The sequence below is a fragment of the Macrobrachium nipponense genome, chromosome 4 (assembly GCF_015104395.2).
Source record: "Macrobrachium nipponense isolate FS-2020 chromosome 4, ASM1510439v2, whole genome shotgun sequence".
NCBI classification, from domain to species: domain Eukaryota; kingdom Metazoa; phylum Arthropoda; class Malacostraca; order Decapoda; family Palaemonidae; genus Macrobrachium; species Macrobrachium nipponense.
In genome coordinates, this window is record NC_061100.1 from 25,250,636 (window position 1) to 25,322,724 (window position 72,089).

A 72,089-nucleotide genomic window follows, 5' to 3' on the forward strand; every position below is an offset into this window, starting at 1 on the left:
CGCTCTGTGAAATGAAATATTTATGTTTACCAAGAAAATTTTTTAAAATTCATCTTCATATCCGTCGCTTTACTGGTGAAGTTGCTTTGGTTATCTGTAGGGTATAAGATCTGAAAGTAAGAGATGTACGCACATGCTATCAGTACTATACATACACATTTTTGCTATATCGAAGGGAACACACACAAACACACATAATTATATTAATACATAGATTATAATCATATATATATATATATATATATATATATATATATAGATATAATATATATATATCTATATATATATATAATAATATAAGATACATATATATATATATGATATGCTTAAAAAATCACAGTAGATGCACGTGACTTCATTAAATAAGCGAATACCACAGGAAAAATGATAGGCAGAAATCCAAGCACTTTCGTCTTTACTAAGACATTGTCAAGGAGCGAATGAAATACAGTTGGAAAGAAAGTTATCAGGTAAACAAAAAGATCAAGAACACCAGATGGTTAATTGTCAATAGGGTAAAAATCAAAGAGATAATCCTGGATTATCGGATATCACACGGTCACAAACCTAAACATAGATTTAACCCTAACAGAAACTACAACGTATCCATGTAGTCCAAAACATGTAAAAACTGAATTTCATTTGTTCCTTGACAATGCCTTAGTAAAGACGAAAGCGCTTGAATTTCTCCCTATCATTTTCTTGTGGTATTCGCTTATATATATATATATATATATATATATATATATATATATATATATATATATATATATATATATATAAGCGAATATAAGCGAATATAAGGGATGTTCCTAAGGGCTTTATGTGTCTGTAGCCCGCAGTTTATTGACGCTGAAATTAAAACTATTTATGATATTGCATTGAAACTTAAATACCCAAGGACTTTTGTAGATGTGGCATGGAAAAGAGCTAGAAAAACATTTTATTCAACTAATGACAAACTTGAATTTAGTAAGCATAACATTCTAAAATTACCTTATGATGAAAGGTTTTTAGATATTCCTAGAATTTTAAAGCTTTTTAACATAAATGTTGTTTTCAGTAATATTAATGTCAAGAGTTTAGTAATCAAAAATTCTCCTAAAGATCTTCCAGGCTGCATATATGAAATTCCTTGCAAAAAGTGTGATAAAGTCTATTACGGACAGACCGGCAAATCTCTTTCACAGCGTCTCAAGCAACATCAATATTCTGTGAGAACTGGGCAAATATCGAACGCATTATTCGTACATATGATAGATTTAGACCATCCTATTAACTGGAGTCAAGCAAGAGCCTTAGTCCCATGTAATGACACAGTTAAAAGGAATATCATTGAATCTTGTTTTATCAAGTCAAATAATAGAAATGTTCTAAATTTAAGTCTTGGTTTATTTAAACTTGATGCTTTCATAATGAAAAAAGTTGTAGATAAATATAAGCAACAAAATTAATATATTCAGTTTTTACATGTTTTGGACGGTAAAGTTACTTTGTATTTTCGGTTAGGGTCAGAATCTGTTTAAGTTTGTGACCGTGTGATATCCGATAATCCTGGATTATCCCTTTTAATTTTTACCCTTTTGATAATTAACCATCTGGTATTCCTGATCTTGCTTGTACCTGAGACCTTCCTCTCCAAACTCCAATTGTACTTTAGTAGCTCCTTGACGATGTCTGAGTAAAGACAAAAGCGCTTGGATTTCTGACTATCATTTTCCCGTGGTATTCGCTTATTTATGAAGTCACGTGCATCTACTGTGATTTTTTAAGCATATATATATATATATATCTATATATATATATATATATATATAATATATATATATATATATGTATATGTCATAAATAAAGACTGATGATATGTATCGTTGTGACATTTCTTGGAATGTGAAGACTTCACTTTTAACTTCCCATAGAGACAGAGTCCGAAGCAATGACCTTAGAAAGCTGATAAATCATTTCTGGGATGGTGTGATACGAAGATGCTTATTTAAGCAGGTCAATGTTCGTTCTGTAGTTATGCAAGTTCATGAGGGCTTGTTCAAGGTGCCTTTGAAAACTGGCTATGACCAGTTACCGAAGAGTGTGAGTTCATATGTACATGTACTAACTATGTCCGTTGATAATGACTTGGCTTAGCAGGAAACTAGGGAGACAGCTACGGGAGAGTTTGAGTGTAACCAGTTCGCCTTAATGCAGTGGTTAAACGCATACCAAAATGTTAAATACCTTCGCTGGTAATAGTTTGGTGTCAGCGGATAGGTAACATATATATATATATATATATATATATATATATATATATATATATATATAGTATGTGTGTGTATGTATGTATATATATATATATATATATATATATATATATATATATATATATAATATATATATATATATTATGTGTGTGTGTGTGTGTGTGTGTGTGTGTATAAAGTTCTACTTACTGAAAGTAGCTTCTATTGATACTGTACCACTCACTTTTATCTTGCACGCCCCTGTAGGCGGGCAGTGCAGTCAATGCACCTAACGTGGTGCGCTGTAGGCATTAATAAAAACTATGCAGCATTCCTTCGACCCCTAACTGCACCCAGTTTAAAAAAAAAAAAAATGCGTTTTACTTTACTTCCATGCCCCTTCCTGTCTCAAGTCTCACTGGCCAGCCACTCTAACAGAAATTCCTTCCATTCCAACACCTCTTTCACTTCATCCAGGTTTACTGCCCCCAGTTTAATTCCCTAGTTTGTTGATTTCGTGCTTTTGTGATAAACAAATCCTCTCCTTCATGTAGGCAAGGATTATCATCGATTGTCAGGAGGCCTCACTGGATTCTTCTTGAATATTGAAGGATCTTTTGTAGGTGAGGCCCATAAAACCCCTTCCTTCTTCCGTGGGTAAACCTGTCTATCCACCCACCTTCGTGGGTGATCTCCATCTTCCCTTTATTCTTTCGTGGAGAGTCTGATCTTTCCTTCGTTCGTTCTTGGGTTGAGCCCCATCTTTCCTTTCTTCCGTAGGTGAGCCCCATCTTTTCTCTCTTCTTTTGGGAATGAGCCCATCTTCCCATCCTGCCCTCTTTCGTGAGTCCCATCTTTCCTTTTGTGAGGGAGCCCACCTCTCATTCCGCATTTTCGTGATTAAGCACATCTTTTCCTCTTTGTTACGTGAGTAAGTCCCCATCTTTTCGTAGAAAATCGTTATTTTCCTTCGTGTAATTTACAAATATATAGATGTATACAAATATTATATATATATATATCTTATAGATTAATATATATATAGTTATATAATATATATATCATATATATATATATATATATATATTATATATATATAGATATATATAATATACTATATATATATAATATATATATATAGATATATATACCTATATATATATATATGTACACAACATATATATATGTATTGTATATATATATATATATATATATATATATATATATATTGGTTTTTTTTTACCGACATTTCGTAAATTTCTATAGAGTTGCGTCTTCATGGTTGCACATAAGAAAACGAAGTAACCTAATTATTTTAGTTACCTATGCTATAAAAAATTCTTATTTTCTATAAACGAACTAGCCGTAGCCCACAGAAAATGGTAACTTTTATATGGTAAACTATAGCAATATAATCAATGTCCACTGAAATACATATTAGGTATATATCGTATTCCAAATTAAGGCCTCTAGATCTCTTCCAAGAGTCGGTGCAGTAAACTGGAAATATTTTGGATTTTAACTCATTGCTTCAGCGGTTAAATAATATCACTCCGGTGATAAGACATTGGAAGACAGTGCTGACTGATATGATATACCTATTTATACCGATTGGGCTTGTTTCTTTGTTGAATAAAGTATTGTTTTGCAACATTTCAGTCTTACATATAACGCAAATATTACTGATGAGTTTTCGATATATGTACAAATTTCACAGTGATAAAAGTCTAAGGTTATCAAGAATGGTACTCCAAGAGAAGAATAAAGGAAAATTGCACCTAAATCACGAAGTTTACTTTCATGGTTCTAAAAGTTAAGTAAGCTAAAGTTTACTCTGTTGGATTACGGCTACATTATGACCCAATTCCGGCTTCATCAGCCCTGTATATGGTTTGCTGACTAACATCCTCTAGCAAAGTTTCTCCTACTGGTCTTAGTCTTCCCTACTTCAGTCTGATAACCAGTTTAAATCATGTCTGTTTATTACAATGGCATTATACGATTATTAGATAAAGCTTACACATATAAAAACAAAAGAACACCTATCGTGCTGGTGGTCTGTGAACACTATAGGGTTCATTTCGCTATGCCCAATATTTATAAGAAACTATGGCCTGTTAGATTACGCCCGTCTTTTGAATTGCTAAAAATTCCTTAAAATAACGAATGAAATTCATAATCAGAACACGGTGACATAAGGAAATGTGTAATTAGTAATTTTATTAAAGACTCAATAAAAAAAAAAAAAAGCATTTTCTTTGAAGTCCTCTGACAAGCTTATCCTCGTGTAATGTATTATTTTTTTGCCTGAATTTCATTTAGTCGTATTTCACCAGATCACACACACAGATATATATATATATATATATATATATATATATATATATATATATATATATATATATATATATATATATAATGTGCGTGAGTGATTGTGCGTACAAAACTCAAGTCCTAATATTCACGATGCTGAACCTGTTGAATACCCGTTGATATAGCATAATCGTAAAATAGTAAGAATAATTTGATGTAAGGGTCTTTTCCCTCTATGGAAATTTGAGTAATTTTATGGATGTTTTAATCGTTTTAATAAGAGTTTATATTTCCACTGTTGTTTTATGTCTATACAATGCTAAACATTGACGTGAAGAATTCGTGTCAATGCCACTAATATAAAAAGTTAGGCTTTAATGTAGATTGAAATGGGATTAATTACATTAGTACTAGAAACAAAAGAAGCAGTTGCAACGCACGCAAGTTTGCTTCTACATCAACAAAGCTAAGCCTTTAAAGGGACGATTATAACATCAAATATTTATCCGCTTACTTTATCGCTCCGAATAGGCATGGCGCCAAGATCTGCCACTGGACGAACAGGCCTTTCTTTCCTTGGCTCATGGGAGACTCGGAGGCGCCACGCGGGGCCAGGTGAGGAAGGGAAAGGACAAAAATAGGACGTGGAACGAAGAAGAAGAAGAAGAAGAAGAAGAAGAAGAATGCACCTTCAGTCACTTCGTTCAGCTACATATAAAGGAAGACGAATGCCACTCGCGTCGTCACAATCCCTCTCTCAGTCGTCATGAAGGTTCTGGTGGTAAGTCAAATTTATTTTTCGATTTATAAGCCGTTAGTGCACCTCACGCGGTAGACTGTAGGCACTTCCTTAAAGTTCTTTGCAGCGTCCCTTCGACCCCTATAGCCGCAACTCCTTTCTTTCCTTTTGCTGTGCCTCCTTTCATATTCTCTTTCTTCCATCTCACTTTCCACCCTCGTCTAATAATGTTTCATAGTGCGACTGCTTTGAGGTTTTCCCTGCTGTTACGCCTTTTAAACCTCTTACCCTCAATTTTCATTTCAACGCTGAATGACCTCATAGGTAACAGCCTTTGACCTTCGGCTTAAAGCGTGTATTCTATCTATATTCTATCTTCCTATGCATTCTTTCTTACTGACTTTCTTTCTTATTTGTCTGTTCACTTATTTATCTTCTAAGTTCATTTCCCCATTTCGACAATAAACCTAACAGGGAATCGTGAATAAATGATGCAAAGATCTAAACAATTGCTTGGTCCGTGGATGACTTCCGGCTTACTCACCCACCAGTCCACTCGGCTGTAAATGTTTACCAGCCTAAGATGTCAAGAAGAAGGGCTTGGGGCTCGCAGTCTCACTCCTGGAGATTTGCTGACAGACCTGAAGACTTTACCCTTCTTGTGCCACCCCTTCCAAATGGGAAAAGGTATTTGTACACGCACACAAATATATATATATATATATATATATATATATATATATATATATATATATATATATATATATATATATATATATATACACACACATACACATATGCACTAAAACATTCATCTCTGCAATCTCGTCATTTTTCATCCTCCTCCCAAATGACTTAGATTCTTCCCTGAGTATAATGGACCTTTATTCGGGTGTAGGAGAGAGAATATCGCTTCTGTTTTATATATATTAATTCTCTGACATTATCTCCCACAAACTCTGTGAGAATGTTTCCCTCTCAATATTACTAATTTTTTTGTTCGTATGATTTCCTTCGCCAATGGAGGCTCACTCAATGAACACCTTAATTTCAAGTTAAAAAGTTTTGGGCGAACTACAGGGTTAAGTGAAATGATTATCTTGGATTGTAGGCCTGTGATATTTGTTGGTAACAACATCCTATGTATTTAAAATAATGGTGGATGTTAAACATAGGTACACATCTCCTTATGGATGCATAATTATATATTGATTTTTATTTTTTTTAAAGATTGGCAGGGAATGAAAAAATGGACGGATATAATTATGGAAATTCTGACAGAATATTCTCTCTCTTCTGCAGACTTTTCTCGCAGCATTAACAGCTGCTGCAGAATGCAGCCTACTTCCGACGTACAGCCTACCTGCTCCAGGCCCTACGCCAATTCACGACGGAGGGGGACATAACATCGGTGCCTCGTGCCCCCACGGGCAGATCCATCATGACGGAAGATGCGTCACCCCCGAAGTTATCCGGAACGTTTACGTCTACAACGTCCCCCACATCCCACAGCCCCCGGGTCCAACACCCCACGTCCCTCCCCCCAAGGTCGAGCACAACATAGTCTTCGTGCGTCTGCCAGAGGAACAAGGAGAGGCGGAGCCTATCGTGGTTCCTCCTCCCCAGCAGAAGAACGTCGTCTACGTCCTGAAGAAGGAATCCGTCAACAACGGACCTGACCTCATCCACGTACCGGCTCCTCCCAAGAGTAACCCGGAGGTGTACTTCGTGAATATAGGCCAGGGAGAGAACCCTCTTCTCCCGACGGGGGAGGACCTCCAGAGTGCTTTGGCCAACAGCGCCGGGGAACTCACCGCCCAAGTTCTGGGGGGAGGAGGTTCGTCCGGGTCCCACGGACATGCGATCGGTACTATCGATGGGAGTCCTCTGGACACGCCCTCCGTCCTGTACAGAGCGCCATAATCGAAGCGACTTCTACGACTGCTCTTTCAGAAGACTCGCGTGGTTTGCGGTATATATGCGTAGGTCAGTGGATTAGTACAAAGGAAGAATTACTGTCTGTAATGTATTCGATCTAAATATATTTATATACTTATCTCGTGTCGTTCATTTTCCGTTCAGCGCCGAATTGGACAGGCAGGAAATAAACGGGGACATTCTCTTGACAATGTAAAATTAATATTAAATATTTATAACTTACTAATTTCCTCGTCATAATCATTGCTTCATAATTTTCAATCTTCAAGACTTACCCCTGGCGAGCCATTGTTGGTTATAGAACGATGTGAATTCATTCATTGTGTTTAAAAATATACTCATTTAGAGATTTGACCCAAAATTGCTCATATTCAACAATATAAAGACTTTGCTAGAACCATCTTAATATAGGCTATATTTTTTCAGCTGATTGCGTCTATATTGCAGTCCTTTTCGCTAATTATATTTCTAAATGACCTTTGACAGTTGGTTTGGAAAATATCCAGTTGGTTTGGAAAATATCTCAGTCTCTCTCGAGAGAGTTCACATAGGTAAGATGTATGTTCCACCTGTGAACTCTCGAGAGAGACTGAGAGTTTCCAGCCATGTGATTGGTTTATCAACGGCCAATCAGGAGCGTCGTAAGGGACTGGCCATGACATCAAATGCACGGTTGATGTGAATCTACTATAGTACTTACGAGAACCAGGGGGTCTTCTGCTAGACGTCTCAAACCCAGACTCTAGTGACTTGTGTAAAGGAATGGAATATCAAATTGAGGCCAAAGGCCACGTGCTGGGACCTGCGACGTCACTCAGAGCTGAAATGGAAAGTGAGAGTAAAAAGTTGCACTATAAAGCAATTATGGTGAGAGTGGAGAGTAAGATGGAGGAGAGAGAACACGAACGGAGGTACAGCAAAAGGGATGAAAGGTGGGCCAAAGGGAGGTTGCAAAGAACTTGAAGTAATGCCTACAGTACTCCCCCTACGGGAACTAGTGCCTTATTGGTATACAAGAAAACAGGACATCCAGGTTACCTGACTAATACAGTATACTTAAATACTGCTAAGAGAGAGAGAGAGAGAGAGAGAGAGAGAGAGAGAGAGAGAGCCTATAGCAACAATCGTCTAGAAATTAGATTGTCAGGCGGAATTAAAACCAAAACATTGTTTACAGTCACTTTAATGTGGACAAGTATAAATCCCACGACGCTCTACTTATATATCTATAAGAAGGCTGACCAAATACACATTTAAATGATAACATATTGACAGTCATTTAAAACAAAAAACACACTGGGGGCTAGAAGTTCTCCTTGTAGTTCTACCAGTCTTTACCGCGACAGTTCCAATCAATGACGCACCTGCCATCTTCCAACCTAATTTCGCACCGTCCTTTGCACCGGAGAAGTTCACCTTCCAGAATTCGACCCTTCCAGTCATCCAGAAGACTCCTCTTGGCTTTCCTCTCCGACAAACGAGGGAAGAAGTGAGCACAGTGCGCCCCATAGACGAATAACAGTGCAAACAGCATCGTCGCCAAGATAAGTCTCATCTTCTGGTCACTTTCGACAATTTTTCTTGATAACTTCGGACAATTTGCAAATCCCGAGTGACAGCTAGGTCAGCCAACTTAATAGGAGTACCTTCAGAATGTGAGAGAGTTGTCCTTTTATTCTTTCAGTTTATAAGAACCTTTAAACAGCACTTCTTGGTCACCAGCTTTCTACGACCTTGCTCACCTGGTCACTCGTCTGTCGAAACTATTGAAATTGGCGAGAGGCGCCCCAGGATATCACCTATCTCATTCGGTCACATCCTGCGCTGTTTATCGACTCAGGTGGCGCCGGATGGGATGTAAACAAATACATAAGACATCGTATTACATTCTTTATAAACAATAACAAGTAGTGGAAGAAATTCACTACAGTGGGATTGGATGTTTTTGTCCCGATATTCAACTGGTTTTGTTTGAAGGCAGATTTGGCAATGACCTGAATGGGATACCCGACCTTGACCTCAAGAACTTTCTACAAATCCTGAGGCTTATGGGAATAGCTTCCTCAATATCTCCCTATCTCCCTCTCTCCCTACTTCCTCCCTCTCTCCCTCTGCTGTTTGTCGTCTCGGGAAATCGCTGAATACGATGTAACTAAAATTTAAAGGAATTTTACAAAAATGTAAATAATTCGAATAAATTATAGAGGCGACTCTATTGGTAAACAGTACGAAGGAGTTCTTCAAGCTCTTGGTTCTGAGTTGATATAATGAATTCATGTACATATACAATACATACAATACACACACACACACACATGTATATATAGTATATATATATATATATATATATATATATATATATATAATATATATATATATATATATATATATATATATATATATATATATATATATAATGGAAATGCCACTAAAGTATCTATCTATAATAATAGTAATCTCGATAATGAATTTGATAATGATCCCAGCAACCTCGTCCAAATCATCATAAAGAGAATTCGATTGTTTTTAATGGGGCGATTTAAACGTTAATGGAAAATCAACTCCACGAATACAACGTTTTCAACTGTATTCTCACTAAGAAAAACGAATAAATGTATTCATATGCATTAGACAAACGTATTAGATCGCTGTTAATAAATGGTGTGCCGTTACCATCAGAAATGATCTGTAATATAAGAGAGAATCGAAAGGACACATCACGAGAGTCGCATCAGTATAATTTATCTAAATTTTTTTTTTTTTTGTCAAATCTGTTTGAATTTTATTTACATCTTATTTAGCGTTTTCCTGAGACGACAAACAGCAGAGGACATGAGGAGAGAGAGAGAGAGAGAGAGAGAGAGAGAGAGAGAGAGAGAGAGAGAGGAAGCTATTCTCCTAAGCCTCAGTACTTGTAGGAAGTTAGGAAGTTTCTGAAGTCAAGGTCGAGTATCCTATTCAGGTCATTGCCAAATCTGCCTTCAAACAAAACCAGTAAATCTCTTCCACTACTGGTTATTGTTTATAAAGAATGTAATACGATGTCTTGTGTATCTGTGTACATCCCATCCGGTGCCACCTGAACCGATAAACAGCGCAGGATGTGGCCGAATGAGACAGGTGATATCCTTTGGCGTCTCTCGCCAAATTCAGTAGTGACGACAGACCAGTGACCAGGTGTGCAAGGTTCGAGGAAAGCTGGTGACCAAGAAGTGCTGTTGAAAGGTTCTATAAACTGAAAGAATAAAAGGACAACTCTCTCACATTCTGAAGGGACTCCTCAGAAGTTGGCTGAACTAGCTGTCACTCGGAATTCGCGAATTGTCCAAAATTCTCAGAAGAAATTGTCGAAAGTGACCAGAAAATGAGACTCAACTTGGCGATGATGCTGTTTGCGCTGTTATTCGTCTATGGGGCGCACTGTGCTCACTCCTTCTTCTCTCGTTTCCCGGAGAGGAAAGCCAAGAGGAGTATTGCAGATGGTTCTCAAGGTCACATTATGGATGCCGTAGTTCTCCGCTGCAAAGGACGGTGCGAAATTAGGTTGGAAGACGGAAGGTGCGTCATTGACTGGAACTGTCGCAGTAAAGACTGGTAGAACTGCAAGGAGAACTTCTACCGCCCAGTGTGCTTTTATTCTATTTTTTTAATGTCAATATGCTGTTTATTCAATTGTGTATTTGTTCAACTTCCTCATAGAATAACTGGAGCGTCATGGGATTTATACTTGTTCAAATTAAAATTATTATAAACAATGTCCTGGTTTGAAATCTTTGACGTCGGAGGTCACGTGATCGCCCGGCCCTAGACCACAACAAAGATTCATCTCCGGAAGAAATGAAAAGGCCCAGACTTGAATCGCACATAAAATCGTTACTATAGGGAAATGAGCATTTAGACTCATATAGTTAGATTAAGAAAAATAAGTATTAACAAAAGGTTATATAAAACAGGCTGCTTATTTGTCATTTAATTTTTTGGATAATAATCAACAAGTATTTCTTACATACTACTATTTTTCTCAATCAAAATATATGGGTCTCAATGTTCACATTCTTTTATTGACGACTTTCTGACCGTTCCAAATTCGGCCTCTCTCTCTCTCTCTCTCTCTCTCTCTCTCTCTCTCTCTCTCTCTCTCTCTCTCTCTCTCTCCCTCTCTCTCTCTCTCTCCTCTCTCTCTCTCTCTCTCTCTCTCAGATCTATTTAAATATGTTAGTTAGCTAAGTGTACCGGGTAAAAATGAATAATTATAGAATTCAATATAGGGCATTTATTATTATTTTTTCCCCTTTTTTGTCTATCACAGTCCTCCAATTCGACTGGGTGGTATGTTAATGAAGAAGAAACACGAAGAAGCAGTTGAAGATATATTGACCCAGATAGATAGATAGATAGATATATTAAAGGGTATAAGAAGAAGGCCTTTGTGTGGGAACAATAATTAAAATAATCCCAAGAGGGTAAGACAGATGAACATCGAAATCTGGCTCTGGATAATCCTCTTTATTTTACCCTGAACATATATGTTATTTATTGACCTCTCTCTCTACAAACTTAGCAAACTGACATGCCAATAGTTACTATGTAGATAATACTTCCCCTTGACGTTCCACCCCCCCCCCCCTCTCTCTATCTATCTCTCTCTCTCTCTCTCTCGAGCACTTGCGCATATCTCATTCAGTGGACATAAAGGGAGATACTTGCTGTGGGGGAGGGGGCAAGGGGGGGTTAGGGAGCGCCAAGATAAATCCCCTACCAAACAACCCCTACCCACCCCCCCACCCACATAGGCTTGAACATGTAATAAATATCTCGAGGGAGAGAGAGAGAGAGAGAGATGTCTATATTTCAAATGAAGATTCATGTGTATGATTCAATACAATTACTATTATTATTATTATTATTCTATCCAGACGTCGTCGGTGACTGTGAGAGGAGGAAGGAGGGAGAAGGGGGTTGGGGGAAGGGGATAGGGGGATATCGTCGGGTTATAATAATAAAAATAATAATAGCTTAGACAGTAGCCATCTTCAACTAGCTGACTATGTCTCTCTCTCTCTCTCTTCTCTCTCTCTCTCTCTCATCCTCTCATATATATATATATATATATATATATATATATATATATATATATATATATTTAAAGGTATAAGCCACGAAGGAAAAATAATCAACGGAGTTTCTGCAAGATCTTTCGACTCGACGTCATTTAATCAGCAGAAACTCCGTTGTCTACTTTTCCTTTGTGGCTTATACCATTATTTATGGATTTATCACGTTCCAAACTTTCATGATTCAGTTATACATACATACATATATATATATATATATATATATATATATATATATATATATATATATATAGGTAATCTCTTATAATCTGCCATTAAACAACTTACTTCCCATTGTAATTTTAATATTAATCGCGTCCTGTTTCATTTAGACCCTTGTATTTGTAGAATGTTTAAGAATGACCTCAAGATACAATCACAGACTTAAATACAAATTAGTTGTCTGATAGATATTTTCTTTGTATATGTATGTTTAATGTTTGCGAATAAGTTTTTGTTTACCAAAGGTTTGAATGTGGTCAGTTGTCGCCCTGTATTATCCTGTAATTGTCTTGTCCCTGTGTCTGAGCAGTTGAACTTAATCTGTTTATAAACCTCTTAGAATTGTACCCATGTTTATGTTCGTTTGGGAAGGTAACCCATTCTCCAGGTGTGTAAGATTCTAGGTACTATTCTCCTTATAATCCCTATTTGTCACTTATACCTTCTGGAGGAACATCTGTTTGTCATTGTTTGTTTTTACTGTGTAAAAAAAAAAAAAAGTTGTCCCCGGCTTCAATTGAGATATATAAAAAACATATATATATATATATATTATATATATATATATATATATATATATATATATGTTTTGCGAATAAGTTTTTGTTTACCAAAGGCTTAAATGTGGTCAGTTGTCGCCTTGTATTATCCTGTAATTGTCTTGTCCCTGTGTCTGAGCAGTTGAACTTAATCTGTTTATAAACCTCTTAAAATTGTACCCATGTTTATGTTCGTTTGGGAAGGTAACCCATTCTCCTTATAATCCCTATTTGTCACTTATACCTTCTGGAGGAACATCTGTTTGTCATTGTTTGTTTTTACTGTCAAAAAAAAAAGTTGTCCCCGGCTTCAATTGAGATATATAAAAAACATTATATATATATATATATATATATATATATATATATATATATATATATATATATATATATATAAAGTTTTTTGCCACGAAGGAAAAAATGAAAAACGAGTTAGCCGAGTACTTTCGGTCCTATTCGGACCCTTTACTGAGGCATACTGATTTTACAAAGAGCACCATAGTCAAAAGAAGGCTTAATATACAAACTGACACTACCAGGTTAGCCATAAGGGCGATTTTTCCTCTACAGAGAGGAGGAGGAGTCATAGGCTAGCCACACCTTGAAGCAAACCCGCAGTAAACAAGTGATTCTTCCAGAAAAACAATACATTTTGAAAACAACACGGGAGCATATACAATTTAAAATCATGAATTTTTACACAAATTTTCCCAACAAAAATTATTATTAATGAAAAGACGAAAGAAAATATAAATATATATATATCGAGCAAGAGAAAGAGGGAGAGAGAATATCGAACCAGAGAGAGAGAGAGAGAGAGAGAGAGAATTAATAACTATATACATGTGGGACTAATTTATTAGTTGTTCATTTATTTTGAGGTCCTTCATAAACATCTTACAAATATATGGGTCCAAATGGTACATTCCCAGACTAAGATTTAGGTTGTTTTTATTAGTGATTTGTATAATTGCCGATTCCAGTAAATTTCTTGAAACATAATCATTAGATCTAGCAATTACCGAGGTATCACCCCAATTAATACAATGAGATTTTTCACTCAGATGGATAAACAGTGCATTTGAAGTCTGGGCTGTTCTAACTGAATACATATGCTGCTTAACCCGAACACATAAATTCTTACTAGACTGACCAACGTAAAACGATGGGCAATCCTTACAAGGAATTTTGTAAATGATGTTGTTATTTGTTACGGGACTATTCTTAATTACCATATCTTTAATGGTATTGTTATAAGAGAACACTACATTAACATTAAACGATTTAAATATTGATTTTATGGTTTCAAATCCACGAAAATAAGGTAAGCTAAGTACATTTTTAGGGATTTCTTTTTCATTAATAGCAACATTATAAAACTTTTTATGAGCTTTTTGATAACATAAACCAATTAAATGAGGTGGGTAGCAGAGATCATTTCCTATCTTTTTTATGTATTCTATTTCCTGGTCCAGGTATTGTGGACTCGTGATACGCAAAGCGCGTAGGAACATAGAAGAAAAAATTGAAATTTTAATATTAAGATGGTGGCCAGAGTAAAAATGTACATATGTTAAATTATTTGTGGGTTTTCTATAAATACTGAATTTGCATTGGAAAGATTCTCTGTATAAATACATCTAGGAAAGGGATGACATTGTTATTTTCAATTTCAACAGTGAATTTTATGGATGGCACTAAATTATTCAATTTAGACAGTAAATCATTTACATCGATACCACCAGGTAAGACTACTAAGATATCATCGACATATCGGTACCATTTTAAGGGGATAAGTGTGATATTCGGGAGGTGTTGTCTCTCAAAAATTCCATATATAAGTTTTGAAAGGAGAGGTGATAAAGGGTTACCCATGGCCATACCAAATATTTGTTGGTAATATTCTCCATTGAAAATAAATCTGCAATCACAAATACATAACTTAATTAAGGAAATTATGTGACTAACGGACATAGGCAATTCATGCAGTACAAGTTCATTACTTAAATATTCTAGCCCAGAGTCAATAGGGACTTTTGTAAACAAAGAACATACATCAAAACTGACAAAAATATCGCTAGGGTTTAGTACAATGTTATTTAACTTTTCCACAAGATCAAGAGAATTCCGGATGTGTGAATTAGATACAGTTCCTAGTAGCGGGGATAACAGTTTAGTAAGATATTTAGATAGTTTATAAGCAATTGATCCTACAGTACTAATAATTGGGCGCAAAGGTTTGTTTTCCTTATGAGTTTTGACTAGGCCATATAAATAAGGTAATGAGGGACACTTTACAGTTAACTGACACAAAAGTTCTTTTTTATCTTTAAGAATTTGTTTGATATTGATATTAAAGTTTTTTATTACTTGGTCCAACGGATTTTTTGCGAGTTTTTTGTAAGTTATTTCATCCTCTAGTAAAGTATGCATGCGTGATATGTAGTCAGTTTTGTCAAGAACCACTAAACTATTGGATTTATCAGCCTTGGTAATGTGTAAGCTATTATCATTCTTCAATTCTTTTAAACTTTTTCTGTAGCGAGCGGGGAAGTTATCTTCATGGTAGGCATGCGTAGCACTATATGTCTTGCCTTTGATAATGTCTAAATGATTTTGTGGTAGGTCACAGTATTTTTCAAACTTATATAGAGATGTCGCTATTCATAAAGCTGAGGGTTTGTTACAAATGAAGAAAGACAGCCCAAAGCCTAATGCGCGCACTGCATTATCACTTATTTGTTTGCTCGATAAATTCACCACACAATCACTTCTAGCATTATTGGTCCAATCACTGTCGTTGATAAGTTGATAAGGTTGTTTAATCTGTCCAGTTTTCTAATCAAAGTGTCTGTAGTTCTATGAAGTTTTCCATATATTTCTTGCCTTAATGCGTGTTTCCAATCAGCGGGAATCGAATAGTTGAAGTTACGTCGGGCTTTTTCCAGTTCTTTAAATTTCTGTAGCGAGCGGGGAAGTTATCTTCATGGTAGGCACAAATAATTTAACATATGTACATTTTTACTCTGGCCACCATCTTAATATTAAAATTTCAATTTTTTCTTCTATGTTCCTACGCGCTTTGCGTATCACGAGTCCACAATACCTGGACCAGGAAATAGAATACATAAAAAAGATAGGAAATGATCTCTGCTACCCACCTCATTTAATTGATTTATGTTATCAAAAAGCTCATAAAAAGTTTTATAATGTTTCTATTAATGAAAAAGAAATCCCTAAAAATGTACTTAGCTTACCTTATTTTCGTGGGTTTGAAATCATAAAATCAATATTTAAATCGTTTAACGTTCTTCTTCTTCTTCTTCTTCTTCTTCTTCACAAAACTGAAAAATCCAGAGTCTACATTCTCTCTCTCTCTCTCTCTCTCTCTCTCTCTCTCTCTCTCTCTCTCTCTCTCTATCTTCTTCTTCACAAAACCTGAAAAAATCCAGAGTGACATTCTCTCTCTCTTCTCTCTCTCTCTCTCTCTCTCTCTCTCTCTCTCTCATTATACAACGAACCATGCAGGCCATATCAGATATATATAAAATAACCCCAGTGACTCAAAACCCAAAAAATTTAACCAATTGAAAATGACAGAGAGAGAGAGAGAGAGAGAGACCCATATAATAATAAAGGTTAGGGGGAGGGCGGGGGAGATAACATGAGGGTCAACAGACGCCCCTCCAACCGGCCTACAAGAACCCCTTGACCAACTTTCTTTATTATTATGAATAAATAAATGAATGCGGGAGACACAGAGTTTATATATATATATATATATATATATATATATATATATATATATATATACATATATATACATATATATATATGTGTGTGTGTGTATATATATATATATATATATATATATATAATATATTTATATATATATATATATATATATATATATATATATATATATATAAGCGAATACCACATGAAAATGATAGGCAGAAATCCAAGCGCTTCGTCTTTACTAAGACATTGTCAAGGTACAAACGAAATAAATACAGTTGGAAAGAAAGTCATCAGGTAAACAAAAAGATGAAGAATACCAGATGAATAGATATTTGTCAAAAAGGGGGAAATCAAAATAGAGATAATCCAGGAAGGATTGTCGGATATCACACAGTCACAAACTTAAACATAGATTTAACCTTAACAGACACTACAACGTATCCATATAGTCCAAAGCATGTAAAAACTGAATATATGAAATTTATTGCTTATATTTATCTACAACTTCTTTCATTATGAAGCAAGACTTGAATTTAGAACATTTCCATTTTTTGACTAGATGATACCAGATTCAGTAATATTCCTTTTAACTTTGTCATGTTTATAAAATCCACATTGTTTTTACATTCCTGTAAGAAAATAATGTTACCAACAATCATATATATTTTAACTGGGTATAAGAAGTCCTCCTCCTGTCGGAACAATAATACTACCAAGATAATCTTGATTTTGCCTTTGAAGAACCTTCTGGGGGAATATCTGTGTTATTACAGGCTCTCCTCTGGCTCTCTCTCTCTCTCTCTCTCTCTCTCTCTCTCTCTCTGGATGACACTCAAATACACCCAATACCGACACAAGCAAACACAAACACACACAAAAATGAGGTGTTAAAACAATCCCGTCTTTTTGCCAAAGACAACTACATATATACAGAGAGAGAGAGAGAGAGAGAGAGAGAGAGAGAGAAGGGTGCGTATACATATAGGGGGTGTGGGACGGGGTGGGGGGGAGATCAGAAAAGGGTCAGAGAGATTAACATCCAAATCTTCCTCTGGATTTTGTCTCTGGGGAAAAAAACCTTCTGGAGGAAAATAATCACAGCCTTCAATTAAGATACAGAAAAACATATATCTATACATGAATATAGAGGTATCTATAATATATATATATATATATATATATATATATATATATATATATGTGTGTGTGTGTGTGTGTACATATATATGTACATATATATGTGTATTGTTATGAACATTACTCACAACTATTTTAAAAGTATAAGTGGCAAGAACGGCTCTTTTTTTCTTAACGATCAGTGCCACAAAGGTTAGAATTTAAAGCCAAGGGGCAAGATCTCCAGACAGTGAAAAACACCAAATAACACTCAAAGAGGATTAACGAAAATATAAACCAAAACTTTAGTATTTATTTTAAATAAATCTTAAATTAAACCAACATGAAAAAAAAACTGATTAGGGTTTACAAAATATTTTACCTAAAAATATCCTCATTCACACGATAGAACAAGAGACAGTAATTAGGAGGAGGAAGGAAAACAGCCTATTTCTAGAAAGCCCTGAAAATATTCTTTTGGAGAAGATAATGAAAGAGGGAAAGAACCTTAATCCTAGATCATACAATTACTCAAAATTATTTACATACATAATTACAAATAACTCAACACGGATCACTCGATCTAACATCATAGGTGGTTACAAGCAGGCACTATACGGGCGATGACACCACTACAGACACGGCTGTCTATCAACGCTCCGGAATCACGAAGGGGGTCTGCAGCCGAAGGATACACTGACGCGCGTCAGTAACGCCAATAAAAAAGATATTCAGTTTATATCCTTACCAGCTAGCTGAACAGATTCAAGCCTTTTCACGACTCCGGAGGTTTCAGGACGAAAGCAGGACAAGGGACAAGACAAGATGCATTCCCAAGGGCAGCAGGCAGGTCCAAAGATGCAGATACGTAGATATAGTATCGAAAGGGTGCCCGAACAGAGCACAGGAGACGTTTCTCAAACAAGGCTGCAGCTTCCACAGCGACTTTAGTAATTAGGAGGCGGAACACCGTCAACGCCCTCCGTAATACAGGTGAAAAGGGGGGTCCTCAAACGTAGCAAGGCCAAGAGAATCTCCAAATTTTTAATAACGTCCTGCAGGGATCAGGTCAGGGAAACCTCCAAGATAAGGAGCCGAATGCATACTCCTTTTCATCCTCAGCCAACGGTCCCCACCAAAAGTGAGGCAACGACCCGCAAATCACCAAACAAGCATCCGGCCGAATAAATACATGAAAAGAGAAAAAAAACAACTCTCATGGGCGAGGTACCACTTAAATAATAACAACCTTCGGTGGGAGCGAGAAAAACCTTAACCAGTCTTTTTTTTTTTTTGTGGCAATAAACAAATTAAATTGAAAGTAACTGAATGAAATTTACTTTACAGGCCACGAATGAAAATTAAGCATATTATTACAGCTCCCCACCAAAAGAAAAAAAAAATAATTTATTATTTTTTTTAAATGAAAGAATTAACTTAATTTTCAAAAACAAGAGTTAACAAAATCTATTTGAATTAAAATAATAAAAACTTTATATATAAAGTTCACTACTCTAACAAAAGAGAGGAAAAAAAAAGAAGTAATAGCAATGTAAATATTAGACCTGAAAAATAAGAAAAATCGTTAATATTGAACCATTCTTGAAACGTTAATTACTTCTAAACAAATTAAACCTTCTCGAAGGCTCTCGATAAAGTATCGGGGACAACATTACTTTTGCCAGAGATGTGTTGGATATTAAGGTTATACTCCTGCAGGATAAGACTCCAACGTAAGATGCGCTGATTCTTGTTCTTGAATTTATTTATGAAAATAAGCGGATTGTGATCCGTTAACACAATTACTTGAGCCGGAGAGGACAACAGGTATACTTCAAAGTGGAGGAGGGCTTTTACTAAACACAACGCTTCCTTCTCCACGGTCGAATACCTCCTCTCTGCTGGTAACAACTTCTTAGAGAAGTACGCCACAGGATGAGTCGTTCCATCGGGAAGTCTTTGAAGAAGAACAGCACCTAATCCTACATCACTGGCATCTGTCGCTAAACAAAAAGGGAGAGAAAAGTCCGGGGAACGTAATAACGGAAAAGTTATTAAAGAAGCTTTCAATTTTTCAAACGATTCCTGACACTGGTCATCCCAAATAAATTTTACATCTTTCTTCAAAAGATTAGTTAATGGATGAGCAATATCGGAAAAGTTTTTCACAAACTTGCGGTAGTAACCTACCATGCCCAGAAAACGTCTTACACCTCTCCTATTTTGAGGTGCAGGAAAGTTTGAAATAGCCTCCACATTCGCCTTTTTAGGAGCGACTTTACCCAGGCCTATCTCGTGCCCAAGATAAACTACCTTGGCCTGAGCAAAATCACTCTTCCTTAAGTTAACTACCAAACCAGCCTTTCTTAGAACCTCAAATAGAGCTCTAATTCTCTTTAGATGTGTCTCCCAATCGTCGCTATAAATGATTAAGTCATCAATGTATACTACACATCCTTCTAAATCACAAGTGATGTAATTCATGAGTCTTTGAAAGGTGGCGGCTGCATTTTTCATACCGAATGGCATAACCTTGCATTCATACAGCCCGTCACCTGTCACAAATGCAGAAATTTTCCTTGCCCTGGGTGAAAAACCGACCTGCCAGTAGCCTTTCAACAAATCAAATTTGCTAATATATTTAGCAGATCCCACACGGTCGATACAATCTTCCACCCGAGGCAAAGGGAAGGAGTCTGTCTTCGTAATAGAGTTAACCTTACGATAATCAAAGCAGAGTCTATGCTCGCCACCCTCCTTTTTAACCAAGACTACCGGAGAGCTCCAGGGGCTACAACTGGGCTCTACGAGATCGTGGTCCAGCATATACTTCACTTCGTCTTTAACGATGTCCCTTTTGATGGGGTTTAACCTATACGGACTTTGTTTAATAGGTCGTGCCTCCCCTACATCAACATCGTGTTCTAGAATATTAGTGCGTCCTGGTGAATCCTGAAATAAATCCTTATAATCATTAATTAACATTGTTAAAGACGTTACTTTGTCCTTATCCAGGTGCTGAAATTTAACATAAAGGTTATTGAGAATACTCGAATTATTAGACAGACCATTGGGTCCCACAGATAATTTAATGTCTACCATAGGATCTACTTCTACCTCTACCAGTGACACTGGTTCTACGTCTACCTCTACTTCCCTACTGACAAAAGGCTTTAACATATTTATGTGACAAATTTGGGTTTTTCGACGTCTTTCAGGAGTCTCAATCAGGTAATTAACATCATTCAATTTCTTGAGTACCTTCCACGGACCCGAGAATTTTGCCTTGAGTGGATTTCCAGGCATGGGAAGCAATACCAAGACTTTGTCTCCTGGATCAAAATGTCTCGTTTGGGTTCCAACATCATAATTTGTTTTCATAGTAGCTTGAGCCTTTGTTAAATTTTCCCGGGCAAAGGTCCAAGCTCTACGCAATTTCTCCTGTAAATTAGATACATAATCCAAAACATTCATTTCCGGGGTTTCTCCCTCCCAGTGCTCTCTCACAACATCCAATGGACCACGAACACAATGTCCAAATATAAGCTGAAAGGGAGAGAAACCCAAAGTCTCATTAGGCGTTGACCTGATTGCAAATAAAGCATAAGGGATCTCTTTATCCCATTCACAACCTGTTTCCAAACAAAATTTTTTTAAGACAGATTTCAGGGTTTGGTGGAATCTCTCCACTTGGCCCTGACTTTCAGGGTGATAAGGGGAAGAAGTAACATGATCAATCCCTAACTCATTCATTTTTCGCTTAAAGTACCTACTTGTAAAGTTCGTACCACAGTCACTTTGAATAGTCTTTGGAATACCAAACCTCGTAAAGAAGCCAACCAGCGCCTCGACAATTTTCTCCCCTCTAATACTCCGCAGCGGGACCGCCTCAGGGAAACGTGACATCCTATCAACCATTGTCAAAATATATTCATGTCCCCCGCGCGTCCGCGGTAAAGGACCAACAACATCAATAATCACTTCCCTGAAAGGTTCCCCCACTGACGGAATAGGAATTAAAGGAGCTTTTGGAATTTTCTGATTCGGCTTCCCCACGAGTTGACAAACCTTGCAAGATAATACATGTCGCTTTACATCACGACGCATTCCAGGCCAGAAAAAATGTTCAGCGAGTTTCTGAAAAGTTTTCCTGACCCCGAAATGCCCTGAAAGGTTATTCTCATGAGATAAAAATAATAACTTAGAACGGTATCGTTCTGGAATTACCAATTGCCTTAAAACCTCAACCTGGTCAGCAGGCGCATTAACTGACCTACTGACTCTATACACCAAACCTTCTTGTTTAAGAAAAACAGGTTTTGATAAATCATCAACATCAAAATCATCAAAATTAGAAAACTCATTTGCTTGGGCTTCTTTTAAAGCCTCGACATCCCATTCAAGATCATTAAACAAAATATCTCTACTACTACTACTACTACTACTACTACTCGTCACCGTGTCAGTCGCCTGTCCATTCATTTCATCAAAGTCTAAATTAACATTATCGAGATCAATCTCTCGAGCACGAGAACGCGTAATAACAGAGGTAGGTTCCCACAGAGAAACATCAAAACAACACGCATCATCCTCTATCTCCGTAACAGTCAAAATTGGGAAATAATTTGCCTCGTCATGTAACACCAAATCATTAGCAAATAACATGTCAATACCGGGAACAGGTAAACTGTCGATCACTGCTAGTTTTACTGTACCCTCGTAATACTCAGTTTCTAGATACATTGTTTCGAGAGGATAAGAAGCAATCGTGTTAGGAAATTCCACCCAGAATTACAAAATCATTATTTGAAAATTCAAAGCCATTAGGTACAGACGTTTTAAAATTAAAGATTGACCTGCACCATGTGTCACGAAGAATCTTAACACTACGTCCTATTCGTTTGTCAACATCAGTGAAAATAATCCCATTTGATATGTATTTAGCAAATTTTAGTCACTTGTTTCCATGTGATACCTCTTTCTTTGGAGATGTCTCCGCAGAAACAACATTAACGGGTTCCGTATTCCTTTCTAGGTAATTTTTCCTAGCAAAGCAATTCGCTTTTATATGACCCTTCCTATTACACCAATAACAGCTTAACCCAGACTCGTGAGATTCTCTGCGTCCACTACCACCACCAGACATACTACTATTCACGTAACTACGCGATACTACACTACCGTTTTTACTGCTATCTACATTACGGTTCACACATGCATTTTTATCAAAATCAGTAGACCTTTTCTGATACGGTTTTCCCTGCCAAATATTTCCATTACGAGGAGAGAACTTTTTAGACATATCTTTCCTTACCGGGTCTTGCCTGTGTGCAAGGGAATACTCATCAGAGGCAATTGCCACCTCCTGTAAAGAATCAATCTTTAACTCCTCCAAATGAATCTTTAGTTCCCTTGACACAGACCTCTTAAATTCTTCAGTCAAAATTAACTCCCTAAACTTTTCAAACGAGTCAACCTCTTTAGGCTTTAACCAGTCGTCCATGAACTGTTCTTTCTTTTGAGCGAATTCCACGAAAGTCATATCCGGACTCTTTTTAAAGTTCCTAAACTTTTGTCTGTATGCCTCCGGAACGAGATCGTAAGCTTTCAGGATTATCGCTTTCACAGAGTCATAATCAGATGATAATCCCTCGTTAAGTGTATTGTACACACGCTGCGACTTACCTTTTAAGCGACACTGGATCAAAGTGGTCCACATGTCCCGAGGCCAATTCAACTTCTTAGCAATTCTTTCAAAAGAAATGAAGAATTCGGAAACGTCTTCCTCATTAAATTGGGGAACGAATTTAAGGGCGCTTAACAGGTTAAATCTATCATTATCACTACGATAATTACCATTATCGGCCGACATCTGCAATTTTAACAATTGGATTTCATGATCCCTTTCCTTCGCCCTTTCTTCAGCCTGTAGCTGAAGTGCTTTAAAATCTAACTCTTTAATCCTGGAATGCTCCTTCAAAATATCCAATTTCAGTTGGCTTACCTGACCATCATTTATATCATTATTTCTACTGCCTGTTTCCCCATTTTTATTACTAACATTGTCTTCTTCCTCAACATCTCTGGCACCTACCACCTTATTTTCACCATTTTTATTACTGTTCCCTATTTCCTCATCACTGATGATACCTAAGGTTTCTTTAAACAACTTACCAGCTTTAATTACCTCAAATAAGAGCGGACCTTTCCTAACCTCTGAAGACACTCAAACTAGAAATTCACCTAATATCCATAACTGATCTCGTTTTAGATCAAAGAGATTCCTCTCCCAATCAGGGTCTGCCAAAAACTGGGCAGCAGCATTCTCTTCCTCATCAAAATAATGCATAATTATATACTAAGTGGGGTGGAACTGAAAATAATCTACCTAAGCCCATCCACTGACCTAAACACCTCTTTGAATGCACTTGCGAATTACACTGTCGGATGATCCTGGCTAGAGGTCGCCAAATATGTTATGAACATTACTCACAACTATTTTAAAAGTATAAGTGGCAAGAACAGGCTCTTTTTTTCTTAACGATCAGTGCCACAAAGGTTAGAATTTAAAGCCAAGGGGCAAGATCTCCAGACAGTGAAAAACACCAAATAACACTCAAAGAGGATTAACGAAAATATAAACCAAAACTTTAGTATTTATTTTAAATAAATCTTAAATTAAACCAACATAAAAAAAAACTGATTAGGGTTTACAAAATATACCTAAAAATATCCTCATTCACACGATAGAACAAGAGACAGTAATTAGGAGGAGGAAGGAAAACAGCCTATTTCTAGAAAGCCCTGAAAATATTCTTTTGGAGAAGATAATGAAAGAGGGAAAGAACCTTAATCCTAGATCATACAATTACTCAAAATTATTTACATACATAATTACAAATAACTCAACACGGATCACTCGATCTAACATCATAGGTGGTTACAAGCAGGCACTATACGGGCGATGACACCACTACAGACACGGCTGTCTATCAACGCTCCGGAATCACGAAGGGGGTCTGCAGCCGAAGGATACACTGACGCGCGTCAGTAACGCCAATAAAAAAGATATTCAGTTTATATCCTTACCAGCTAGCTGAACAGATTCAAGCCTTTTCACGACTCCGGAGGTTTCAGGACGAAAGCAGGACAAGGGACAAGACAAGATGCATTCCCAAGGGCAGCAGGCAGGTCCAAAGATGCAGATACGTAGATATAGTATCGAAAGGGTGCCCGAACAGAGCACAGGAGACGTTTCTCAAACAAGGCTGCAGCTTCCACAGCGACTTTAGTAATTAGGAGGCGGAACACCGTCAACGCCCTCCGTAATACAGGTGAAAAGGGGGGTCCTCAAACGTAGCAAGGCCAAGAGAATCTCCAAATTTTTAATAACGTCCTGCAGGGATCAGGTCAGGGAAACCTCCAAGATAAGGAGCCGAATGCATACTCCTTTTCATCCTCAGCCAACGGTCCCCACCAAAAGTGAGGCAACGACCCGCAAATCACCAAACAAGCATCCGGCCGAATAAATACATGAAAAGAGAAAAAAACAACTCTCATGGGCGAGGTACCACTTAAATAATAACAACCTTCGGTGGGAGCGAGAAAAACCTTAACCAGTCTTTTTTTTTGTGGCAATAAACAAATTAAATTGAAAGTAACTGAATGAAATTTACTTTACAGGCCACGAATGAAAATTAAGCATATTATTACAGTATATATATATGTATATATATATATATATATATATATATATATATATATATATATATATTGCTAATACTCTTTATGTTATTCTGTTTACAATAAGAAAAAGCAACGAATTAAACTGGTTATGGTCCCAGGAAAAAAGATGACTAGACTGTGAACACATGTATGGCAGACACCTTTAATCCTTTATTCAACTCTCTCTCTCTCTCTCTCTCTCTCTCTCTCTCTCTCCCGCTCTCCAAGTACGCATACATACATACACACACGTACCTCATTCAGGGACCACGAAAATTGTCAATTGAAACAAAAGAAAAAACAATGAGTCATCGCATTATCAGAAACCATCTATGAGCGAGTGGGGTGACAGGTGTTGGGTATGGATATCTACCCGGGTTCGGGAATGTGACTCAAAACCGAAAGGATGTAGAAAATTCAAAATGAGAGAGAGAGAGAGAGAGAGAGAGAGAGAGGTGTATATTACTGAGAATTATCGCCTTTATTTCCGAAGGTTATATTATCGATAGTTGCCATCTATAACTCGGCCACTAAGTATCTCTCTCTCTCTCTCTCATTCAGAGGACATACAAATTATGAAAGATGCTATCGAAATATATGTATATATATAATATATGATATATATATATATATATATTATATAGATATATATATATATTTATATATACATATATATACATATTTATATATATATAAGCAATTGTTAAGAATCTGAGTAGAAAAACGGATATAGAAATGAAGAAGAAACGAGAGGAAGCAGATAAATATACATTGCCCCAGAGGAGCAATGGGGGGATGGGGGTGGCCGAACTAATTAACTCCTAGTGGTCAAAGTCAACCTCTATAATCCCGTCCGGAATCTGGCAGAAGGACTTTGCTTTCTTTCTGCAGATCCTAATTCCTAATCCTTCCTATAATCCTCGTAGGCGGTTCCTTACGCACACACACGCACACGCACACGTGCATGTACAAATAAGTAAACAAATAATAAGATAAATAGATGTCTGTCTGTATAAATATAAACCGCGTAGGAGTTGACAAAGCTGAGGACCAGAACAGCTAATGATAAAAATAAATAATTAAGTAATTAAATAAATAAAAAAACTGGGGAAAGGGACTTATTTTGATAGAAATAGATAAAGGCAAAATGTCATATTATTCCTTTATATCAAATACTGTTCTTTTCAAAAATGCCTGGGGGCTGAGGGTGGGGAGGGGGGAAGCAGGTTTTGGGGTAGGTCACAAAACGGTGCCCAACAGATCAACATGGAATGTCTCTTGATAATCCTTTTTATTTCTCTCCTTCTTCTTTCAAATCCTTTTGGAACATCTTCTGGAACAACGTCTGTCTCATCATTCCAGGGCCATAAGAAGAAGAAAGTAATTCCAGGCTCCAATGAAGATATCATAGATAGATAGATATTAATAATAAGACTCATATTGTTTGAGACGTAGATAACACAGCCTCGGTTATCAAACCCCTCCCCCCTTCTCTCTCTCTCTCTCTCTCTCTCTCTCTCTCTCTCTCCGAGCGCTGCTCTCTCCGAGACGACTGCGAATATGATCACACATTCATACATACATAAATATATATACATGCATACATGCCCACAGACACAGGGCAGAAGTGTGGGAGACTGGGGTCGGTGTGATGGTAGGGGGAACACCTCATTACCAGAAACCCTCTATGGGGGCAGGTGGAGGACTAATGCTTCCCATCCCAACCCCATCAACCCCCCAACCAAATCAACCCCACCCCCACCAACCCCAACACCATCGACCCCCAACCCCATCAAGGAACGAATGAAATACAGTGGGAAAGAAAGTAATGTGGTAAACAAAAAGATGAAAAATACCAGATGGTTAATAATTGTCAAAAGGGCAGAAATCAAAATAGAGATAAATCAGGATTATCGGATATCACATGGTCACAAACTTAAACATAGATTTAACCCTAACAGAAACTACAACTTATCTATCCATATAGTCCAAAACTTATAAAAAATAAATATATTAATATTGTTGCTTATATTTATCTACAACTACTTTCATTATGAAGGCATCGAGTTTAAATAAACCAAGACTTAAACTTAGAACATTTCCATTATTTAATTAAATGAAACCAGATTCAGTGATATTCCTTTTAACTGTCATGTTTATATAATCAACATTGTTTTTTACACAATACCTTTACAAATGTTGATAGCCTTAGGGCATAGATTATATATATATATAATATATATATATATATATATATATATATATATATATATATATGCTTAAAAAATCACAGTAGATGCACGTGACTTCATAAATAAGCGAATTCCACAGGAAAATGATAGTCAGAAATCCAAGCGCTTTCGTCTTTACTCAGACATTGTCAAGGAGTTAATGAAGTACAATTGGAGAGAAAGGTCTCAGGTACAACACAAGATCAAGAATACCAGATGGTTAATTGTCAAAAGGATAAAAATTAAAAGGGATAATCCAGGATTATCGGATATCACACGGTCACAAACCTAAACAGATTGACCCTAACCGAAATTACAAAGTTTCTTTACAGTCCAAAACATGTAAAAACTGAATATATTATTTTTGTTGCTTATATTTATCTACAACTTTTTTCATTATGAAAGCATCAAGTTTAAATAAACCAAGACTTAAATTTAGAACATTTCTATTATTTGACTTGATGAAACAAGATTCAATGATATTCCTTTTAACTGTGTCATTACATGGGATTAAGGCTCTTGCTTGACTCCAGTTAATAGGATGGTCTAAATCTCTCATATGTACGAATAATGCATTCGATATTTGCCAAGTTCTCACAGAATATTGATGATGCTTGAGACGTTGTGAAAGAGATTTACTGGTCAGTCCGTAATAGACTTTATCACACTTTTTGCAAGGAATTTCATATATGCAGCCTGGAAGAACTTTAGGAGAATTTTTGATTACTAAACTCTTGACATTAATATTACTGAAAACAACATTTATGTTAAAAAGCTTTAAAATTCTAGGAATATCTAAAAACCTTTCATCATAGGGTAATTTTAGAATGTTATGTTTACTAAATTCAAGTTTGTCATTAGTTGAATAAAATGTTCTTCTAGCTCTTTTCCATGTCACATCTACAAAAGTCCTTGGATATTTAAGTTTCATTGCAATATCATAAATAGTTTTAATTTCAGTGTCAATGAACTGCGCGCTACAGACACGTAAAGCCCTTAGAAACATCCCAGAAAAAACAGAGAATTTAACATTTTGATGGTGATAGGAATAGTAATGAACAAAAGAGGCAATGTTAGTTGATTTCCGAAAGACTGAAAAGGTGAAATTTCTATCATTTCTATGGACAGTTACATCAAGAAAATTCAAATTACAATTTATTTTTTCCTCTACAGTAAATTTTATAGAAGGGACTAAATTATTGAGATTATTAAGGAATTCCTGGAGATTTTCGTGAACTGGCCAAATACAGAAGATATCATCCACATATCTAAACCAAATAACTTTTTGGGGCAAAATTCTTGGTAAGAGTTTTGTCTAAAAACATTCCATGTAAATATTGCTAAGGACAGGAGATAAGGGATTACCCATAGCCATGCCAAACTTTTGTACAAAAAATTCCCCATTAAAACAAAATTTACTATCTTTGATACATAACCTTATGAGACTAATGAGGTTTGCCACACTTAAGGGAATGTCATGACGTTCTAATTCCTCTTCCAAATATTCAAGTAAGTCATCTACAGGCACTTTTGTAAATAAAGAGACAACATTAAAACTAACCATATTAAAATCAAAATTCAAATTTAAACTATTCAATTTGTTTATAAAATCAACATTGTTTTTAACATTCGTGTTAGAAATGTTTCATACCAAAGGAGTAAGAATTTTTACAAGCCATTTAGATAAATTATACGTAACTGAGCCCACTGAACTAATGATTGGTCTGATAGGGTTACTGATTTTATGTGTCTTGACTAAACCATACATATAAGGTAGGGAGGTGCATTGCGGTGTAAACTGTTTAATTAAATGGTCAAAGCCCTTCAAAATGGATTTAATTTGTTTATTTTCTTATTGAAGTGTGCCTTTTTATTTTATATTTTCATTTGCATTCACAATTTAATTGACTTAGTTATTTTCATTGCTTAATCATTGCACATTTAATTAAATTTAACACTTGTGAATTAATTTGCATCTACTTAGAATTCTTTTCAAGTTTTATTGTTGTTTAGCACTTGTGAACTAATTTCAAATTTTCAATTATTGCCTAACACTTTTGAATTTTGATTGAATTAATTTTCTTGAATTTTGTGATAAATTAATTTTGATTTAATTTTACTTAATTTGATTCAAGAATCAATTAAACTTTACTTTGTTTGCAAGTAACAGTAATTTTCCCTGATATTGTGAATTTCACTTATAAACTTTGAGTTTAATAATAAATTTTTGTATTTAAAATTTGTATAAGTATTTTCATTTCTAACCAGTATATTTGCATATGACTATGATTATGTTAGGTAGAAACATAGATTGGTGATTAATCTGTTTTCCTTCAATTTACTTGAACTGACTTAGAACCATGGAAGTATTTAGACTTCTGAAATCAGGGAAATACTTAGACTTTTAAAGTTGTTGATGGAGTAATGCCCTTTGATTAATTTAATTACTTACAAGATTACCTTACACTTGTTTTGATGAACTTAGTCTGATTTTCTGCAATACTGGTAAGTTGTTAAGGGATCACTGTTGCCTTTAGAGTATTCAGTCGTTTAATACCTGTGATGAGGGATCAGGTGTCTGGCTTTTGTGATGATTGGTAACCAGATACTTGGCACTTCGTAACAATATATATATATATATATATATATATATATATATATATATATATATATATATATATATATGTGTGTGTGTGTGTGTGTGTGTGTGTGTGTGTGTGTGTATATGTATGTATATATACATATATACTATATATATATATATATATATATATATATATATATATATATATATATATATAAATATATGTATATATCTCAAAATTGAGCATAAAATTGAACCTAAAACTGAACCCATTCTCAAAATTGACCCCAAAATTTAACCCAACCTCAAAATTGAACCCAAAATTTCAATATCGTATATAGAAAATTGTCCTGTCTAATATTATGGGTAAATATTATTGAATGAAGAGTTCTTACACTGGTGGTGTTGACAATTGAAAAAGACATAAAAAGATATTTAAAAAATGGTTTATCCAAGAGTGCAATCATAAACGACGCTATGCGCGGAAATAAATAAGCCACTCATTACTTCCAGGTTAAGATGTACTGTTTCACAAGCTATTCAAAACGGAATAAACTTAAAAGTTGAGGGATGGGAAAATAAATGACCAATGTGTTTGGAAGACCAATTTTTTATTATGCTTCAATAATCTAAAAGATTTATTTTATGCCATAGCAAATTCCAAATGCAAATAAATGATAAATCCAATCATGAAGAGAAATTCCAATGACGTCGGCTTTCATTGTTCCACTTTGCGAGTAGCCTAGATACTTTTCATGGCCTGGGGAGGTATGTAGAACCTGCTGTGTTCGTGGCAATCCAGGGTAGAAATACTGAAAGGTAAATACAGTAATAGACTCATATATTCATAACCAATTCGTGATCACAGTAATTAGCAATAATATTTTTGATTTGAGTGTTTTTAAGAACTCAACTTTTTTGTGCAGATTTTGACTTCATCCTCACTGTCAAACCCGTTGGTTTAGAACTTGTTATTTTGGTTAAAGTGCCTCTGTGACAGTTAAATTATCTTAAATTTTCATTTTTTTACTGTTGACTTGAAATCCTTTTTTATATGTTATTGATAAATGAATGTTAAGATTCATGTCGTGAAAAAATATGTGCACTATTTTTCCATGACCAATTTCTGCCTGCCCCACATACGTAAGATGTTCGACTGGCCGCAAGAACGAGATGGTTCTCGATAGAATTTCGTTATGCTATCGAAATTTATTATTTAGTTGATTTTGGAGTCCACTAAAAGTCCACTAAAAGTCCACTTGGTTGTTTATTTGTTTTAATATTTTCACCACAGAAGGAAATAAGTCCTTAGCTCGCCATCTCGCGTCCCGCTTATCAGTCAGGACTCAGGAGCGTCCTGAGTCCTCTTCTCTCTGAGATACCATTCAAGGCGGACGTGGGTAGGGGAGCCCCAATTTAACTGCTCTCTTTGTGTTTCCACCTGGGATGTGTGGCATGCAATCTTGTAAGTAATCTGTGTTAATCTTTGCCATCGTTGGCTCGACGTATTAAATAATGTTTCATGTAACAGTGGTGTGGCTCAAAATCGCGATCATTTGTGTTTTTAGTCGGAGACAGCGAATTTTTTGTGTGCTTGTATAAATAAAGTATAAGCCACGAACTGTAACTAAAGTCGCCGAATAATTCGAGACAATTCATTTTCATACATCAGGTACCGAAGTCGTGAAACTCCTTCATTTGTCTGTTTCACTTCAAAACCTTAAAGTACATTCAGTTTCTAAGCTTCTTATCTGCTTGTGTTTCCTTGCCTCCTTTTTGGAAGATTGTTAATAAATTTAGTATTTAAAATATTTTATGAAAATGTAATCATCTGTTCGCTTGATATTGAAAGCTGACACCTTGATTTGGTTGTCTACTTGTTAAATTACTTCCAAAGCTTTTAGTCATCTTTTAGTTTAGTCTCAAATAACCTTCAGTGTCTACCCTGTTTTTAATTGGTTGTCCCAATTATTTGCCAACTTTCTACTAGGTAGGCCTATGGCTATCACTCCTAATACTTGACTAACTTTATTTAAAATCACCATTAAAAATGACATTTATCAGTTAACCTACCATGAAAAGTTGGTCATTCGTTCAGTAAGTCCTCAGTCAAAGGTGTAAATTACTGTCATGCCGGCCAGACGCTATCCAAACAAACAATTTATCACTTGATTTACTTACTGCTAACTCGGGTGTACACCGTGGGTTTATTTGGAAGTGAACACCCGATGGCCCAGGAATCGATTCCTATCTGGAACATGTACGTCTGGGCCGTATTGCCATATGTCACTAGTGCTCCTCCAGAGTCGCCCTGAAAACGGGGAAAGTAACAAGATGCGTGAGTCTTAGAGTATACTTTCAAGGGCAAGCTGTGTAAGTATTTAAACAAAGTAACTCTAACACAAGTGCACCTTTTAAAGAAAATCCATTTAACAAAAGCTGTGCAAGTCTTAAATTCATTCTTTCTAAAACAAGTCGTCAAGTCTTGGAGCAATCCCTTCTAAGTTAAATTATTCAAGTCTTTTAAGTAATTATCTCTGAGACACATTGCACAAGTCTTTAAAGGAAAGTCATTGTAATACAAAATTGTTACAAGTTAAGTATACTTCGGAAGGAGACCCTCTCGTAGACAGGTTTTGTTAAAAATGATTGCTGCTTCAGCACTATTAATCTTGTAGAGAGTCTTCTCTATTTTTCTGATGACGGCTTTCTCGTTGTAGCTTAGACTGGCGAGCAACGAACCAATTCGGTTGAGTCATTTGGTTTATTATTGCTTATACAATTCTCTCTCTCTCTCTCTCTCTCTCTCTCTCTCTCTCTCTCTCTCTCTCTCTCTCTCTCTCCAATGCGCCGTTTCTTCCTGATCCACAGGACATTAGCGATGACTGCTGAGGGACTGAATTCCAGTGGCGAGTCCTTCTTCTTATATCGTGATGTTGCGGGCTCTCGAGTACGGTCTAGAGAACCTCTCCGGCTTGAAAACTCGACCTGCCGAAGCAGCAATCAATTTTAACAAAAGTTAAGTGTACCTTAGTTTTACCAGACCACTGAGCTATTAACAGCTCTCCTAGGGATGGCCCGAAGGATTAGATATTTTTACGTAGCTAGGAAACCAATTGGTTACCTAGCAATGGGACCTAAAGCTTATTGTGGGATCCGAACCCTATTACATCGAGAAATGAATCTCTATCACCAGAAATAAATTCCTCCGATTCCACGTTGGCCGAGCCGAGAATCGAACTTCGGACCACCGAATTGGTAGCCGAGCGCGAAATTTCACAAGGTAGGCTTAGCATCGTAAACTTGCATACCTTACAAGTGCCATTTCCTCCTGCAGCATTCCCAGCACAGATCATGTTGGTTGTGACTTGATAGGGTAGATTATCTAGTTGACATTGCTCGTTGTTGACTGTTACCACATCCACCTCATACAGGTTAAAATTTTGGGGACCACCTGCAACATGACAAAGTTTTTCATATCACAGCAAAAATATACTGATGGAAAGTAGTCACAGACAATTTACCCTAACTTACCTGTTATCTGATAAAAAATGGCTGTTCGCGCTTTCACTTAAATAGGAGATATAGTTTGCAGGTGGGTGTGTCCACACTGCGCTGCAAAGTGTCATAAATACATGTCAGCCACTTATTGCACTCACATCACAAACATGTTAAATGCAAGTCAGCAACTTATGAACAGTCGTGACCAGCGCTTCAAATGATTACCCAGCATTTACCAAAGATATCGCTCGATATCTTTGAGAATATAGGTCAGTGAGTCACATAATATAGGAAAATTATATATCTGACCTCAACAAACTCCTAAAAAAAGTGGGGAAATTTTGTCCACACTTGGTGTGGCAGACCACACAATGAAGACTCCACCTCTGCACATAATCATCTTGATGCACTGTATAAGATTAAAGACAAATTTGCCCCAATTTCAAAATGTACAGCCTGCTTAGTACTTGAGGGAGAAAATGTGTGTTTAAGAATGAATACATTCGAGTGCAGCAAGTTCACCCAACAGAAAGTATGGAATGGACGTGAGAAAAATCTAGTCTAACCCAGCACGTTCCATTGTCTGCAGACCTAACTGTTCTTTGCAGGTACAGCTCAGTGAGATGTAGCTTAATATTTAAGACATACAAACCTAAAAAGATTTGTCCCCAGCCTGTAATAGTAGCAGCTACATTCTCGTACAAATTGCCAGCATCTGGAAGACACACAGGAGCGATCTTGTTGTCAGCTGGGAAAGCAATTGGACTTGTGAGCTTGATCAATGCAATGTCGCTGTCAAGATAACTAGTACGGTTGTAACACTCATACACGATGATCTGCAAGGATTTAGAGGGACTGATATTAGAAAGTATCAACTTGAATTTCTTGTCAAGAGAATTTCTGATTATCAGTTGTTTCACACCAATAACCGGAGATGTAGCGACGTACTTGTGATACTGATCTGTTCTGTGTTACGCTTGTTTCCGTTGTTGTGCCCAGTTGTGCTCTCCAATCACGACAATGACACTTGATGGTTGTAATCTGAAATGTGGAAAGGACAATTTTAATGAAAAACAAAAGACTTTTCGGCATAAAAATATTATATTATAAGATTCAACTTTCTTTAATGAGGAAATTGCTGTAACGTCTAGAGAGCGTTAGGATTCGAAACGTCCACAAAGATATTAAAAGTATGTTACTTGAGTTAAGCTCTAAACACAAGGATTGTTTGAAATCTAAAATGCTATTATGAGCTACTTAGACACTGGAATAGCGGTTAAAGGTACTTCTTCGCTCCAGTGCAACATCATAATCACTCCCAGCAGCTTAACATTCACACGCCACAAACAGGTTGAACACAAAGCTACTACTCAGTGGCAGTCCTAATAATACGATCATCCAGCATTTGCCAAAGATCCGTTTTCCACTGAGGTCATCGACTTGTTTTCAACCTGTATGATATATATATATATATATATAGATATATATATATATATATATATATATATATATATATTTGCAGTGAGTTAGCAACACATCTTTATGAAATGTTTTACTGCAGTGTGGACAACACACTTAGACATACAGAATGGATGAAGACTGCGTGATTCAGGTGGAAAAAGCATTGTTAAAGAAAGGGAGACTTCTTACCCAAAGACACAATGAGCTGCTGTCATGATCCACTGGTCTGAGATGATAGATCCACCGCAGAATGGCCTGGTTTCCGTAGGTGATGTCAGTGCAACTTGCCAAGGATATTCGTGCAATGTTGTGGGCTGTCCTCCAACTATCCTAGTCACAGGATTTCGTCTGCCACATCCTACATCAATTACAGCGAGTCCGTAACTGGGGGCATTCTACTGGATTGGTTATTTATATGGGAAGTCATTATGAACTGTAACGTCATTAGACTGGGTACTTTCTATCTAGTCTGAATCAGAACTATGCAATTAACATTTTATTCTCCTGCCTCAGCTAATGTGGAGTATAATCAATTTGACATTCATGCATAGCAATATCGTCAGCGAAGATAATTTCAGCATTGGTAAATATCACAGGCATGAAAACAAAGCAATAGTAGTCCAAGAATGAAAATCCAGTTCATAGTTAATAAAAAAGGGAACTAATAGTCTTCTAAACCTCAATTATCTGTAAATGATTTTGCTATAGACAGAACCTTTGAAGTCAGGGACACTGGCAAAGAGGTCGGTCTCGGATTTTAAATTAAAATTCTGAGTTCACTGAAACCATGGAATAAAATAGCACATTTGAACTGTCCTCTTTGTTATAGATTGCATTTATTTGCACTTTGGTTATAAAAATGGAGAGAGATTATGGTCAAAGCCTGTGTGTTCACCCAAACAAGCTAAAGGCAGCTTTCCCAACTAGAGAGATCCAGCAGAGAAGAGGGAGCTCTACCTCCAGAGAAGTTGAACTGCACCATATCAAGACGACTGATGTCTTCTATGTTCACATAGAAAAAGTAAGATAGCGAGATAGAGTATAAATCATCACTAGTTGATGCAAGGGACTTTATTGACTGTGGTCGGAACTGTTGAAAACGCATGCAAGATACAAACAGGAACAGGAATCTAATCATGTACAAAAGACTGAGACCTTCCAAATTCATGTGTGTGCTTTGACATATAAAAACAGGAAGGCTATACTTTTTGATAATGCGGTAAATAAATATGTTTCATCTCTTTTTTAAGCCCCTGTCAAAATGAGATTTCCTAAGGGACCTTTTAAAACACAATGTATGAAGAAGAAGAAGAAGAAAAAAAGAGGACTTGAAGGCAGTCATTGAAATCCACTGCCTTGTGGAAGATTTTGCTCATAGGATAAGAAACCTCGTACTCGAAAGAAAAGACGCAGGTTTGGAATCGTCATTCAGGAAGAAGACAATTCATACTCTGCCCTTGAAGAAGCTACAGTGATCCCACCCTCCAGCTGTTCTGATTCACTTTGCCACTGAAGGAGGCAGTCCCACTGGATAGCACAGAGCCCCAGATATCTTTCCTGGGTGTGTGTGCCAAGAGCTTCTGTCTGATGACCGTTGTTTCCAAAGAGGAACAATAAAAACTACTTGATCCTGCTGCTGTAACCCAGTTGTGAGTGCACCATAGGCAATAAAATGCCCATGATCAGGGTATTGGTGGCATCATCTTCCCATGCAGTTTAGACTATTGTTTGAAGAAGAGTAAGAGGTTTGAAAGGTGGAACACGAGGAAAACCTCAAAGCAGTTGCACTTAGTAGTTGGTCCTGCTCCAGAGGAGAGAAATAACTTACGAAAAATCAAGTGTCGTGGCTTCTCATCAGAGAAATGAGTTCTAAACTACTATTAGATTAAAGTAATTTCATTAAAATTTGTTAATTATAATTTGTACAACCTTTTGATCTTATTTTAGTTTGTTTATTAAGAAGCTAGTATCGTTTCTTAGTTTGATGAACTCTGTAAGAAAGTCATATGACTTTGCAGTTTTGCTTTGTTTTTCCTAGGCGTTTTGTTTACCACCTTCTCCGCTGGTAATAGTGAACTACTGAAGTGCCTTATTAATGATCGTTGTTTTTCTCTCCTATGAGCTGTGTTGACTCGAGACGAAGGCTTGATCGTAAGGGTGGTGATACGTGAGAGGGTTAGTTCGAGTTCCTCCTCAGCCTGACGCTTTGCCACTTGATTTTTGGTCACTTCCGCAGTTCTTGTACAGAGATTTGGATCACAGCTTCTTTAATCCTTTGCTGCCCTGTGTGTGGTCGCTGGTGTTTGTCACCCGTGGCATTCGTCAGGCACGCCCCTTCCTTCGTTCGTCGGAAGGATTCCGAACGAGTTGTCCCGTACTTACATAGAACGGTGTAGTTTGTGGCGTGCAAGGTCCGTTGACGTCCCGGATTCTCGGAGGCTACCACCCTCGGTGTTCCCGTGGTATTTTGGGTTACCTGCAAGCATTGCAGCTTGACCCGGTTGACCTCTTCATCAGCGTCAGTGAGTTCTTGGAACTCGTGGAGACAAGTAGGGCGGCTGTCTACAGGTATGGGAAGTTTTTATAGCTATTTAAGACGATCGTGGATCGCTGTGTACCTGTAGATTTGCACGCCCCTGTATGCAGTACGGTCTGCTGGACCTTGTATGGCCTGATGAGATGTTCTACTAAGCCTTGTGTGTCCTTATTCTAAATTTATACGGTTATTTTCGTATATTGTTTATTAACTGAAAGTTTCTAAATTACTATAATTATTCTTAGCATATATCCTGGTCACTAAATTAGATTTTAAGTGCAATTTAGCTTGTACGCGTTAGGTAGGAGTATTATTATGGTCACTAAATTAGATTTTAAGTGCAATTTAGTTTGTATGCGTTAGGTAGGAGTATTATTAAGTTTTCCCCTCTTATTTTCTCTCGCTTCCTTCTACCTAACTTAGTTTCTTTGGTTAGATTTATCTGGCCTCAAGTGTCATATTTAAAATTTCCTATTTCTTGGCTTAGGGTTTAATTTACTTGTAGGTGATCTTCTAAAGATCTTAATGTTGGTTTTCCCTTGTTTTATATGTTCATTTTGATTATCATTTTCGCCAACCATTACCTTTTTCTTGTGTAAATAAATATTGTAACTTTTGTTGAGGTGTTTGTTCTTTTGTTCCTAAGTTGCTGTGTTGCAGTTTTACTGACCGCAAATTCTGAGTAGAGACAAGAACCCTTGAAATTACTGCCGTAAATAAGGTGGTAACAACTACGAAAAAAGGAAGTGGATATATTAAAAAAAAGAATATTTGACTAAAATATTAGTACTACTAATAATAGAATAATACTAAAGTTGGGAAACTCAGAGATAGGACAGAGATGGCAGACTGAGAACAGACAAGATGACCCTCTGTTGTCTCGGTGGAAAGGAGGATCAGGATAAACACTTACCTAGGGCAGTAACTTTGCAGGAGAAGCCATAGTTACTTCTTGATTTTGACACGAAAAACACTTTCATCTCGTTGTTTCCGCTTACTTCAGTGAAAGGCGACTTTGTTCCGTAATACCTGTGGAATAAGAAGAGCTTATGGTTTGAAAGTCCTTAGAACTTGGAGAGAAGAAGATCTCATTGCATAAGATGATAAAATCATCTAACATAAGACATGTCACCTAACAGGAGGTGGATCCAAAGAAAAAGTATGAGAGTGTTCACTGCCATATTTTCACTTTTAAAGCTAAAATGGGAATGAGGCTCCTGTACAGAATACTTCCACAACTTAGGCTCGTCATATGCACCTACGAAGAATGCATATCAGCGGTGCTCTGAACTCTCCTTCAGACACGCTGTACCTCTCTTCTCTCACTCTTGCATGGACTGCTAATCCTTGTAGATATTAAGGTTCTTCCTTCTTCCTTACACAATCTTTTCCACCTTCTCTCCACATGGGCAAACCACCTCATGACATTATGATCAATCCTTTCTCTTCCACTGAAGCTTTCACTACTTTTGTTGTTTATCTCCATTCTTCCCACCCCTTTATTTTTTCACTATATTATACAAACTAGGCAAGTGATTCTTACCACTTTTGTATTCAGTCTCCAACTATGCTTCCATACATCTAAATCTTAGCATAGCTACATAGACACTACAGCTCTCTTCCAATCTTCCTTTGTACTTAATTCTTTTTTTCATCCTACCATCATCTGCTACATTTACTCCAAAAACACCTAATGTCCCTGTTAACATTAATTCCTCTATCGTCCCCATTTCTATTCTAATTTAGCCTTGCTCTTGCTCATATCTCCAAACTTTCTCACAAATACTCTCATTAGTCTCTGGCTTTTCTCTCAAACCAACTTACACACAAAGCCAGCCATTCTCCTGTTTTGCTGTTCGAACAGACTTCAAGCCTTGTGAAAACTTCTCAATGCTTTCAATAAAATCCCACCATACAATTTCCATTTAATTCAATTTCAAGATTTACCAATCTATAATTCGCAGTTTTCTCTGTCACAAATGACGGCTATAAATTCTTGTATCTTACCCTCTTCTGAGGCCTTGTCCAGTGATTATCATGTACGAATAAGAGTAGGAATCCAATCTAAAATCGGAGCAGGTCATCGATATGCGTGAGGCAGGATTTGCAGCCTGTAAAGGGAGGACTGATTAATTTTCAACACTAGAACAAAGTCAATGATGAGGTAGTGTTCCCCCACTTTTCGTGGGTTTCATCTTAGTTTTTTTTTAGTTTTTTCGTGGAACGTGTCTTTCACTATTACGCGGTAACTTTTACCAATTTGCGAATTTTTTCATAGAGTAATATTCACTCAATACTGCATTTTCATTTTATTTTCATGACTGATTACATTTTTACTAACTTTCTAATATTAATAGCTATTTATGCAAATACGGTAAAATTAAATGTTTAATACAAATTAAATAAATCTCTGACACCAATTGAATTTTTGTTCTCTCTCTCTCTCTCTCTCTCTCTCTCTCTCTCTCTCTCTCTCTCTCTCTCTCGCTCTCTCTTCTCCATCCTCTCTCTCTCTCTCCTCTCTCTCTCTCTCTCTCTCTCTGAGATAAGAGAGATTGATTTGGTGTTTTACAGTATAGTTTTATAGATAAATCGTGATGTTACTTTGCCTTTCACTTCTTTCAAATTTTCAATGCTATAATTACAGCCTTTTGCTTTTCAATAAAAGCAGACTGGAAAATAAAATGAAAATAATCAAATATCTTAGACACTGTACAGTTTATCCTATCGTTTAAAAGAAAACGAAACTACTAAAATACTATGAGAGAAAATGGCTTTGCTTACGTATATACTAAAGGGGTAACTTGATTAGCGATCAAAAGTTCTGTAAGACAGCCTTATTTAGACTGTATTAACGATTTATTTAATTTGTATTGAAAATATTATGAATATTTTGCTGTGTTCGCATTAACATTAATATCTGAAAATGATCAAGTCATTGTTATATACATTTTAGGGGCATATATAGTTAAGAGTAACAGTTGTATAGGGACTAACCTAGATGACTGGGTGTTTTAGGGTATTGGTTTAGGGTGTGATTTTGTTTGAAATGATATTGAGTTGCTTTAGTATGATAATTTAAGGTATAGTTTTGTTTGCACTATCAAATTACGCAGTGAACTGTTAAAATAGGCAGTTATAATCATTTTTAGTTGAAGGGGTGTGGGGTATTTGGCAGTTACAAGCAGTCATTAGCATTTTTAGAGTGGATTTTGTATATCCGCGGATTTTACATTTTCTCAGTGGGCTTCTATGGGAGAACTATAAAGGACCTGTGACGATAAAAACGTGAAGGATTATACAATGGCAACAAGACTTCGGCTCAACACAGGACATTGCTGACATTATACTCGGCTGGTTTGATTAAGTGGTTTGATCCAATAGTGAGAATGGGTAAAAGGGTGACTTGTAGAAAAGTGCAACATCTTTTGGATTTGTCTTCCACTAACCGTGAAGCTCCACATGCCATTGTTGTTTGGCGGATAGGAGCTTGGGTAGTTCGGTGACTGGATGGTGACGGTCTGGCCTGTGCTGAGAGTGTAACAGCCAGTCGGAACGGCCCCGGCTTTTTGGGTGAGAAGAGAAGGAAGGATGAGACAGTGAATAATCTGAGACCTTCTAAAGACATTACGGTGCTCCAAGCTTCCACAAACATTTCCCAGCTCCTTAGCTTGAAGAAGAAGAAGAAGAAGAAGAAGAAGAAGAAGAAGAAGAAGAAGAAAAGAAGAAGAAGAAGAAGAAGAAGAAGAAGAAGACTTCTTTCTTGATGGAAAAACATCTAAATGATTCTGCCAGCAAGAAATATTTTAGAATTTACTGACATTTTTATCAATTTTTTTTTATAATTTGTTACCTTATTTTTCTTTTTATATTAGTTGATTTCTTCTTTCTGTATTTCCAAATACAATCTGTTACTTACTTCAAAGGAACACCATTTTTTTGGGAGCTTGAATATCAAGTCAATAATAATAAATAATAATAATAATAATAATAATAATAATAATAATAATAATAATAATAATAATAATAATAATAATAATAATAATAATAATAATAATAATAATAATAATAATAATAATAATAATAATAATAATAAAAGTAGTTTGCTCTCATCCTACTGACACATTTTACCAAATTTAAACAAATTTGGAATCTCAAAACGAACTAAAGCTCTGATCCTAAGAAAGTTATAATTCCCACAACTTAACTGAAGCTTTCCTAGAAAGAGTTGATTTCGTAAGGGAAGAAAGTCAGGAGATTGATCCGAAACTGATTTATGAAAACTTGGACATGAGGCTAAGCGCTGGGGGCCTTCAGCCATTAAGTGCTCTCAGGGTAAACAGAGGGACTTGGAGTGATTGAACAGCGAGAAGGAAGAGAGGAAGTGGGAACAGAGGTAAAGTAAAATGGTAAATAGTGGGTGCAGCTAGGGGCTGTATGGATACTACTAACAACATTTAGTAATGCCTACAGTGCACCAAATGAGGTGCACTGACGGCACTACCCCGCTATGTGGGTATTCAGGACTTTACCTTGTCTGTCAACATTGTTTTGGTCCACCAAAGCCTTGGAGTTTTTTTGCATCAGAGACCACATTGCTTGAGTGGAGAAAGGGGGTACCCTGAACGAAGATTATAAATAAAAGCAACTTAGTAAATAAAATGTTCAAAATGTAGGAGAATATTTCAATAATCATTTGAATACAAAAAAAAGTATAAGTACTGACATACAGATTAGAATGTCTATACCAGTCATATACGTCTAACAGTTCAATGCAGAAAAATCTCTACAATGCTCCCATGTAACTGAAGGACCAAGGCACAAGCTAAAGTATTGAAATGCATATAATGGAAGACTTTTTGTGATTTTTTAGAGTTTAAGAAAATCAACGGATTTACGAAAACTTAAACTAATATACAATGCCTCAAAAGCTGCACCAAAAAGGTTCTTGCTACTTTTCACAGCCAATTTTCATCTGAAGTGACGTGAAGTAGTAGAATTAATTCCGTTAAAAGTACCTCAGCTTATCATATGCTTCACTCGAATATCTTCTAGATATCTTACGGCTAATATCAGTTCCACGTAATTCCTAACCTAACTTAATCTGAGGCTTTACACTTTGACATTCAAACTTCAGAGATTGATCTGAAAATGTACCAGATTTGAAATGGGACCCATAAAATAAAATAATCATAATAACGTAGCTGATAAGTACACAAGTCCGTTAAACTGAGGCTTGTTAACTTAAGGCATTACGAAAAATAGCGTGTTGTTTCACCAACGAAAATTAAATATACGTGCGCCACATTTTATTAGAAATAATTGTTGCGTGCTGTTTAACATGACAATATTTATTTTTTATATTTTCTTTCTAGTAAATAAATCATAAATATCCTATCCTAAAATTCCTGTATCTTTAACTCAGTGAGAAACACCTCTTTTCAGACCTTTTTAGGGTCTCCCATAAACCTTTCCTAATCCCCACAAGAACAGCAACAGCAGCAAATTAGTTTGTAGGCTTACTCCCCGAGTAAGCAATACTTATGGTGGCTCCCCTTTACACTGTTACGTTCACAGGCAATCCGTTTAGCGCACACTGGTAATTCTAAGAAAAGACATTTACTTACGTTCCGTCTGGGGTGGGACTTGCGGTCGCACACCAGAAACTCTGCGGGGGGAAATTGAAGAAGGGCTCCTTTTAGTGAAGAAATCAGCTGGTACAAAAATTTTATACATAAAGGGAGGGAAGATTTGTAATGTTAACTGATTTTTATATTTATCTAATTTAAATGTTTTTATCACCCAGTTCACTTGTTTCTGTTGTACATTTATCTTATAATTTTACTTACTCTGCTTTGTTAGATTTTTCTATTTATTTAATCTCTAAATATCATTCAGCTTGAAATAATATCAGTAGCAGTGGCCTTTTTTCAAGAGATGCATAGGTTGTCAGCCTGGGTCAAGGCCCAGCGGTCTTCTGGAACTTCTTGTCGAATGATGGCTGTTCTGGTTTCCTTGAGAGTTGCTAACCCAGAACAGCCATCATTCAACATGAAGAAGTTCCAGAACACTGCTGGGCCTTGACCCAGGCTGACAACCTACACATCTCTTGAAAAAGGGCCACAGATAGTGCCTGAAAGTACTCGAGTGTTGAGTAAAATATAATGTCAATACTTATAAGTAAATATACACAGTAATTTTGTGGGTTTCTTTTTCAATCTTCAGAGAAAACTGAAAGAAGTTTTTGTTTGATTGATGACGCAATTGTAGGAAAGGGTTGAGGAAAGTAAGATGGAAGAAAGGGAAGATGAATGGAGGTACAGTAAAAAGAAAGGAAATGGTTGCAGCTATGGGCAGAAGGGACACTGCAAAGAACTTTCAAGTGATGCTTATACGGTGGACCACATGGGGTGCACTGACGGCACCAGCCCTGCTACGGGGCCAACCGTAAAATGAGAATATAAAAATGCCCCAGAATACAAAAATTGAACACAAACGTGCTTTCTCAAGCTTACCAAGATCACTAGGGCTAAAGCCAGCTGGAAAGACGCCATCCTGCCTTGATCGAGACTCAAGATAAGCAGAGTCAAGCTAAGTCAGATTTAGGCTCGATCTGTTCTTAGTGACGATGTAAGCAAGCGACCAGCCAGGCCAGAGACTTCTACCGACTCTGAGGTCAGGACAGGTACTGACCGTATTTATAAGAGGCCCTGACTAGACATCCCGGCCTTCTGAAGACTACTAATGATTTTCACACTTGTGACGTGTATGAGTCATCTAAGTAAAATTTTGTAATTAAAAGAAATTGACATACATTTCAAAAAATTTCTGGTAATATTGACTGTTCTATAGTTTCTTTCACACACACATAATAACTAAATATATAGTATACGTATACACACACACACCACACACATATATATATATATATATACTATATATACATATATATATATATATATATATATATATATATATATATATATATATATCTATATATATATGTATATATATATTATATATATATTATTATATATATTATATATATATATATATATATATATATATTCATGTATATAGCTATCAATATATTTATGGATGAAAATATAGCATATTTGCACATTAAGAAATGAAGATCACTCGCCGCAATTAAGACAAGAGACTGAATCATTCGGAATTAAGGAAGGAAACTAAATAAATTTATTATGATCATTTTATTACATGTATTCCAGAAACGTATTTTCACAATATTATACTTATCAGGAATATGTGGGATTAGCACCCACACGAGTCCGACTTCGTCCACCCAAGGTTCAGTCTTATTGACCCAAACAAATCTCCTGGAGACATAAGCCATGAGGGTAGAGAACTTCAAAAAGATTGTAGATGTGGACAGAAGTGATCTAACTGAGTGTAGTACATCAGCAAGGACTGATTCCCAATGCTGAACTGGCAGATTATGAGACTCAAGGAGTAAGTGAATTGCTTTCCATAATGTCCCATTGGGCCTTGCAGCCTGTCCACTGTCAATTGGATGGAAAGTAGTTTTACTGGTCGCTACTCCTTTCTGTGTAAGGGAATCCTTGAGATGTTTTTCCTTGAACGAAGCACCTTGATCAGAGTGTACACAGGCATCCCACATAGACTAAATATTTGCTCAAGACAGTCGATTTCTGTCGTCGTGTTCATGTTGGGACATGGGAAAGCGAAAGAAAATCGTGAATATTCATCAACAACTGTAAGTAAATAAGGGACTGCGCGTCGTTGTAGGAAGACGTCTTGAAATCGATGCTTTAGCCTTTCCATTGATTGCATAACCTTGATGAGCGTTCCTTCCGGAGGTTTGGTTTGAAGACCTGTGGTTTCAATTCTGCAGAGACTCCACGGGATGCACAAACTTTCTTAATGTCTTAAATACCCCAGTAGATAAAGGGGAAATTCTTGGATCTCACAAAGTGTAACAAGCGTTCTGAGGGAAACTCTGTAGCCTCTGCTAGTGGTTGGATTTTGCTGGACAAGTAAGGCATCCAATGAGCGTCATAGACGAACATGCACCTTAAATGGCGCCCAGAAAATGTCGGACTGCTGCAAGATGTGCTGCAGTGATGTGTTTTTTCAGAATCTTACATGAATGCAAGAGTAATAAAAAACGTTTGTGGGTTCGAGAGTGGCTCAGGAGAAGAGAAGCCAAAGGTCTGAGAGTACGTCCTATCAGCAGCAGCCGTCTTGTTTGTTTACACTATATGCGGTCGCTCACGGTTCATGCTCGCTGCTTCCCAACCAGATGGGAAGCAAAAATCTCGAACTAAAAGCTCCCGGTTTTCCATTTTCGGCAACAACGGCTCGCTGCTGGAGAAAAAAAGGCCTGGTGTGAGGCCACAAGGCCTCCATACACTGGGCGATTGTCTGACCGATTGTCGTTATCGACCCACACACACACACTATTCATACAGTATGAACGATCTCCGCAGCGATTTCAGTCTGTACAAAGATTTTGTCTCAAGAAGTTAAGTAAAGTACATCTTAGTTCTACCAGACCACCGAGCTGATTAACAGCTCTCCTAGGGCTGGCCCGAAGGATTAGATATTTTTACGTGGCTAGGAACCAATTGGTCACCTAGCAACAGGACCTGCAGCTTATTGTGGGATCTGAACCACACTATATTGAGAAATGAATTTCTATCACCAGAAATAAATTCCCCTGATTCCGTGTTGGCCGAGCCGGGAATCGAACTTCGGACCACCGGATTGGCAGCCGAGCGCGAAAACCACTCATCCAGCGAGGAACTTGTCTCAAGAAGACATGGTATCATCTCTAGAGAAGACGCGCGATAGCGTTATATGATCTGTGTATGACAGACCTACGTAAGTCGCAAAAATTAGTCTGTACATGATATTTGGCGAGTAATTGACAGCAACGAATGACGTAATTTTGAGTTTAAGCAAATTGCTAGTTAATCAAAGCTGGCTAAAATTACATTCATTCTGATAGCACAATAATGGCAATCAATAACTAACAATGATACAGAGAATAGTAGACATATACATATAATTACAATAATCTGTATAATTATCAATACTATCATAAAGAGTGAGAGTAATACCTGTGTAGACAGTACAAGAAGTAAAATCCCACACGTGCATGGTATGGTTGTATACACGAGGTCTGGACAATCTATTTATCGTCAGGTAACTTGGTAGTGTAGTTGACACGAAGTTCTTTGTTTTAGAGTTTCAGTAAATTCTATTGTCTACGTAGTTGGTGTTTACCACAGTCCAAATATCGACGGTTCTCTATATGGCTGCCTTTTTGGAGAAGATTAGCATGGCTGACTTACAGGATTCAAAAGCTTCATTCGTTATTTGTGGAGACTGAAATGCAAAGGACAGCTAGTGACTGCAATCAAGTTCCGCTGATCAACATGGCCGGTTTGCTCCTGAGTTCCGTGTAACGCTGCGATTTTGCCCGGCTAAACTGAGGAACCCCATGCACATTTCTGGTAATAGATTATACTTCATATTCACAGATATTCCAGCTATTGTCAAATTCAAGGTCTGTGAATATGAATGCACCTCTGATCATTGCTCTATCGAGATGGCCATATCTGTCACTCGGTATATTCCCGAGGCAATTGTTATCACATTATCGAAGCTTGTCAGGCACTTAATATTTCAGTCGCTATTTTATATCAAGCTCTAAGACCACGACGTCGTTTATTCCTCTCACCATCGGACTATGGAACAGCCTCCCAGAGGCCGATGTGCGGTTGGAAATTCAAAGATCAAGTTCTCCTTGCATTTTAACACATTTTTAGCTAGTTATCAATTTTCATTCCAATAAGTGAGGCCTCTTCTTCCTATCTTTCATTTTACTGAACACCATATTCTTTGGAAGTTTGAATTCTGCGTCCGTCTGTCTGACTGTCTGACTGACTGGGTCAAAACGTGTATAACTCAATTCTCGACCTGTTCCCTTCGTCAGTTGGACTTGAAATTTTGGATGGTTCCTCAATCCCAGTGACGTCACAACCTTACATGATCAGGAGGTCTGCAGTGACCTCTAGTGACCTTTCCCAGTATCTCAGGATTTGTATTCATTGAAACTTCGGATTTTTCACAGCTTCTTTGACTCGGTAGACGATATGTTAATATCTCGACAGATTTTTCAAAACATTCTTTGGCTCGACAGCTAGGATATGAATTTTGTTAGTTACAATCAGTTTCTGTCAAAAATTAAATAGTATGAATTAAAAATAAAAGAGAAAAAATTTAAAACACTTTTATAAAATCTCTAAGAGACATCACAATTTTCTTACGGTTAATCATGTTTACCAAAATTAAAATATCTTTTCTTGCAGCATTTCCTTCCATGTATGGCACCCAGTTCTTAGTGCATTTATTTTTGTTTATAATTCGTATTCAGTCTTTATCAGTCCGGTTGATACGAGGATGGCTACACTTGTGAAACTATTCCGCTCCACAGAATAATTCCTGGCAGTGGGATCAGTCGTAAAAATCTTTTATCGTCAACTTGAATCAATGGTCCCAAAAGCTACGATAAAACGCACTCTAAAATGAAATTACACTCTAATGAAAATATGCCCGACTAAATCTAATCATATTCAGTATTTACATCTACATAATTTACGACTGTTTCCACCGCTAAAATTCTGAAACATACATCAACTTTTAAACACTACAACATAGTCTCCGAGAAGGAACTAAAGTGTCCTACATCTCATTCCATCAAGAGAACCTTAGAACCTCAGACGTATGGGATAGGCCTACTACAGAGGCCAGCCAGCCTTAATTAAGCTGAGTGAAGACAAAGTCTAGTTTATCAATATTTATATATGCATGCGCTCATACATACACGATAGTTGTTGTTGTACAGTGGTGCTGCTGTCGAAATAATCATTAACTAAGCAAATTTTTGCTGCTCATAACGATTTAAGAAAGCAATGTCCTACTATTTCTATCACGTGACCAGGTGGCCCCGCCCCCTTACAGCAGCCATAGCAGTGGTCGTTGCATGAGCTTTAAATATCAACAGACTTCTGGAATGTATGTCTTGCTGAGCCAGCAACTCAGATTTTTTTAGCCCATACACTTCATAAAGCAACTGCCAATGATTTTCTTATATACAACAATAGATGCACGACAAATTGAACACAGCGACATTTGTCTCTGATACTGACGAAAAACACGGAAAGCGTTATCATGAGATTTTATTTATCTATAGCCTGAAGCCATTGTTGTTCTTTCATCGAAAATGAAATTAGCGTGGAACAGAAATCACACCAAACCTCACAAGAGAACAATCCCAACAGAACGCAGTATATATATATATATATATATATATATATATATATATATATATATATATATATATATAAATATATAATATATATCTGGCAACAGAACCCTTGAAAGTCCTTCACGGAAAATTGGGGTTCCGCGGAACACGGTTTGAGAATCACTGGTCTAGCATAATTAATATGCGTGGAACAGAAATCACACCAACCTCACAAGAGAACAATCCCACAGAACGCAGTTATATATATATATATATATATATATATATTTATATATATATATAAATATATATATATATATATTTTTTTTTTTTTTTTCTGGCAACAGAACCCTTGAAAGTCCTTCCACGGAAAATTGGGGTTCCGCGGAACACGGTTTGAGAATCACTGGTCTAGCATAATTAATATGCGTTCTGTCAAACATATATATATATATATATATATATATATATATATATATATATATATATATATATATATGTGTGTGTGTGTGTGTGTGTGTGTGTTTGACGAAAGTTTATTTTTATTTATTGATATACTTATTCATTAGAACAGAGGTGGATAAGTGAAATATGAGTAATGAATCTTTTGCATCTGAAAAGAGAGAGATAAACTGTACAGTGTATGTGAAGTGTACCTGTCCTTTTGACTATTGTACGGGTCCCACTACACCCGCCACTGCTGTTACCCATTACTAACGAAAGTTGCCAATACAGTGATTTGTAGCTAGATCTAGAGTTATATGCTCTGTCTACCAACTTTTTGCAACATTTAGTGACAAAGCAAATCATACAGAGATCTTTTTATTTGAAGTATCTGGCAACTCTTCTAGATAACTGTCTCTATTAAATTGGTTATTAAAAATATCAGCCTCTGATGTACGAGTTTATCAACATTCTAGCGACTTTAGGAATAACGCTAGCAACATTCTAAAATCAGAGCTGGCAATTCTGCATTGCTAACCAAACAGTATTGCCGTGGACTTCATGAGAAGTGTATTGCGCTGCGTTCTTGTGCTATTCATTGCATTATCAAATTTTTAGGATGGAATATTGGCTAAAATACCACACCTTACGGCCGAAGTTGCAAGGTGATAACACATCTACTGATTCTTCTGTGTGCAGTGAACCTGCTGAACACCCAGTTGCAGCTAGTGATGAAAGAGAATCCTTGCATGAACTACATGCCTCTACTTCTGTGGCACGAGAATCAAGAGCTAGTAAATCACGTATTTGGAAATCAAAGAAGCGCAAATTTGATGACAGTTACATAAAATTTGGTTTTATGTCAGTTGGAGACGAAAATGCTCCTGATGGACAATTTGTTGAATGTAATCAAGTTTTGGCTAATAGTAGCTTTCATCCTGCAAAACTGAGGAGACACCTTGAAACCAAACACCAACAGTTAGTTAACAAACACCAACAGTTAGTTAAGAAACCGAGATCAGTTAAAAGAAAGGATTGTTTCCATAAAAAAATTTACTTACCAAGACAATAGAAATGCACTTGAATCATCATACCAAGTAAGTTATCACATTGCTAAAGCTCGTGAAGCTCATACGATTGCAGAATCTTTACACAAATCGTGCATGAAAGATGCAGATTTCTGTATGTTTGGTAAGAAATATAGCAAGGTTTTGACACTGTACCCCTGTCAAATGACACCATATTACGTCGAATCAAAGAGATGGCAGATAATTGTGAAACCGTGTTAATAAACCGCATAAAAACAAGTCCTGTGGGCTTCACCATTCAGCTTGATGAATCAACCGATGTTGCCGGGTTAGCTGTCCTCCTTGTGTTTGTACGATATGTGTCAAATGAATCTGTGCATGAAGATCTGCTGTTGTGCCAAGCTCTCGAGACAACTACAAGAGGCGAGGATATATTTAAGATATTAGACACATACTTCAGGACCTTTGCATTGCTGTTTGCACTGATGGTGCAAAGGCAATGACAGGCTCAGTAAAGGGTGTAATTGGTTTCATCAAAAATGTTGCACCTGCTGTGGAGCGTAGACACTGTTGCCTCCATAGAGAAGCTAGCTGTGAAAAAGATGCCAAGTGATCTAAAAGAGACACTTAATGAAGTAATCAAGGTAGTTAATTTCATCAAGGCTAAGCCTCTTCACTCTCGAGTGTTTGCCTCACTGTGTCAGGAGATGGGATCATTCACAAAACCCTGTTGTTACATACAGAAGTGCGTTGGCTATCTCGTGGTAAAATTCTTTCACGTGCGTATAAATTGAGAAATGAGATTGAAGTATTTCTGAGGGAGCACAAGTCTTCTGTGTTATGCCACGTCACTGATAAAGTCTGGGTATGCAAGGTGGCCCATCTTGCAGATATATTTTGGAAATTAAATGAGCTTAACTTAACATTACAAGGTTCTACTATCAATATTTTGAATGTTCAAGACAGAATTGAATCCTTTCTTCATAAGATTGAGTTCTGGGCTGGCTGTATAAAGAAAAACCAGACAGAGTGCTTGCCAAATTGCCATACATTCCTGAAAGATAATTTACAAGAGTACTTTCCAAAACAATCAGACCCTCTGACATGGCTGCGCAACTCATTCATGGATGAGGATAATGGGATGAAGCAGAATCTGTCAGTGACTGAAAAAGAACAGCTTACTGACATTTCAACTGACCTAACTTTGAAAACCAAATACAAGGACTCTCTCCTTCCTTTCTGGATAAACCTGTTGCATGAGTATCCAGAATTATCTAAACGAGCATTGAAACATTTTATGGCCTTTGCAACAACAAACATGTGTGAAGCAGCTTTCTCTATTTATGTTGCAACTAAAAATAAATACCGAAGCAAGTTGGATGCTGCACCTGATATGCGTCTACAGTTAACAAACATAGTTCCAGATTTGATGGTCTTTGTAGCCAGAAGCAAGCTCACCCATCACATTAAAAAAAGGTAAGAATTTTGATGATGAGTAATAAACTTTGCATTTTTTAAAATTTTAGTCGTGTGTGTGTGTGTGTTTGTTGGAGAAGGCTCAACATTTATAGGCGACATATCCACTTATATTGGGTGAAGGGATTGTAGAGGTTCCACCGAGTACCAGCAAATGCAAAAGGGTTCCGTTAACTGGAAAAGTTTGAGAACCACTGTGCAGCTAGACTATAAGAGCGGCCGAACGACTGAATTCGTCGGCTCTTGGCACGCAGGGGAGTTGCAATATGGCTACCATACACGATCAGCAACCATAAGTTGTACTTTCCGAATCTACGCGGCTATACCCTTCTCACAGCCCAGTCAACATACAAGCTCTCTCTCAAATCACGATTACAAATTTAAGATTTTTTCGTGCTGATAATGAATAAAGAAAGTGATACCAAAAAATTTTTACAATTTTCATTTGAACCTTTGCTGTCGCACCAGAAAGGTTGGGACTACTGCACTGCAATGCGTTTTCTCATACTCTGTTCCTATATGGGCTCTTTCACAAAATGTATATTAAACTATTTCACTACAAATATTCTCGTTGCCGCTTGTCATTCCCTATTTGTCGATACACGGCCCTTCCAGATAGGCCTATACTTGATTCTGGAGCTCTGGCTATTGGTCCTCCAATGGCCAATCCTTAGAAGAGGCACAGACCTTATCCTACGAGGATCCTATGGTCATAAGAACAGGTCATGTTGAAAAATGACGAAAGCATATGTGAGATTTCCAACTTCATGTAGTGTTTATATGGCTGCAACGAATCAATGTTTAACAATTTATAGGCCTATTTGCTTTGTCTCTCTCAGAAGATTTTAAGGGTAGCTGCCATTTCCTTATTTGGTTGTAAGTAGCAACCAATTGAGGTAGGAATACAATTGATGAATATAATTAGGAGTGAGAATCATGTTAATATGTCACGATGCCTAGGATTAAGAAGAAGAAGAAGAAGAAGAAGAAGAAGAAGAAGAACCCCAAAATTAAGAGGAGAAAAGTGCTCAGCTGTGAGCACTATCGTATTAATTTTCTCCTATCTTTGAATCGTATAATAAAATTGACCTTCACCCGTAACCGTGAGCGCTATCGTATACTAATTTTCTCCTATCTTTGAATCGTATATTAATAAAATAAACCTTCAAAAGTTATATATGAAAATTGTAGGTACACCTGACTGAACACTGACTGACGTTATCGTGATAATTTACAGACATTTCCCAACAATTCTTCTTTGAAAGGGTCCAGCGAGGCCGGAGAAAATCAAAGCTTTTCAACCATTGACCAGATCTACTACTTATTCATTTGTGACGTGTGACGCAAGATGGTTAACTTGTCACTCCAAGCTTCGAGAATCGATTTAGGAAGCAATAATAATTTGGAAAAAAAAGATGGATATGTACAAATAATTCTAAGGTCATCACGGTAAATTAAATATTTAATTCATTGGCAATATTACTGACGCACTTATAGATAACAATCTGACTTCAATATATTTTTATTAGGGTAGTTAATTTTAAATGGATTGGCTAGAGATAGTTCCTTCTATAATGTATATATATATATATATATATATATATATATATATATATATATATATATATATATATATATATATAATATATATATATATATATATATGTAGTATATATAATACCTATATGACATATATACATATATATAATATATATATATATATATATATATATATATATATATATATATATGCTTATAAAATCACAATAGATGCGCGTGACTTCATTAAATAAGCGAATGCCACAGGAAAATGATAGTCAGAAATCCAAGCGCTTACGTCTTTACTAAGACATTGTCAAGGAACGAATGAAATACAATTGGAGAGAAAGGTCTCAGGTACACAACAAGATCAAGAATACCAGATGGTTAATTGTCAAAAGGATAAAAATTAAAGAGATAATCCAGGATTATCGGATATCACACGGTCACAAACCTAAACATAGATTTAACCCTAACCGAAATTACAAAGTATCCGTACAGTCCAAAACATGTAAAAACTGAATATATTAATTTTGTTGCTCATATTTATCAACAACTTTTTTCATTATGAAGGCATCAAGTTTAAATAAACCGAGACTTAAATTTAGAACATTTGTTTCATCAAGTCAAATAATGGAAATGGTTTAAATTTAAGTCTTGGTTTACTTAAACTTGATTCCTTCATAATGAAAAAAGTTGTAGATAAATATGTTCAACAAAATTAATATATTCAGTTGTTACATGTTTTGGACTGTACGGATACTTTGTAATTTCGGTTAGGGTTAAATCAATGTTTAGGTTTGTGACCGTGTGATATCCGATAATCCTGGATTATCTCTTTAATTTTCATCCTTTTGACAATTAACCATCTGGTATTCTTGATCTTGTTGTGTACCTGAGACCTTTCTCTCCAATTGTATTTCATTCGTTCCTTGACAATGTCTTAGTAAAGACGAAAGCGCTTGGATTTCTGACTATCATTTTCACATATAGATACACACACACACACACACACACACACACACATATATATATATATATAATATATTATATATATAATATATATATATATATAGATAGACACACACACACACACACACATACATATATATATATATCTATATATATATATATATATATCTATTATATATCAAATCACAGATTTACTAAGGAAACAAGCCAATTTGTACATTGTCTCACCTTTAATTCGACGTCTCGTAATATTACCTTTATCGCATCTTCTAGAAACCTGTCAATAAATCTAAAAAAAATTCCGAAACAATCTTAACTTCGTTAAAAATCAGAAAACAGTGAAAAAAATTATAATTAGAAAAAAACATAGAATAGGCAGTCTTTGAGGAATACAACAGAATAAAGAATTTAGGCCCAAGGCCAAGCACTGGGAACTTTGAGGTCATTCAGCGCTGGAAAAGAAATTGAGGGTAGGTAGGTTTGAAAGGTGCAACAGGAGGAAAACCTGTTAGGAGAGGGTGGATGGCAAGATGGAAGAGAGAGATAATATAAATGGAGGAACAGTAAAAGGAACATAAGGGGTTGAGGCTGGGGCCAAAGAACCTTAAGTAATGCCTACAGCACGCAGCATTGTTTGTTTGTATGGTGCTTTTATGTTGCATGGAACCAGTGGTTATTCAGCAGCGGGACCAATGGCTTTACGTGACTTCCGAACCATGTCGAGATTGAACTTCTGTCACCAGAAATACACATCTCTGACCCCTCAATGGAATGCCCGAGAATTGAATTTGCAGCCACCGAATTGGCAGGACAAGACCAAACCGACCACGCCGCTGAGGCGTTCAACCCCCTACTCCTCATGAGGGTTTTCTGTTTGCCATGTGATCCAGAAATCATCTTCAATATGGGTTTTGCAGACTTTTGCACGATTCCTGAAATTTGAATGCTTACGGTTAGGGAGACTACTTCCTGTGTGAAAACTTATTCCACAGTAAGAATCGACTCAACCCTCAGTAACCCAATCCATAAACTTAAAGAAAGGCCAAATGGTTAAGGGATTTTTCGGCATTATAGTTTAATACTGACTGCACTATAATCATGTTGTATGATCTGGAGAAACCTTTTTCTGAAGGTGGCACCACGTAAAAATGGATACTTGGCATAAATGACTAACTTTGGTACAGTATCTTTGTAAAACTGATTATTAAGAAAACTACGAAGCATCTTACAGAATAGTTTTTGAGGGAAGCAATTATTCTTAAAATATTCCAAAAGGCGATTTATTTCCTGATTGAATGTCAATTTGATATAATAAAAAAATTGCATATGAAGTAAAGTTGACACTGAATTAAGCTAATCTTAAAATGGCAAAAACATTTGCTGTAATAATTAGACCCTAAACACATAAAAAGTTTTAAATTTCCGTTGGTGAAGCAAAATTCTCCATCTCACAACGTACACACACCTAGCAGATCACACTCACACTGAGAACAACCAGAAAAAGAAAAAGTAAAAAGGGAAAAAATGAATAAAATCGGGCAAACGAAAACCGGCTTTAAAACATAGAAAGTAATCACGTCCTATCTTAAAGGCGGTAGGAAAGTAACTGTCAGGTCACGGGACGGCAAGGGCATTCTGGGTACTACATACCCCGTGACCTGGTATAGATGCCAATAGTCCCTGGATCTCAAGTTTATTTTTAAACGGTGCTAGTATTATCCAAATGTTAAGACCGAAGGTTTGTTTTGTATATGAACAAACAGCAGTGTTAAAAGAACCATACTCTCATGTTACTTCTAAATAAGATTGTTGGCCATTTTTCTCTCTTTCCACCATGAATTTAATCATTGTTATGGTGAGAATTAGCGTATGCTAAAGAGGAGTCAACAATATACGAGACTGCTCTGAATAATGCGAATGTTATCAACATTCCTTACATAAAAAATAGGGTGAAACCTGAGAGGACAATCATCAAGTATGCACCCCTCCAGGGAGGACATGTCTACAAATGTCGGATCCAAAGGAGAGGCCATGGCTACACTGTTTGATTGTTTAAAAAGCTTATCATAAAAAGAAAGGCAGCGTCCCGCGCTGCTAATTCTATGAGTTTTGAAATGATACTGGTTAAAATGATTAAAAATAGAATTGGGTACAGGAAATAAGTTACTCAATATGATGTCAACAGTTCCCCCGACCTCTATATCTATGGGTTCCCCAAGGGGGCATTTGAGAATCGAGATTCCACATCAAAACTGGCCATTATTAAACCAGAGTCATGACAAAATTAGGCATATTGTACGACACCAAACGGGCCTCATAGGAGTACTATTAAGTTTATGTATTTTGAGCAACCCATATAGAATTCCATATGAGGATCCAGTTGCAAACAAAATTGATACGTGTTTTCTTTGATGATTTTCTCTGTTACTAAAGTTTGTAAAACCTTGACTTCTATCTTAATAGCATGATTAAAATCAGGTACTCCAATTGCAGTAAATTTAGTTTGATCACCTCATGCTGTCAGCATTTTATTTGTGTTGTCGACTTTTTCCAATATGTTTCTCTCCAGTGTGAGATCTCATGTGCACTTTAAGTTTAGGTGACTGTGAAAAGCCCCTTCCCCCTTCAGTACAAGTGAACTTTTTCTCTTTTTTGTATCTACCAACTTCCACAATAATTTTCTTATTAAATTCTTCATCGGTAATTGCAATTTCATCAGATGTATAACCTTCTGGGCCAGCCTTGACCTCAACCTCATTTGATGGACCCAAATACGATGAGCCATCATTACATTCTGCAACTGTAAACATTTGGGTTATCTATAAGATTTTCATTTTCCTGCTTGACAGGAGATAATGATAATGGGTCCTTAGCTTCCATTTTACTTTTATGCTCTAACTCACAACTTCTGGGTCTGGCTTAACCTAAAGGGATGGACCTGAATATAAAGATCCATAGGTTATAAAGTAACTCAAAATTCTACGTTCCCTGATTGACTGTCTGACTACCACTCTATAAGCATCTAAACTATAGTAATGACTCCTTTGTATATCAGTGTACTCCCACAAATAGGACCAAGTTAAGCTTGATATTCACATATCAATTTTTAACTCTTTTGCAATCCAACCACATTCTCTTTTATCCAAGATTCTGCATCTCTCTCACATTTATGGAGAAATTTGGTTTCATTTTTAATATTCTTTTAATAAACAATTACCTTCACATTACAAGTATATATATAAACAAAATTTACAGTTTATCAAACGAAACATAAATGTCATGTAACAATAAATGCAGCATTCAACAATAATTACAGTATTTTAGTCTACTATCTTAAATGATATTTGATAAAGAGTTTCTGGTACATCAACCTGTTCAGATGGAAGAGAGGAGAAATTAGGCTTCCTGGTTATTACTGAAATAAACAAGAAATAAATTTAATCAGAAAGCATGATTTCCATTACAACAGATGATTTCTGGGCCTAACCTGTGTTGCTCCGGGAAATATTCCTATAGCACTCATTTCTAAGGTATAAATATTGCTAAATATACAAGAGAAAAAGCTACATTGGATTATACCAGGATAAACCTGGTTCGCTCACCCCTATATAGGGTGTCGGTATAAAACTGGGGTGAGTGAAACCACTACCAGAGGTCCCCTGCCATTTATTTTCTTCCTTTGTCAATTTCCCCCGTTCCAAAGAGGAGCCGTACCAAAGCCATCTACTGCCCGCTACTGCTACAACTAGCGCCTCGATCTACATTCCTTTTATAGCACTACTGTGTTTAACACGTGTTTTAATTGGAAGCCTAATTTTGGATTTATTTAAGATGGCTGAGCGTCAGGAATCTTCTGGATCTAAGGTAAGTACTGCAATAGTCAAAATATGATCATTAAGGTAGCGATGTTGATCATAAATATAGGTATGTTAGGCTTTGTTTATATGTCGGGAGCCTGCATGCGCCGCTCCCGAGTCAGCCATTTCATGCATCACTACCCGTGACTTTTATTTATGACGACTTTCAATTGGTCATCCATACTAATTGTAGTCGCGTGGATATTGATTTTAGCAGTTACTCCAAAACTTACAAGTTTTTTTTATAGATTCTGACGTTTTATGATTTCTTGGCGTGAGAGTTATTCTAGCCTACCTAATCAGACCTTATATGTCGGATGAGGATCGTAGCTTTCCCCCTTCCCTTGGTCACCTACGAGGAGGATTCCTCCTTACGGGACTAGGCCGGGATCTCATTTTATTGGGGTTTTAGGCCTATTTAGGCCTGCGTTTCTGTCCTTGAGCCACCCTGGCCTACCGGTCCAGATCGTGATTAAATTTTACGTTTTTGGAAGGTTAGGCTAGCTGCTCAGAGCCTCCCTGGCCGACCTGACCAGATCATTCCGATTTTGCGAAGGTTAGGCTAGCCGCTCATTAGAACAGTATACGCACCTATTCCCCTCCTCCACCCCATCCCTTTACCCCCTCTCACGCCAGGGCTGTTATATTGTGTTTTTATCATATGGAATATCGTATTATTGTATTTTTATTGGTGGACAGTCGGCCTATAAGCCGGCTGTCCCAGTGATCAGTTGGATCCACGTCTTACCGGAGGTGTTCCACCATGCCGGTTGTAGTGAACAACTGATCACGAGTGAGCCACTCCTCGAGACGGCCTCCCTCCCCCATACCACTCGCTGGGTGCTCAGCTCGCTAGCACTACCTCAGGTAGCCAACCGAGCCCCTTCCCCTCTCGCGGGGGAAGGTGGGGGGTTCAGTTGGAGGAGTGGTACTCCTCACCTTATGTAGTAAGTGGGGGGTACGGGGGTGCCCACGCAGGCGAGCCCTGGTTGACCACCCGGCTTGTCAGGACGGTATACACCACGTACTACCTCAGTCTCGCCTTTCCTATCCCCAAGCCTTCATCCACCATCTATCCTCCCGCCCCGGCGGGTCCGAGATCCGACTAGAACTCGTTCTATATGCATATAACAAACACGATTTCTTATATGATTAGTATCAGGCCTAGGTTTTGCCTATTTTCCCTGATTCGATCCCTCAACCAGACCCGGGGATAGTGGAAGATAGTATGGAAGTGGGACGGGGCCCGGAAGTGAGTGTAGATACAGTGCTCCGGCACAATAGAATAATTTATTTATTTTACTTACTTAGTTTTAAGTTATTATGCGTTTGGCTGGCTTACAACGCCGGGTATTTCTACCCCGGCGGGTACCCTAGGACCAAAAAGCACGATTTTCCTCTCCCTAGTTTCTCCCCCATTTTACCGTTGTACCTCTGTGTCCCATTCCGGTGACAACAGACATGAGCTAAGAAAGCCTCTCCGGTGCCGGCGGATTCAGGCCAAGGTTAACCTTTTCCCTGTTCTCTTGGCACCAAGCCTACAAATTATAGAGGAGAACGCAAAACGGGGCCGGAAAGCTAACGGGAGAGGATAAAATTATTGTTTTTTAATCTACAGATGGTGCGCTGTCAAGAGACAGCTTGTACTGCAATCTTGCAGCAGCCGTGCGGACATGAGGTGTGCCGCACTCATGCAGGCTGTGCGGTCCAAGTTGACGATCTGGTGGTTTGGCACCCAGATGGGTGTGAGATCTGCTACAACTTGGTGCTAGAGCTCACTACCGATACGGTAGGTACCAGCTCATGGAATGAGATACTGGAAAATTCTGCAGACAATTTTGAGATATGTAGTCATAAATTAACTTATGGTTAGAATTTAAAAGTAAATATCTTTTCCAGAACCCGCAGGCCGTCAAGGACTCAGCTCTCGCCACCCTCAAGATCTGGATAGGAGGTTTTGGCCACAACGCCAAGGGCAAGAAGCCCTACATGCTCTCTGAGGAGTTGTGCTCCCTCATCTACCCTAATGCTAAGATGTCGGCAGCCGTATCGGCGGATCTGGCGGCCCCGATCATCGCCAGGATCCGAGAAGAGACTCAAGCCATACTGGCGGAAGACCTGGAGGATTTGGGCGATGAGGTAGTCGGAGAGGTTGCAGCGATCAACCTGGACTTCCAACCCATGATAATCGACACCCAAGATGAAGGTAAGGGAGTGAGTGAGCAGTTGGTACACGGGCTTAAGCACTTTCCTTTAGCCTGTCTCATTCCTCTTCTTCTTTTCAGGGATTTACCAAGAGGCCTACGACTTCTATGTGCAAGTCGGGGTTGGTAATCCCTAAAGTTAAAGCCAAGTTAGAAACCCGTAGGCCTATCGCTAAGCCCCTCCCTAGGCCTTCCAAACCGAAGTCCCTTAGGGAAAGCCGTTCAAGTTCGTCATCAGCCCCCAAACTGATGGCGGACGCGGCAAAGGCTGCCACACCTAGGCAGGGATCGAGGACAAGACTGGCTAAACCTAGATCTCAAGACTCAGGTTTTGACCCGGCCGCTTTTTCCAGCATGCTGATGCTAGAGATGGGGAACTTGGTTCAATCCAAGTTCCAGGAGATGTCAGCCCAGCTGGTTTCGAGTCTGGAGACATCAGGCCAGTCGATCCAGTCTTTAGCACAAAGAATGGAGAACTAAGAGACACTGATGCAGGGAGTCCTCCAGTCCGGACATCCACCGCAGCCTCTGGCTGTACCGGACGCCTCGAAACTGCCAACCTTCAAGAACAACAACCCTTGGAGGCTAGCTGCCCATGCCCCATTTTCAGAGGGCATGCTGACAATCGAAGGGTGTGGAACCTGGCCAGTAGAAGACTTTGAGTTCTACCCGCCGGGTCTCCAATTTCCCTTTTCAGGATATGCACACCTGACGGAGGAGGCATTGATCCGGGAAGACAAAGTACCAAAGTACCGAAGGAGACAGTCATCTTCCCCAGAGACCAGGCTCAATCAGCATGGGTTCGAACCTTGACTGAATGGGAGCGTACGAACACTAAGTTGACTCACCACAGGAGTCCCTTTACCATGTTTGTGGTCCCTGACGACACTCCCATTCCGTGTACATCTAAAATCGTAGAACTGACATTCCAGGCAGCAGCAGAGGACAAACCCATGCCTCAAATCAGAGAGACGGATTTACCATCCGTGCTCCTCCCGGGAGGAACAGAGAGTTGGTTGGATGCCCCACCAACATTTTCAGTAGGAAAGTTGAGCCAGGATTGTGCAACGAAGCTCTTTAGCGAGTGCTTGCCCAGACTCCCAGAAGCACTGGTTACAGCAGAGTACAAAGCCAGATGTCGCTTGTGCAGGTCTATCAATTCCGCCACTATGGCAGAAATGACGACCCTGGTTTACACTAACGAATCTTTATTCAAGATTCTGACGAAGTCATTACTTCACACCTTACAGTGTGACGTATATGACTTCACTGTAGCCAGGAGAAACTGCAGGAAGCATGTCTTGGCTGATGCCTCTATTCGTCATGAGCCAAACAGACTCATCAAGGCTCCGATCTGGGGGGCTAACCTGTTTCCTGAGACGTTAGTGAACGAAGTCTTGAGTGAAGCAGCCAGGGTTAACCAGAGCTTGCGAGTTCGATGGGGCCTGTTCCCCAAGAGAAGATTTGAATCTTCTGGAGCCCAGCCCAGGGGAAAGAAGAGGGCAAGGAGGTTCCAGCCTTTCCAAACTAACCAACCTCAGACAATGGTCCAGGCGGTTCCAGTAGGCCAACTGAACCAACCATCCACTTTGAAAGCTCAGCCTCAACAACAGTTCATGCTGCTGCAGAGCCAACCCTCTCAGCAGCCTCAAAGCTCGGCCAATTTTACCCCTTCTCCGGCCTTTAATGCCTCCTAGGAGAACCAGGGGGTCTTTCATGGGTATAACCGGTTTGCAAGAGGTAGCCGAGTGTTACGGTGTCGAAATATCCTGGCCAGGGTTGACACAGTGTTACGGCCTCTGAGAGAGGTCCGCTTCAGGTTCGATATGAAATAAATAAAAAAAAAATATTTCAACACCAACAGTTGAAACTGGGGATACGAATATAGAAAGAAACACTAACACAACAAAGGTTCATTTACAAGCTTACTAACAAAGGTAAATGCAGAACGGTATCTCCTATTTACATAAACAGATAGAATCTTACACTGCATGAATTGGGGGAACAGTGAGGCAATTCAAATACTTGCTAGTCAATTTGGTAATCCGTGGCGGTGGCTTCACTAAAGGGAAACGGTGATTGCAGACGTCCTCTTGACTCCGTGTTGCAGAAAATAGTATACTTGTAAGGCAGGAAATGCCCAAAACCTCTAGCAGGACCTTTTCTTCTCTTAAGTCTGCTCGAAGTCGAGATAACATGAGATAATTCGTCCACTCCTGAAGACGACTAGACCAATATCCAACCAACTCCCGAACAACTCTTCTTTTGATGCTTCGTCGGTTCCTTTCTATCTTATCTCTCACGGATGATCTCTGCTGCTGCTGATCTCTCACTGATAATCTGATCTGTGGCTCTTACTCTCTGTGACTAACTGGAGTCTCTCTTTTACGATCTCCCTATATCTCCTCCTGCTGCTGCTACTTCCTCCGTCGTATTTATACGGCATTCTGGGGTCGGAGCCTACGGCGAGCGTCAGACTCGCGAGATTTCTAGAAATTCTTAGATGAATCTAGACGAGGTATTGCATCAGAAATCGCGGCATTTCTCCCACCACTTAGGCATGTGTTGCGCTCCACAACACGCCCGACGATTCCAGAACAGCCGCGAGAAACGGCGCCTCCAACACAGGCGTGGAAGCCTCCTTACTGCCGAACTTCTCGAAAATGCGTTCTCCTTTCCTTTAACTTCCTTTGCTATGAAGCAATTACCATCACACGCCCCCCCAAAAGAGAAAAAAAATGAAATCAACTGATATTTTTTTCTAAAGAGGAACAAGAATTAAACAGCAGGGAACAATTTTGCATAAAGCTTTAATCCAGTCAAACACGCACACTTCTCCACACACACACACTCGTGCGATAACAGAAAACGGTTATTAGGCTACTCATTCTGAGAAATCTCTAAAGGCTATCTGCTATAACATTATACTTCTCTCTTACTTTTTCCGTTTTCTGAGCTCCGATTAAAACTTATAAATACTAAAACACCTCTTGTGTTTTTCTCAAAAGTAATTTCAATCAGTAACACTGTTACACGGGCGGAGGCCACGGCACGGGGCGTTGTTTATAATTCTGAAGCTAATTTACATTCATTGCCTTTGCTCTACTCTTACCCACATTAATTCTATAATGTATATTTCCCCTCTTCTCTAAAACTGAAAAAGGACCGTCGAAATTATGAAATAAAGAGGAACCTTCTTTCTGGACTATTACTAAAACTTTATCTCTTACACACAAACCTCTCTCTTTTGCTCTAAGATCAGGTTTTCCTTCAGTTTCCCCTTGACTTCCATTCGGGTTTTCTTTCGCTAAGTGCCAAGTGCTTCCGTTCTCCTCCGCAAGCTGCCAAACATTTCTTAAATTTAAATTCTTTTTATAATACTCAAGATTAGTTATGCAATCATCTCTACCCTTACTTCTAGACAAAGGTACGAACATATTTATAAATTCATTCTCTAAAGATTTGCCTTGTGTACTCTAGGAATTACTTGAATCGGTTTCCAGGCAATTTGATATTTAGGACAGCTTAAAGCAAAACTCTTAAAACACACATCATTTTACATCTTAGGCCAAAAGTACGCCCTACTAATACACTTGAAAGTTTTAGTTACTCCCAAATGTCCTTTCTCATCATGTGCTAACTTCAAAACTAGTTCACGAAGTTTCCTAGGAACTACTAATTGTTCTGTGACTTCCCCTTTACTACCTGACTCAGGACGAACATAACGACACAAAACTTCGTCCTTTACACAAAGAGTTTCCTTACGCACATCATCGACATCCAGTTCACATTCAAAAATTCGGGTTAGTGTTTCATCCTCTCTCTGCAACTTGACTAGCTCATCCTTATCCAAAATGTTAGAGCCTAATTCATCACCGTAACTAGTACTAGATGCAGGTACATTTACTACTTTACTCTCGACAGCTACGCCTTCCATTTGGCTATCACTGTTAACATTGATAGAGTCCGGTCTCTCAGCCACACTCATGCCAAGATCAACCTCGCTACCTCTATCACACTCGTTCGAATCCACGAACTCACTCTCGTTCGAATCCACGAACTCACACACGTTCGAATCCAGAAACTCGCTCTCGTTCGAATCCACGAACAAATTATGATCGTAGTCTATGTCTGTATCTAAACCCGACCTAGTTACTACCATTTCAGGCACTGGAATATTCCTCACAACAGGATTCACATTCTTGGATAAAGCTAAGTCGTTACCGACAATAATGTCAACGCCTTCAATGGGCAAACTGTCCACAACTGCAAGTTTTACTTCTCCTGACACTACCTGACTTTCTAAATTCAACTTCAACAAAGGACAAAGAACACAAGTGTTAGGAAATCCACCTAACATGACTTTCTCTTCCATATTGATTTCTGCCCTGTTCGGCACACACTCACTCCTTATCAGTGAGACAGCAGCCTCCAGAGAAACTACGCCTTCTGACAGAAATTCACAAAAACTTTCCTAGTTTCTCTCATCACATCATTCCTACTTGACGAAAGGTTAACTGGAGGCACTGGTTTCTTACCGTCCTTCCTTTCTACTGCACAATTCCTCGCTAAATGCCCTTTCCCATTACATTGGAAACAAGTTAATTCTGAGCCACTAGATGCCACTTTACTCTTACAAACCTTAGACGTATGACCAGGTTTTCCGCATGTATAACAGGAATAGTCACTTTTACTCGCATTGCTATTACTAGGACTGAAACCTTTACTGCTTTGTACTCTACCAGATGAAGGATCATTTCGTTTCTTACTAAAACTCAAATTATGAGTTACACTATATTCGTCAGCTAGCCTAGTTGCTCCTGCTAAAGATACTTCTCGCCTATCCTCTATATAAAGCTTAATCTCATGGGATACGTTATCTTTGAAATTTTCTAACACTAAGTTCTTCAAACTATCAAATTAAATAATTTCATCCTTTCTCTAATTTCTAAATTTCTTACGGTACGCCTCCGGTACTAGCCTATACGCGCTAAGAACATTTCTTTCATGATATCGTAATTATCACATTCCTCCTTAGACATGCAACTATACACAGTAAGTGCCCTACCACTCAAAACTGACTGCATATATAAAGTCCACATTTCTTTAGGAGAACCTACTCGTTCCATTAACTTCCCAAAACACATGAAATATGTCGTAACATCTTCCTCATTGAACTTTGGTACTAATTTTAACACTGCACTCATACCTAACTTTTCAGCTCTGTTTTCGTTCTCGTCTGTCCGCCCGTTACGAGTGCTTTCCCTTAACCGAGCAATTTCCAACTCATGCATACTCTCTCTCTCTCTTCCTGCTCATGCATACGCTCTTTCTCTCTCTCTTCCTGTTGCATTACCAACATTTCTCTCTCTTGCTGCATTTTCATTACTTCTCTCTCTCTCTCATACTTTTCTCTTCTTTCTTTTCAACATACTCACGGAGAACATTCCCCTCTAGACCTAGTAGTTTACCTGACTCAATAAACTCTTTCACCATCTCACTGTAATGGGAAAAATATTCCTTTAATTATTAGTGATTTATTTAGGAATTGATTCATCATCCTCCTCTAATATCTTTACACTGCTATTGTAAGTGATTGGAACTGTGAAGTGTTTTCGTTTCTGTTGTGGACGAGTGTGGCAGTGTAGCCAGTCCCTTGTTTTGTTTTTTCTCACTGAGTATGGGAGCGCTGCCCTGAATCTTTCGTCTGCATTTTGGTAACACTAGCAACACATGTAAGAATCACGAATGCTTTCATGTGAGAACGACGTCAGCCGGTCCATTCTTCATTTTGGCTATTTTACCAAATTAATAATGCAAATTATTATCTATCCCTTGCAAGGTAAACTTTTAAAGTTGTAATATTACCGTTAGTTCATGAGTTAGAACAGATCATTATCATGAAAGAACAGTAGCAGACGAGAATTCAAGTGCAGAGTTGCCTGCCCAGTCAAACATGTTGCAATGCCTTAACGAGAAAGATTTTCATTGTCGTGAAAGATACTTCACGTTCATTAGTTGTCATGAAATTTTGCGGTGTTAGTTTGAGTTGTAACTTAGCGTTTGACAGGGTTGAAAACATTAAAAAAACAGTTATAAGTGTTTTGTTTGTATAAAGTTTTTGCAAATACCAGTACCAAAGGGTACCTCTCATGGAAATTTCCATGCCGAGCATGATCTTAGACTAGGCTATACAGTAATTTAAGAAGGCCTACCCTAGACTAATTCTTTTGAATGAGGAATTATGACTATTTTTGATAAATATAGTTAGGCTATATGTATATAAATTCATGGAAAACTTAATTACATGGGACTTAGCCTGTACCCTCATGTAACTGACCTAACTTTATGGCCTATTGTAACCTAGTCAAAAATCAGCCCTGTAAACTTTGCATAGGCTATCCTTAACGATTTCTGAAGAAGCCTAGGCTAGACTATGTCCTGTTAAAAGGCACCTTATGCTAATTTTACCTCATTTTAGTAAGTTTTACTCAGAAATCTTTCAAGTAACCTTATCCATTGACATATATTGTGTACAAGTATTTAGGGGGGAAACATCACGACAGGCCAACCCTCATCACGGTAGACGGGTCTTATTCACTCGATATTTCATTGGTGAAACATGAATACAATTGCAACTCTAAGCATACCATTTAAAAGACTGAAGTTTCGTCAACATATTGTGATATATGAAAGCCCCATACGAACTAAAATAAGCATGTGAGCTCTTCGTAAAATATGTTTTCAAGGCAGTTTTGAAATCCAATATGGCGGCTACGTTTTGCATGGACGGTTCTCATCAGTGACGGCCACCATCTTTTATTGATCTTACTCAAGATTGCAGTTGTAATCAGCACAATAAAACAACATTTTGTTGCCTATATTAGTGAAAGTATGAAACTTGTTATTCCCGGGGTTATGGTTGGAACTGAATTCATTCTTACCTTGTAATCGGCGGTTTTTATCCTTACTGCCATCACAACTGAAACTCCACAGTGCTTATTTGATTGTTATTATACACATTTTGGTCTCAGTTCACTCCACATTGCACTTTAAACCCGTTGCTGTTCCTGGTTTCTAAGCGCGCGCGCCATAAACACAATTTCGAACAGCAGACGACGACAGACGACGAAACTGCAAAGTTTTATTCCCTAACTGTTTACTTTACTCGTTATTTAGTTTAAATTTACTTTGTTATTTAAAAATTTTGATTTAATTCATGTATATTATCCCTTTTTTGCAACCAAATTACCCCGAAAAATTACAGATATTTCTAAAGTAGATAAAATCAAATGTTTCTAACGTTTTCGTACATCTGGCTGCCGAAAACCATAGAGGAACGAATACGGAAAAGTGGCAGAGGAACGACTACGTTTTTTTTTTTTTTTTTTTTGCTTTTTTGTTTTTGCTAGCACTTTTCATTGATTTCAGTCTTTATTAGTATTTTTGAATTTCTTTAATATCGTATGCCAGAAATAATGTAACCTTTAATGTTTGCATGCTAAGAATGGCAAAATCATCGTTGCCACATTAGTGGAGGCTTCACACATACGCCGTTCCATTATTATCCTGTTAAGCGTCCGCCCCTGATGAGCTCGCTGCTAACGTACCGTCACGCTTTTTTGTAATCAGCGATCATAGCACTGATGATAGTTTTTCAAAGTTAATATTGATTTTTATGCTTGTTATTCATACTGTAATTAACTGTAGGAAATTCTCTCTCTCTCTCTCTCTCTCTCTCTCTCTCTCTCTCTCTCTCTCTCTCTCTCTCTCTCGGAGTCCAGTCACTCGGCAAAGAAAAGTCATCTTCACTCCCGCAATTGGAAAGAAAAGTTTGTATCATCACTGGAGGATTCAGAACTAGAGCTCTCATCATCAAATAGGTTATCAATATCACACTCCTCATCTAGTATTTGATTGATCTCACCTAAAGAAATATGCCTCCTCTTTGGGACATTCATTGTGAAAGACGCGAAATCCAATTTGTCTCGATAAACGCCCGAAGCGTATTGAAAGAAAACCAACAGGGACAGGCAGTTTTCTAGCATAAGCGACCACCAGGAAAGAGTTGCCAGGCTGGAAATAAGTTTCCCATGTGCTGAGAGTGTTACCAAATGATGTTCCTACACTTTCTATACGAGTAAAACGTATTATTACGGGGCTGACGGCTTGACAAGCACAGTTAAAGTCTTGAACTTAATATCCCGTTGAAGGCGCTACCGAGTAGATCGCGGTAAACGTATTATTACGTGGGTGACGCTTAACAGGTTATAAACTGTTTCCATGAATTCTAGTTGTCATAGTAATGCAATAATGATAAAATTGCTTTAATATTTATGTATATATACTTCCAATACATAGCCTAATTTCACCAATTTCAACGTTTTGTGTGTAGTCTTATACCCAGTTTGGAGGGTCAACACATACCGAATGGCAACAGAGAGAGAGAGAGAGAGAGAGAAAGGAAGGCGGAGGAATGAAGAAGAAAAGGGATGGCGGTGGAGGGGGGGGGGGTTTGGGGAGAGGGTAGGTGGAGCTTTATACGCGTGTTCGTATCCATTTCTGCATAATGGAGTTTTTGTCTCTTGGTACAAGGACAAGTGTCGTTATTCTTTACGATTAGTGATTCACGATACCCTTATAAATTACGGCACTGGGTGTAATGCACTATAGCAAAATCTCGTTCTGTTAAGAGTGTTCGTTACAGAAATAGGTATTGCCCAAAAACCTGCTTGCACTGTCTCTGAAACCCATAGTAGACATGCTGCTTAGTTGTCAATCAAGTTTTTATAACCAAGTATTTTTTACAAGCTAGCTATTGAATAAATTTGTATTTTTCTCAGTCAAAACATATGCCCCTCAATGCTAACTTTTCCTCTTTTAACGACTTTCTGGTCATTGCAAATTCGGCCCATAATTTCTTATGGTGCGAAAACAGACAGAGGCCCATGGACCGAAAACGATTGCGTCACACTACGGCGATAATCCAGCAGTAAAACATCTTCATATATCCAAAAAGTAAATAATAAAGATATATATGCGCATTACGATTATAACAATTACATGTATAGCTGATAACAATCTGCATGAATAACTGGTAAACTGTTCTGCAATGACAGTTGAGTATAGCAATTATTTACAATAGGTACGAAAGTCAAGATGTCGTGACGTCATAATACAGAACTTGAAAGAACGTTCTAATTCAGAAAATAATTACTTAAATTTGAGTCAGAGTCGAGTTACTTTTTCAATAACGAATATTTTCAAATTAATCATCATAAATATGTAAAATATTGATGTTTTACTACTTATTTAAAAATTAGCCAAGAGCACGCTTCTCGTCATCTTCTACCCAAACAGCTGTTTTACGCCTGGCTTGTTGTTGGTGAGAAATCGTGTTTCGATTGTTGTTGGATAAAAGTGCTCCAGCGTCTGTGGGTACAAGTGGTGTGCGGATTTATCACAGGAAATGGAAAGTTTGTTGACACAAGTGAGCTCCGTAAACATCGAGATGGCGTCAATCTTCGAAACATTTTAGTTGTAAGTAAAAATTTCTAAAACGTTTTTGGTGAGATTTCCACTGCCATGGGGCGCCATTTTCAGTACCCTCTGTTTAAATCTTAAAATTTGGCCTTAATTTCTAACTTGAGAAAATAACTTACTTCGAAAGGAGAGTAGAGGTCTTTAGCTCCGTTTCTCACCAACAACAAGTCGCGACTGATGCCCATCTCGGGTGTCAGGACGCGTTATAATGTACTTTTTCGGAGGGTGGCTTGCATTGATTGTAGGTGGCCTGCTTGGCCTGCTGTGATGTTCTACCCTAGTACTGTGTGGAGTAGAGTATCAAATGGTTTACACTTATTAATTGATTCCATGTTTGATACTTATCCTGTTATGAAGGAAAAGCAATTCCCTAATCTGTAATTTATATATTTTTCTTTTTTTTGAAGTCTCAGTATAAAGAGTTGTTTTTTTTTTTTTTGTAGTTTTAAAAACTACGGCAACTTGTATTGATTTCTGGAAATAAGAAACTTTTAAATAAAATTAATATTTCCAGGGATCTAGTCCAGGGGATCTAGTCCAGAGATCTAAGTGTCCCAGGAGTTCTGAAGGACTAGGTAAATTAATCAAGTCAGGAGGGACTAGGCCTGGAGAAATTTAGCAATGACTGTACTGAGTAATAAAGAAATCACGCTTGAGTACCAGGAATTTTCTTTTTCAATACCCCTTAAAAATGGAAATCCAAACACTTCAACCTGCCTCCCAGTTTTGTTCCGGGGGAAGGACATCACCTGGCATCATCAGTAGTAAGACCCATTTACACACAAGGGAGTATCAGTAATAGCAGGCAGGACAGGCCCTACCCCTATTTTCCAGGGCAGCGTAAACGTCAGTCTTCATACCCACCGTGTCAAACTATGACAACAAGGTACCATCTCTCCAACCAGTGGGTTCTCCAGGCAAGGGGGGGAAAGGGGGGGGGGGGGGGAAACTTGACAACAGTGCCATATGTACAATAGTGTTATTATTTTCTCGTATCTTAATGTTCATCGGCTGGAGGGAAAAATTCCTTCCCCGTGAAACATGTTTGGTGGCAAGCCTGTGTTGGATCTGTAGCCCAGTGCTTATTGATCCAGGACCCACTTGTGGCCTATATATATTATGTAAGGTCACTTATAATGTTTTGTCGTATTTTATGCATTTCATTATACAATATGTTGAGGGTTTTTGTTCCTTGATTAAGGTCGTTAGGAACTTATTTACCAAAATTGCATATTCATTATTTCTGTAGGGAACATGTATGGCATTTGTGTCTCTTAATGTAGTTTACAGTTTTATTATTTGATTTATATATGGTTTCAATTTGAAATCATTGTAACAATTGGTGGAACTGGTACTGATGAATTCGTATATTTGATCTAATTCAATTAGAACAAGAAACACAAAACAAACATTACAGACAGTTGAGAGCTTCAACTCAATCCATACCAGGACGTTTTGGTATCAACTGGGAGAACTTTATCAAGTCAAATCAAAGGACATAAGACCAGAAATTGGTTGGACATACAGGGGAAGGGGGACAATACAACACTTAACACCCAAACACAATAAAACACTTCAAAGCCAACCATAATGGCTACCACCAAACAATACATCTCACATTCCAAGTAATGAACAAAAGGAATAATGTAAAAACAAAAAATTTTGTACAACGAAATTCACCATAGTGTTACCCTGGTTTGGGAATGTGTGATTGTGGGTCTTATGGGTTTGTC

The 72,089-nt window shown here is 37.6% G+C and overlaps 4 protein-coding genes across 4 annotated transcripts; 2 read left to right on the forward strand and 2 right to left on the reverse strand.

Annotated features, from left to right (window-relative positions):
- The first annotated feature begins 5,174 nt into the window (after positions 1-5,174).
- Positions 5,175-7,346, forward strand: LOC135211612 (uncharacterized). The gene is made up of 2 exons (XM_064244900.1): positions 5,175-5,331; positions 6,592-7,346. Exons 1-2 carry the CDS (start codon positions 5,317-5,319, stop codon positions 7,210-7,212), a joined length of 636 nt encoding a protein of 211 aa, XP_064100970.1. The 5' UTR covers positions 5,175-5,316; the 3' UTR covers positions 7,213-7,346.
- Positions 7,347-22,913: 15,567 nt separating this feature from the next.
- On the reverse strand, positions 22,914-24,308 carry LOC135211309 (uncharacterized). The gene is made up of 2 exons (XM_064244626.1): positions 24,203-24,308; positions 22,914-24,109 (listed from the first exon to the last, which is right to left on the reverse strand). Exons 1-2 carry the CDS (start codon positions 24,306-24,308, stop codon positions 22,914-22,916), a joined length of 1,302 nt encoding a protein of 433 aa, XP_064100696.1.
- A 6,763-nt stretch (positions 24,309-31,071) lies between these two features.
- LOC135211310 (transmembrane protease serine 11D-like) lies at positions 31,072-45,639 on the reverse strand. Its single transcript, XM_064244627.1, has 8 exons — positions 45,254-45,639; positions 37,516-37,699; positions 35,651-35,791; positions 34,949-35,041; positions 34,653-34,836; positions 33,811-33,953; positions 32,681-32,810; positions 31,072-31,311 (listed from the first exon to the last, which is right to left on the reverse strand). The coding sequence occupies exons 1-8, from the start codon at positions 45,637-45,639 to the stop codon at positions 31,253-31,255; spliced, it is 1,320 nt and encodes a 439-aa protein (XP_064100697.1). The 3' UTR covers positions 31,072-31,252.
- Positions 45,640-51,304: 5,665 nt separating this feature from the next.
- Positions 51,305-57,031, forward strand: LOC135211311 (zinc finger BED domain-containing protein 5-like). The gene is made up of 3 exons (XM_064244628.1): positions 51,305-51,409; positions 51,754-52,241; positions 56,938-57,031. The coding sequence occupies exons 1-3, from the start codon at positions 51,305-51,307 to the stop codon at positions 57,029-57,031; spliced, it is 687 nt and encodes a 228-aa protein (XP_064100698.1).
- Positions 57,032-72,089: the final 15,058 nt, after the last annotated feature.

Excerpts from the sequence above, each read along its gene's own strand:
- LOC135211309 (XM_064244626.1), bottom strand. The coding sequence starts at position 24,308 with ATGCATTATTTTGATGAGGAAGAGAATGCTGCTGCCCAGTTTTTGGCA. Across the intron at positions 24,110-24,202 it reads AGATCAGTTATGGATATTAG|GTATCATCAGTGATGAGGAA; the intron begins GTGAATTTCTAG and ends AAGAAACCTTAG.
- LOC135211310 (XM_064244627.1), bottom strand. The coding sequence starts at position 45,639 with ATGTGGGATGCCTGTGTACACTCTGATCAAGGTGCTTCGTTCAAGGAA. Across the intron at positions 33,954-34,652 it reads CTGGGGACAAATCTTTTTAG|GTGGTCCCCAAAATTTTAAC; the intron begins GTTTGTATGTCT and ends GTCATGTTGCAG. Across the intron at positions 32,811-33,810 it reads GAGGAAATGGCACTTGTAAG|GGCGACTCTGGAGGAGCACT; the intron begins GTATGCAAGTTT and ends CCCCGTTTTCAG.
- LOC135211311 (XM_064244628.1), top strand. The coding sequence starts at position 51,305 with ATGTTGCACCTGCTGTGGAGCGTAGACACTGTTGCCTCCATAGAGAAG. Across the intron at positions 51,410-51,753 it reads CACTTAATGAAGTAATCAAG|ATTGAGTTCTGGGCTGGCTG; the intron begins GTAGTTAATTTC and ends TTTCTTCATAAG. Across the intron at positions 52,242-56,937 it reads ACCCATCACATTAAAAAAAG|TTCCCCCGACCTCTATATCT; the intron begins GTAAGAATTTTG and ends TGATGTCAACAG.